We start from the raw sequence: 72,089 nt of genomic DNA, 5'->3' as shown, positions 1-72,089 counted from the left end.
TTACTATAGTATGACGTTTTTTATGACATTTTGAGGTCAAAAAAAATTTTGACTTTTTTTGCCCTAAAAAAACGCCATAATATACTATGACGTTTTTTATGACATTTTGAGGTCAAAAAAAATTTTGACTTTTTTTGTCCGAAAAAAACGGCATACTATACTATGATGTTTTTTATGACATTTTGAGGTCAAAAAAAATTTTGACTTTTTTTGTCCGATTTTGACGCCTTACTATACTATGACGTTTTTTATGACATTTTGAGGTCAAAAAATTTTTTGACTTTTTTTGGCCGAAAAAAAAGCCATACTATACTATGACATTTTTTATGACATTTTGAGGTCAAAAAAAATTTTGACTTTTTTTGTCCGATTTTGACGCCTTACTATACTATGACTTTTTTTATGACATTTTGAGGTCAAAAAAAATTTTGACTTTTTTTGTCCGATTTTGACGCCTTACTATACTATGACGTTTTTTATGACATTTTGAGGTCAAAAAAATTTTTTGACTTTTTTTTGGCCGAAAAAAAAGCAATACTATACTATGACATTTTTTATGACATTTTGAGGTCAAAAAAAATTTTGACTTTTTTTGTCCAATTTTGACACCTTACTATACCATGGCGTTTTTTATGACATTTTGAGGTCAAAAAATTTTTTGACTTTTTTTCCCCGAAAAAACGCCATACTATACTATGACGTTTTTTATGACATTTTGAGGTCAAAAAAATTTTTGACTTTTTTTGCCCGAAAAAAAACGGCATACTATACTATGACGTTTTTTATGACATTTTGAGGTCAAAAAAATTTTTGACTTTTTTTGTCCGATTTTGACGCCTTACTATACTATGACGTTTTTTATGACATTTTGAGGTCAAAAAAATTTTTTGACTTTTTTTGTCCGAAAAAAACGGCATACTATACTATGACGTTTTTTATGACATTTTGAGGTCAAAAAATATTTTGACTTTTTTTGTCCGATTTTGACGCCTTACTATACTATGACGTTTTTTATGACATTTTGAGGTCAAAAAAATTTTTGACTTTTTTTGCCCGAAAAAAACTCCATACTATACTATGACGTTTTTTATGACATTTTGAGGTCAAAAAAAATTTTGACTTTTTTTTGCCCGAAAAAAACGGCATACTATACTATGACGTTTTTTATGACATTTTGAGGTCAAAAAAATTTTGACTTTTTTTGTCCGATTTTGACGCCTTACTATACTAGGACGTTTTTTATGACATTTTGAGGTCAAAAAATTTTTTGACTTTTTTTGTCCGATTTTGACGCCTTACTATACTATGACGTTTTTTATGACATTTTGAGGTCAAAAAAATTTTTGACTTTTTTTGTCCGAAAAAAACGGCATACTATACTATGACGTTTTTTATGACATTTTGAGGTCAAAAAAATTTTTTACTTTTTTTGCCCGAAAAAAACGGCATACTATACTATGACGTTTTTTATGACATTTTGAGGTCAAAAAATATTTTGACTTTTTTTGTCCGATTTTGACGCCTTACTATACTATGACGTTTTTTATGACATTTTGAGGTCAAAAAAAATGTTGACTTTTTTTGTCCGATTTTGACGCGTTACTATACTATGACGTTCTTTATGACATTTTGAGGTCAAAAAAAATTTTGACTTTTTTTGTCCGATTTTGACGCCTTACTATACTATGACGTTTTTTATGACATTTTGAGGTCAAAAAATTTTTTGACTTTTTTTGCCCGAAAAAAACGGCATACTATACTATGACGTTTTTTATGACATTTTGAAGTCAAAAAATATTTTGACTTTTTTTGTCCGATTTTGACGCCTTACTATACTATGACGTTTTTTATGACATTTTGAGGTCAAAAATTTTTTTGACTTTTTTTGTCCGATTTTGACGCCTTACTATACTATGACGTTTTTTATGACATTTTGAGGTCAAAAAAATTTTTGACTTTTTTTGGCCGAAAAAAACGCCATACTATAGTATGACGTTTTTTATGACATTTTGAGGTCAAAAAAATTTTTGACTTTTTTTGTCCGATTTTGACGCCTTACTATACTATGACGTTTTTTATGACATTTTGAGGTCAAAAAAAATTTTGACTTTTTTTGTCCGAAAAAAACGGCATACTATACTATGACGTTTTTTATGACATTTTGAGGTCAAAAAAAAATTTTGACTTTTTTTTCCCCAAAAAATAACGCCTTACTATACTATGACGTTTTTTATGACATTTTGAGGTCAAAAAAAATTTTGACTTTTTTTGTCCGAAAAAAACGGCATACTATAGTATGACGTTTTTTATGACATTTTGAGGTCAAAAAAAATTTTGACTTTTTTGTCCGATTTTGACGCCTTACTATACTATGACGTTTTTTATGACATTTTGAGGTCAAAAAAAATGTTGACTTTTTTTGTCCGATTTTGACGCGTTACTATACTATGACGTTTTTTATGACATTTTGAGGTCAAAAAAAATTTTGACTTTTTTTTGCCGAAAAAAACGCCATACTATACTATGACGTTTTTTATGACATTTTGAGGTCAAAAAATATTTTGACTTTTTTTGCCCGAAAAAAATGCTATACTATGAATTTTTTATGACATTTTGAGGTCAAAAAATTTTTTGACTTTTTTTGTCCGATTTTGACGCCTTACTATACTATGACGTTTTTTATGACATTTTGAGGTCAAAAAAAATTTTGACTTTTTTTGTCCGATTTTGACGCCTTACTATACTATGACGTTTTTTATGACATTTTGAGGTCAAAAAATTTTTTGACTTTTTTTGTCCGATTTTGACGCCTTACTATACTATGACGTTTTTTTATGACATTTTGAGGTCAAAAAAAATTTTGGACTTTTTTTGGCCGAAAAAAAAAGCCATACTATACTATGACATTTTTTATGACATTTTGAGGTCAAAAAAAATTTTGACTTTTTTTGTCCGATTTTGACGCCTTACTATACTATGACGTTTTTTATGACATTTTGAGGTCAAAAAATTTTTTGACTTTTTTTGTCCGATTTTGACGCCTTACTATACTATGACGTTTTTTATGACATTTTGAGGTCAAAAAATTTTTTTGACTTTCTTTGTCCGAAAAAAACGGCATACTATACTATGACGTTTTTTATGACATTTTGAGGTCAAAAAAAATTTTGACTTTTTTTTCCCGAAAAAAACGCCTTACTATACTATGACGTTTTTTATGACATTTTGAGGTCAAAAAATTTTTTGACTTTTTTTGTCCGATTTTGACGCCTTACTATACTATGACGTTTTTTATGACATTTTGAGGTCAAAAAAAATGTTGACTTTTTTTGTCCGATTTTGACGCGTTACTATACTATGACGTTCTTTATGACATTTTGAGGTCAAAAAAAATTTTGACTTTTTTTGTCCGATTTTGACGCCTTACTATACTATGACGTTTTTTATGACATTTTGAGGTCAAAAAATTTTTTGACTTTTTTTGCCCGAAAAAAACGGCATACTATACTATGACGTTTTTTATGACATTTTGAAGTCAAAAAATATTTTGACTTTTTTTGTCCGATTTTGACGCCTTACTATACTATGACGTTTTTTATGACATTTTGAGGTCAAAAAATTTTTTGACTTTTTTTGTCCGATTTTGACGCCTTACTATACTATGACGTTTTTTATGACATTTTGAGGTCAAAAAAATTTTTGACTTTTTTTGGCCGAAAAAAACGCCATACTATAGTATGACGTTTTTTATGACATTTTGAGGTCAAAAAAATTTTTGACTTTTTTTGTCCGATTTTGACGCCTTACTATACTATGACGTTTTTTATGACATTTTGAGGTCAAAAAAAATTTTGACTTTTTTTGTCCGAAAAAAACGGCATACTATACTATGACGTTTTTTATGACATTTTGAGGTCAAAAAAAAATTTTGACTTTTTTTTCCCCAAAAAATAACGCCTTACTATACTATGACGTTTTTTATGACATTTTGAGGTCAAAAAAAATTTTGACTTTTTTTGTCCGAAAAAAACGGCATACTATAGTATGACGTTTTTTATGACATTTTGAGGTCAAAAAAAATTTTGACTTTTTTGTCCGATTTTGACGCCTTACTATACTATGACGTTTTTTATGACATTTTGAGGTCAAAAAAAATGTTGACTTTTTTTGTCCGATTTTGACGCGTTACTATACTATGACGTTTTTTATGACATTTTGAGGTCAAAAAAAATTTTGACTTTTTTTTGCCGAAAAAAACGCCATACTATACTATGACGTTTTTTATGACATTTTGAGGTCAAAAAATATTTTGACTTTTTTTGCCCGAAAAAAATGCTATACTATGAATTTTTTATGACATTTTGAGGTCAAAAAATTTTTTGACTTTTTTTGTCCGATTTTGACGCCTTACTATACTATGACGTTTTTTATGACATTTTGAGGTCAAAAAAAATTTTGACTTTTTTTGTCCGATTTTGACGCCTTACTATACTATGACGTTTTTTATGACATTTTGAGGTCAAAAAATTTTTTGACTTTTTTTGTCCGATTTTGACGCCTTACTATACTATGACGTTTTTTTATGACATTTTGAGGTCAAAAAAAATTTTGGACTTTTTTTGGCCGAAAAAAAAGCCATACTATACTATGACATTTTTTATGACATTTTGAGGTCAAAAAAAATTTTGACTTTTTTTGTCCGATTTTGACGCCTTACTATACTATGACGTTTTTTATGACATTTTGAGGTCAAAAAAATTTTTGACTTTTTTTGTCCGATTTTGACGCCTTACTATACTATGACGTTTTTTATGACATTTTGAGGTCAAAAAATTTTTTGACTTTTTTTGTCCGATTTTGACGCCTTACTATACTATGACGTTTTTTATGACATTTTGAGGTCAAAAAAAATTTTGACTTTTTTTTCCCGAAAAAACGCCATACTATACTATGACGATTTTTATGACATTTTGAGGTCAAAAAAATTTTTGACTTTTTTTGTCCGATTTTGACACCTTACTATACTATGACGTTTTTTATGACATTTTGAGGTCAAAAAAAATTTTGACTTTTTTTTGCCGAAAAAAACGCCATACTATACTATGACGTTTTTTATGACATTTTGAGGTCAAAAAATATTTTGACTTTTTTTGCCCGAAAAAAATGCTATACTATGAATTTTTTATGACATTTTGAGGTCAAAAAATTTTTTGACTTTTTTTGTCCGATTTTGACGCCTTACTATACTATGACGTTTTTTATGACATTTTGAGGTCAAAAAAAATTTTGACTTTTTTTGTCCGAAAAAAACGGCATACTATACTATGACGTTTTTTATGACATTTTGAGGTCAAAAAAAATTTTGACTTTTTTTGTCCGAAAAAAACGGCATACTATACTATGACGTTTTTTATGACATTTTGAGGTCAAAAAAAATTTTGACTTTTTTTGTCCGATTTTGACGCCTTACTATACTATGACGTTTTTTATGACATTTTGAGGTCAAAAAAAATTTTGACTTTTTTTGTCCGATTTTGAAGCCTTACTATACTATGACGTTTTTTATGACATTTTGAGGTCAAAAAAATTTTTGACTTTTTTTGCCCGAAAAAAACGGCATACTATACTATGACGTTTTTTATGACATTTTGAGGTCAAAAAAATTTTGACTTTTTTTTCCCGAAAAAAACGCCATACTATACTATGACGTTTTTTATGACATTTTGCGGTCAAAAAAAATTTTGACTTTTTTTGTCCAAAAAAAAACGGCATACTATACTATGACGTTTTTTATGACATTTTGAAGTCAAAAAAAATTTTGACTTTTTTTGTCCGATTTTGACGCCTTACTATACTATGACGTTTTTTATGACATTTTGAGGTCAAAAAAAATTTTGACTTTTTTTGTCCGAAAAAAACGGCATACTATACTATGACGTTTTTTATGACATTTTGAGGTCAAAAAAATTTTTGACTTTTTTTGCCCGAAAAAAATGGCATACTATACTATGACGTTTTTTATGACATTTTGAGGTCAAAAAAATTTTTGACTTTTTTTGTCCGATTTTGACGCCTTACTATACTATGATGTTTTTTATGACATTTTGAGGTCAAAAATAATTTTGACTTTTTTTGTCCGATTTTGACGCCTTACTATACTATGACGTTTTTTATGACATTTTGAGGTCAAAAAAAATGTTGACTTTTTTTGTCCGATTTTGACGCCTTACTATACTATGACGTTTTTTATGACATTTTGAGGTCAAAAAAAATGTTGACTTTTTTTGTCCGATTTTGACGCCTTACTATACTATGACGTTTTTTATGACATTTTGAGGTCAAAAAAATTTTTGACTTTTTTTGCCCGAAAAAAACGGCATACTATACTATGACGTTTTTTATGACATTTTGAGGTCAAAAAGATTTTTGACTTTTTTTGTCCGATTTTGACGCCTTACTATACTATGACATTTTTTATGACATTTTGAGGTCAAAAAAAATTTTGACTTTTTTTGTCCGAAAAAAACGGCATACTATACTATGACGTTTTTTATGACATTTTGAGGTCAAAAAAAATTTTGACTTTTTTTGTCCGAAAAAAACGGCATACTATACTATGACGTTTTTTATGACATTTTGAGGTAAAAAAAAATTTTGACTTTTTTTTGCCCGAAAAAAACGGCATACTATACTATGACGTTTTTTATGACATTTTGAGGTCAAAAAAAAATTTGACTTTTTTTGTCCAATTTTGACGCCTTACTATACTATGACGTTTTTTATGACATTTTGAGGTCAAAAATTTTTTTGACTTTTTTTGTCCGATTTTGACGCCTTACTATAGTATGACGTTTTTTATGACATTTTGAGGTCAAAAAAAATTTTGACTTTTTTTGCCCTAAAAAAACGCCATAATATACTATGACGTTTTTTATGACATTTTGAGGTCAAAAAAAATTTTGACTTTTTTTGTCCGAAAAAAACGGCATACTATACTATGATGTTTTTTATGACATTTTGAGGTCAAAAAAAAATTTGACTTTTTTTGTCCGATTTTGACGCCTTACTATACTATGACGTTTTTTATGACATTTTGAGGTCAAAAAATTTTTTGACTTTTTTTGGCCGAAAAAAAAGCCATACTATACTATGACATTTTTTATGACATTTTGAGGTCAAAAAAATTTTTGACTTTTTTTGTCCGAAAAAAAACGGCATACTATACTATGACGTTTTTTATGACATTTTGAGGTCAAAAAAATTTTTGACTTTTTTTTGCCGAAAAAAACGCCATACTATACTATGACGTTTTTTATGACATTTTGAGGTCAAAAAATATTTTGACTTTTTTTGCCCGAAAAAAATGCTATACTATGAATTTTTTATGACATTTTGAGGTCAAAAAAATTTTGACTTTTTTTGTCCGATTTTGACGCCTTACTATACTATGACGTTTTTTATGACATTTTGAGGTCAAAAAAAATTTTGACTTTTTTTGTCCGATTTTGACGCCTTACTATACTATGACGTTTTTTATGACATTTTGAGGTCAAAAAAATTTTTGACTTTTTTTGTCCGATTTTGACGCCTTACTATACTATGACGTTTTTTATGACATTTTGAGGTCAAAAAAATTTTTGACTTTTTTTGTCTGAAAAAAAAGGCATACTATACTATGACGTTTTTTATGACATTTTGAGGTCAAAAAATTTTTTGACTTTTTTTGTCCGATTTTGACGCCTTACTATACTATGACGTTTTTTATGACATTTTGAGGTCAAAAAATTTTTTTGACTTTTTTTGGCCGAAAAAAAAAGCCATACTATACTATGACGTTTTTTTATGACATTTTGAGGTCAAAAAAATTTTTGACTTTTTTTGTCCGATTTTGACGCCTTACTATACTATGACGTTTTTTATGACATTTTGAGGTCAAAAAATTTTTTGACTTTTTTTGTCCGATTTTGACGCCTTACTATACTATGACGTTTTTTATGACATTTTGAGGTCAAAAAAAATTTTGACTTTTTTTGTCCGAAAAAAACGGCATACTATACTATGACGTTTTTTATGACATTCTGAGGTCGAAAAAATTTTTGACTTTTTTTTCCCGAAAAAACGCCATACTATAGTATGACGATTTTTATGACATTTTGAGGTCAAAAAAAATTTTGACTTTTTTGTCCGATTTTGACGCCTTACTATACTATGACGTTTTTTATGACATTTTGAGGTCAAAAAAAATGTTGACTTTTTTTGTCCGATTTTGACGCGTTACTATACTATGACGTTTTTTATGACATTTTGAGGTCAAAAAAAATTTTGACTTTTTTTTGCCGAAAAAAACGCCATACTATACTATGACGTTTTTTATGACATTTTGAGGTCAAAAAATATTTTGACTTTTTTTGCCCGAAAAAAATGCTATACTATGAATTTTTTATGACATTTTGAGGTCAAAAATTTTTTTGACTTTTTTTGTCCGATTTTGACGCCTTACTATACTATGACGTTTTTTATGACATTTTGAGGTCAAAAAAATTTTTGACTTTTTTTGTCCGATTTTGACGCCTTACTATATTATGACGTTTTTTATGACATTTTGAGGTCAAAAAATTTTTTGACTTTTTTTGTCCGATTTTGACGCCTTACTATACTATGACGATTTTTATGACATTTTGAAGTCAAAAAATTTTTTGACTTTTTTTGTCCGATTTTGACACCTTACTATACTAGGACGTTTTTTATGACATTTTGAGGTCAAAAAAATTTTTGACTTTTTTTGTCAGATTTTGACGCCTTACTATACTATGACGTTTTTTATGACATTTTGAGGTCAAAAAAATTTTTGACTTTTTTTGTCCGAAAAAAACGGCATACTATACTATGACGTTTTTTATGACATTTTGAGGTCAAAAAAAATTTTGACTTTTTTTGTCCGATTTTGACGCCTTACTATACTATGATGTTTTTTATGACATTTTGAGGTCAAAAATAATTTTGACTTTTTTTGTCCGATTTTGACGCCTTACTATACTATGACGTTTTTTATGACATTTTGAGGTCAAAAAAATTTTTGACTTTTTTTGCCCGAAAAAAAACGGCATACTATACTATGACGTTTTTTATGACATTTTGAGGTCAAAAAGATTTTTGACTTTTTTTGTCCGATTTTGACGCCTTACTATACTATGACGTTTTTTATGACATTTTGAGGTCAAAAAAAATTTTGACTTTTTTTGTCCGAAAAAAACGGCATACTATACTATGACGTTTTTTATGACATTTTGAGGTCAAAAAAAATTTTGACTTTTTTTGTCCGAAAAAAACGGCATACTATACTATGACGTTTTTTATGACATTTTGAGGTCAAAAAAAATTTTGACTTTTTTGTCCGATTTTGACACCTTACTATACTATGACGTTTTTTATGACATTTTGAGGTCAAAAAAAAATTTGACTTTTTTTGTCCAATTTTGACGCCTTACTATACTATGACGTTTTTTATGACATTTTGAGGTCAAAAAATTTTTTGACTTTTTTTGTCCGATTTTGACGCCTTACTATAGTATGACGTTTTTTATGACATTTTGAGGTCAAAAAAAATTTTGACTTTTTTTGCCCTAAAAAAACGCCATAATATACTATGACGTTTTTTATGACATTTTGAGGTCAAAAAAAATTTTGACTTTTTTTGTCCGAAAAAAACGGCATACTATACTATGATGTTTTTTATGACATTTTGAGGTCAAAAAAAATTTTGACTTTTTTTGTCCGATTTTGACGCCTTACTATACTATGACGTTTTTTATGACATTTTGAGGTCAAAAAATTTTTTGACTTTTTTTGGCCGAAAAAAAAGCCATACTATACTATGACATTTTTTATGACATTTTGAGGTCAAAAAAAATTTTGACTTTTTTTGTCCGATTTTGACGCCTTACTATACTATGACTTTTTTTATGACATTTTGAGGTCAAAAAAAATTTTGACTTTTTTTGTCCGATTTTGACGCCTTACTATACTATGACGTTTTTTATGACATTTTGAGGTCAAAAAAATTTTTTGACTTTTTTTTGGCCGAAAAAAAAGCAATACTATACTATGACATTTTTTATGACATTTTGAGGTCAAAAAAAATTTTGACTTTTTTTGTCCAATTTTGACACCTTACTATACCATGGCGTTTTTTATGACATTTTGAGGTCAAAAAATTTTTTGACTTTTTTTCCCCGAAAAAACGCCATACTATACTATGACGTTTTTTATGACATTTTGAGGTCAAAAAAATTTTTGACTTTTTTTGCCCGAAAAAAAACGGCATACTATACTATGACGTTTTTTATGACATTTTGAGGTCAAAAAAATTTTTGACTTTTTTTGTCCGATTTTGACGCCTTACTATACTATGACGTTTTTTATGACATTTTGAGGTCAAAAAATTTTTTTGACTTTTTTTGTCCGAAAAAAACGGCATACTATACTATGACGTTTTTTATGACATTTTGAGGTCAAAAAATATTTTGACTTTTTTTGTCCGATTTTGACGCCTTACTATACTATGACGTTTTTTATGACATTTTGAGGTCAAAAAAAATTTTGACTTTTTTTGTCCGAAAAAAACGGCATACTATACTATGACGTTTTTTATGACATTTTGAGGTCAAAAAAAATTTTGACTTTTTTTGTCCGATTTTGACGCCTTACTATACTATGACGTTTTTTATGACATTTTGAGGTCAAAAAAAATTTTGACTTTTTTTGTCCGAAAAAAAACGGCATACTATACTATGACGTTTTTTATGACATTTTGAGGTCAAAAAAAATTTTGACTTTTTTTTGCCCGAAAAAAACGGCATACTATACTATGACGTTTTTTATGACATTTTGAGGTCAAAAAAATTTTGACTTTTTTTGTCCGATTTTGACGCCTTACTATACTATGACGTTTTTTATGACATTTTGAGGTCAAAAAAATTTTTGACTTTTTTTGCCCGAAAAAAACTCCATAATATACTATGACGTTTTTTACGACATTTTGAGGTCAAAAAAATTTTGACTTTTTTTTCCCGAAAAAAACGCCATACTATACTATGACGTTTTTTATGACATTTTGCGGTCAAAAAAATTTTTGACTTTTTTTGTCCAAAAAAAACGGCATACTATACTATGACGTTTTTTATGACATTTTGAAGTCAAAAAAATTTTGACTTTTTTTGTCCGATTTTGACGCCTTACTATACTATGACGTTTTTTATGACATTTTGAGGTCAAAAAAAATTTTGACTTTTTTTGTCCGAAAAAAACGGCATACTATACTATGACGTTTTTTATGACATTTTGAGGTCAAAAAAAATTTTGACTTTTTTTGCCCGAAAAAAATGGCATACTATACTATGACGTTTTTTATGACATTTTGAGGTCAAAAAAAATTTTGACTTTTTTCGTCCGATTTTGACGCCTTACTATACTATGATGTTTTTTATGACATTTTGAGGTCAAAAATAATTTTGACTTTTTTTGTCCGATTTTGACGCCTTACTATACTATGACGTTTTTTATGACATTTTGAGGTCAAAAAAAATGTTGACTTTTTTTGTCCGATTTTGACGCCTTACTATACTATGACGTTTTTTATGACATTTTGAGGTCAAAAAAAATGTTGACTTTTTTTGTCCGATTTTGACGCCTTACTATACTATGACGTTTTTTATGACATTTTGAGGTCAAAAAAATTTTTGACTTTTTTTGCCCGAAAAAAACGGCATACTATACTATGACGTTTTTTATGACATTTTGAGGTCAAAAAGATTTTTGACTTTTTTTGTCCGATTTTGACGCCTTACTATACTATGACGTTTTTTATGACATTTTGAGGTCAAAAAAAATTTTGACTTTTTTTGCCGGAAAAAAACGGCATACTATACTATGACGTTTTTTTATGAGATTTTGAGGTCAAAAAAAATTTTGACTTTTTTTGTCCGATTTTGACGCCTTACTATACTATGACGTTTTTTATGACATTTTGAGGTCAAAAAAATTTTTGACTTTTTTTGTCCGATTTTGACGCCTTACTATACTATGACGTTTTTTATGACATTTTGAGGTCAAAAAAAATTTTGACTTTTTTTGTCCGAAAAAAACGGCATACTATACTATGACGTTTTTTATGACATTTTGAGGTCAAAAAAAATTTTGACTTTTTTTGTCCGAAAAAAACGGCATACTATACTATGACGTTTTTTATGACATTTTGAGGTAAAAAAAAATTTTGACTTTTTTGTCCGATTTTGACACCTTACTATACTATGACGTTTTTTATGACATTTTGAGGTCAAAAAAAATTTTGACTTTTTTGTCCGATTTTGACACCTTACTATACTATGACGTTTTTTATGACATTTTGAGGTCAAAAAAAAATTTGACTTTTTTTGTCCAATTTTGACGCCTTACTATACTATGACGTTTTTTATGACATTTTGAGGTCAAAAAATTTTTTGACTTTTTTTGTCCGATTTTGACGCCTTACTATAGTATGACGTTTTTTATGACATTTTGAGGTCAAAAAAAATTTTGACTTTTTTTGCCCTAAAAAAACGCCATAATATACTATGACGTTTTTTATGACATTTTGAGGTCAAAAAAAATTTTGACTTTTTTTGTCCGAAAAAAACGGCATACTATACTATGATGTTTTTTATGACATTTTGAGGTCAAAAAAAATTTTGACTTTTTTGGTCCGATTTTGACGCCTTACTATACTATGACGTTTTTTATGACATTTTGAGGTCAAAAAATTTTTTGACTTTTTTTGGCCGAAAAAAAAGCCATACTATACTATGACATTTTTTATGACATTTTGAGGTCAAAAAAAATTTTGACTTTTTTTGTCCGATTTTGACGCCTTACTATACTATGACATTTTTTATGACATTTTGAGGTCAAAAAAAATTTTGACTTTTTTTGTCCGATTTTGACGCCTTACTATACTATGACGTTTTTTATGACATTTTGAGGTCAAAAAAATTTTTGACTTTTTTTGGCCGAAAAAAAAGCCATACTATACTATGACATTTTTTATGACATTTTGAGGTCAAAAAAAATTTTGACTTTTTTTGTCCGATTTTGACGCCTTACTATACTATGACGTTTTTTATGACATTTTGAGGTCAAAAAAAATTTTGACTTTTTTTGGCTGAAAAAAACGGCATACTATACTATGACGTTTTTTATGACATTTTGAGGTCAATAAGATTTTTGACTTTTTTTGGCCAATTTTGACACCTTACTATACTATGACGTTTTTTATGACATTTTGAGGTCAAAAAAAATTTTTGACTTTTTTTGTCCGATTTTGACGCCTTACTATACTATGACGTTTTTTATGACATTTTGAGGTCAAAAAAATTTTTGACTTTTTTTGTCCGATTTTGACGCCTTACTATACTATGACGTTTTTTATGACATTTTGAGGTCAAAAAATTTTTTGACTTTTTTTGCCTGAAAAAAACTCCATACTATACTATGACGTTTTTTATGACATTTTGAGGTCAAAAAATTTTTTGACTTTTTTTTCCCGAAAAAAACGCCATACTATATTATGACGTTTTTTATGACATTTTGCGGTCAAAAAAAATTTTGACTTTTTTTGTCCAAAAAAAACGGCATACTATACTATGACGTTTTTTATGACATTTTGAAGTCAAAAAAATTTTGACTTTTTTTGTCCGATTTTGACGCCTTACTATACTATGACGTTTTTTATGACATTTTGAGGTCAAAAAAAATTTTGACTTTTTTTGGCTGAAAAAAACGGCATACTATACTATGACGTTTTTTATGACATTTTGAGGTCAATAAGATTTTTGACTTTTTTTGGCCAATTTTGACACCTTACTATACTATGACGTTTTTTATGACATTTTGAGGTCAAAAAAATTTTTTGACTTTTTTTGTCCGATTTTGACGCCTTACTATACTATGACGTTTTTTATGACATTTTGAGGTCAAAAAAATTTTTGACTTTTTTTGTCCGATTTTGACGCCTTACTATACTATGACGTTTTTTATGACATTTTGAGGTCAAAAAATTTTTTGACTTTTTTTGGCCGAAAAAAAAGCCATACTATACTATGACATTTTTTATGACATTTTGAGGTCAAAAAAAATTTTGACGTTTTTTGTCCGATTTTGACGCCTTACTATACTATGACGTTTTTTATGACATTTTGAGGTCAAAAAAAATTTTGACTTTTTTTGTCCGATTTTGACGCCTTACTATACTATGACGTTTTTTATGACATTTTGAGGTCAAAAAAATTTTTGACTTTTTTTGTCTGAAAAAAAAGGCATACTATACTATGCCGTTTTTTATGACATTTTGAGGTCAAAAAAAATTTTGACATTTTTTGCCCGAAAAAAATGCTATACTATGAATTTTTTATGACATTTTGAGGTCAAAAAATTTTTTGACTTTTTTTGTCCGATTTTGACGCCTTACTATACTATGACGTTTTTTATGACATTTTGAGGTCAAAAAAAATTTTGACTTTTTTTGCCGGAAAAAAACGGCATACTATACTATGACGTTTTTTACGACATTTTGAGGTCAAAAAAATTTTTGACTTTTTGTCCGATTTTGACGCCTTACTATACTATGACGTTTTTTATGACATTTTGAGGTCAAAAAAAATTTTGACTTTTTTTGTCCGAAAAAAACGGCATACTATACTATGACGTTTTTTATGACATTTTGAGGTCAAAAAAAATTTTGACTTTTTTTGTCCGAAAAAAACGGCATACTATACTATGACGTTTTTTATGACATTTTGAGGTCAAAAAAAATTTTGACTTTTTTTTGCCCGAAAAAAACGGCATACTATACTATGACGTTTTTTATGACATTTTGAGGTCAAAAAAATTTTGACTTTTTTTGTCCGATTTTGACGCCTTACTATACTATGACGTTTTTTATGACATTTTGAGGTCAAAAAAATTTTTGACTTTTTTTGCCCGAAAAAAACTCCATACTATACTATGACGTTTTTTATGACATTTTGAGGTCAAAAAAATTTTGACTTTTTTTTCCCGAAAAAAACGCCATACTATACTATGACGTTTTTTATGACATTTTGCGGTCAAAAAAAATTTTGACTTTTTTTGTCCAAAAAAAACGGCATACTATACTATGACGTTTTTTATGACATTTTGAAGTCAAAAAAATTTTGACTTTTTTTGTCCGATTTTGACGCCTTACTATACTATGACGTTTTTTATGACATTTTGAGGTCAAAAAAAATTTTGACTTTTTTTGTCCGAAAAAAACGGAATACTATACTATGACGTTTTTTATGACATTTTGAGGTCAAAAAAAATTTTGACTTTTTTTGCCCGAAAAAAATGGCATACTATACTATGACGTTTTTTATGACATTTTGAGGTCAAAAATAATTTTGACTTTTTTTGTCCGATTTTGACGCCTTACTATACTATGACGTTTTTTATGACATTTTGAGGTCAAAAATAATTTTGACTTTTTTTGTCCGATTTTGACGCCTTACTATACTATGACGTTTTTTATGACATTTTGAGGTCAAAAAAAATGTTGACTTTTTTTGTCCGATTTTGACGCCTTACTATACTATGACGTTTTTTATGACATTTTGAGGTCAAAAAAATTTTTGACTTTTTTTGCCCGAAAAAAACGGCATACTATACTATGACGTTTTTTATGACATTTTGAGGTCAAAAAGATTTTTGACTTTTTTTGTCCGATTTTGACGCCTTACTATACTATGACGTTTTTTATGACATTTTGAGGTCAAAAAAAATTTTGACTTTTTTTGCCGGAAAAAAACGGCATACTATACTATGACGTTTTTTTATGAGATTTTGAGGTCAAAAAAAATTTTGACTTTTTTTGTCCGATTTTGACGCCTTACTATACTATGACGTTTTTTATGACATTTTGAGGTCAAAAAAATTTTTGACTTTTTTTGTCCGATTTTGACGCCTTACTATACTATGACGTTTTTTATGACATTTTGAGGTCAAAAAAAATTTTGACTTTTTTTGTCCGAAAAAAACGGCATACTATACTATGACGTTTTTTATGACATTTTGAGGTCAAAAAAATTTTTGACTTTTTTTGTCCGAAAAAAACGGCATACTATACTATGACGTTTTTTATGACATTTTGAGGTAAAAAAAAATTTTGACTTTTTTGTCCGATTTTGACACCTTACTATACTATGACGTTTTTTATGACATTTTGAGGTCAAAAAAAATTTTGACTTTTTTGTCCGATTTTGACACCTTACTATACTATGACGTTTTTTATGACATTTTGAGGTCAAAAAAAAATTTGACTTTTTTTGTCCAATTTTGACGCCTTACTATACTATGACGTTTTTTATGACATTTTGAGGTCAAAAAATTTTTTGACTTTTTTTGTCCGATTTTGACGCCTTACTATAGTATGACGTTTTTTATGACATTTTGAGGTCAAAAAAAATTTTGACTTTTTTTGCCCTAAAAAAACGCCATAATATACTATGACGTTTTTTATGACATTTTGAGGTCAAAAAAAATTTTGACTTTTTTTGTCCGAAAAAAACGGCATACTATACTATGATGTTTTTTATGACATTTTGAGGTCAAAAAAAATTTTGACTTTTTTTGTCCGATTTTGACGCCTTACTATACTATGACGTTTTTTATGACATTTTGAGGTCAAAAAATTTTTTGACTTTTTTTGGCCGAAAAAAAGCCATACTATACTATGACATTTTTTATGACATTTTGAGGTCAAAAAAAATTTTGACTTTTTTTGTCCGATTTTGACGCCTTACTATACTATGACATTTTTTATGACATTTTGAGGTCAAAAAAAATTTTGACTTTTTTTGTCCGATTTTGACGCCTTACTATACTATGACGTTTTTTATGACATTTTGAGGTCAAAAAAATTTTTGACTTTTTTTGGCCGAAAAAAAAGCCATACTATACTATGACATTTTTTATGACATTTTGAGGTCAAAAAAAATTTTGACTTTTTTTGTCCGATTTTGACGCCTTACTATACTATGACGTTTTTTATGACATTTTGAGGTCAAAAAAAATTTTGACTTTTTTTGGCTGAAAAAAACGGCATACTATACTATGACGTTTTTTATGACATTTTGAGGTCAATAAGATTTTTGACTTTTTTTGGCCAATTTTGACACCTTACTATACTATGACGTTTTTTATGACATTTTGAGGTCAAAAAAATTTTTGACTTTTTTTGTCCGATTTTGACGCCTTACTATACTATGACGTTTTTTATGACATTTTGAGGTCAAAAAAATTTTTGACTTTTTTTGTCCGATTTTGACGCCTTACTATACTATGACGTTTTTTATGACATTTTGAGGTCAAAAAATTTTTTGACTTTTTTTGCCTGAAAAAAACTCCATACTATACTATGACGTTTTTTATGACATTTTGAGGTCAAAAAATTTTTTGACTTTTTTTTCCCGAAAAAAACGCCATACTATATTATGACGTTTTTTATGACATTTTGCGGTCAAAAAAAATTTTGACTTTTTTTGTCCAAAAAAAACGGCATACTATACTATGACGTTTTTTATGACATTTTGAAGTCAAAAAAATTTTGACTTTTTTTGTCCGATTTTGACGCCTTACTATACTATGACGTTTTTTATGACATTTTGAGGTCAAAAAAAATTTTGACTTTTTTTGGCTGAAAAAAACGGCATACTATACTATGACGTTTTTTATGACATTTTGAGGTCAATAAGATTTTTGACTTTTTTTGGCCAATTTTGACACCTTACTATACTATGACGTTTTTTATGACATTTTGAGGTCAAAAAAATTTTTTGACTTTTTTTGTCCGATTTTGACGCCTTACTATACTATGACGTTTTTTATGACATTTTGAGGTCAAAAAAATTTTTGACTTTTTTTGTCCGATTTTGACGCCTTACTATACTATGACGTTTTTTATGACATTTTGAGGTCAAAAAATTTTTTGACTTTTTTTGGCCGAAAAAAAAGCCATACTATACTATGACATTTTTTATGACATTTTGAGGTCAAAAAAAATTTTGACGTTTTTTGTCCGATTTTGACGCCTTACTATACTATGACGTTTTTTATGACATTTTGAGGTCAAAAAAAATTTTGACTTTTTTTGTCCGATTTTGACGCCTTACTATACTATGACGTTTTTTATGACATTTTGAGGTCAAAAAAAATTTTGACTTTTTTGTCCGATTTTGACACCTTACTATACTATGACGTTTTTTATGACATTTTGAGGTCAAAAAAAATTTTGACTTTTTTTGTCCGAAAAAAACGGCATACTATACTATGACGTTTTTTATGACATTTTGAGGTCAAAAAAATTTTTGACTTTTTTTTCCCGAAAAAAACGGCATACTATACTATGACGTTTTTTATGACATTTTGAGGTCAAAAAAATTTTTGACTTTTTTTGTCCGATTTTGACGCCTTACTATACTATGACGTTTTTTATGACATTTTGAGGTCAAAAAAAAGTTTTGACTTTTTTTGGCCGAAAAAAAAGCCATACTATACTATGACATTTTTTATGACATTTTGAGGTCAAAAAAAATTTTGACTTTTTTTGCCCGAAAAATACGCCATACTATACTATGACGTTTTTTATGACATTTTGAGGTCAAAAAAAATTGTGACTTTTTTTGTCCGATTTTGACGCCTTGCTATACTATGACATTTTTTATGACATTTTGAGGTCAAAAAAAAGTTTTGACTTTTTTTGGCCGAAAAAAAAGCCATACTATACTATGACATTTTTTATGACATTTTGAGGTCAAAAAAAATTTTGACTTTTTTTGCCCGAAAAATACGCCATACTATACTATGACGTTTTTTATGACATTTTGAGGTCAAAAAAATTTTTGACTTTTTTTGGCCGAAAAAAAAGCCATACTATACTATGACATTTTTTATGACATTTTGAGGTCAAAAAAAATTTTGACGTTTTTTGTCCGATTTTGACGCCTTACTATACTATGACGTTTTTTATGACATTTTGAGGTCAAAAAAAATTTTGACTTTTTTTGTCCGATTTTGACGCCTTACTATACTATGACGTTTTTTATGACATTTTGAGGTCAAAAAAAATGTTGACTTTTTTGTCCGATTTTGACACCTTACTATACTATGACGTTTTTTATGACATTTTGAGGTCAAAAAAAATTTTGACTTTTTTTGCCCGAAAAAAACGGCATACTATACTATGACGTTTTTTATGACATTTTGAGGTCAAAAAAAATTTTGACTTTTTTTGTCCGATTTTGACGCCTTACTATACTATGGCGTTTTTTATGACATTTTGAGGTCAAAAAAATTTTTGACTTTTTTTGTCCGAAAAAAACGGCATACTATACTATGACATTTTTTATGACATTTTGAGGTCAAAAAATTTTTGACTTTTTTTGCCCGAAAAAAACGCCATACTATACTATGACGTTTTTTATGACATTTTGAGGTCAAAAAAATTTTGACTTTTTTTGTCCGAAAAAAACGGCATACTATACTATGACGTTTTTTATGACATTTTGAGGTCAAAAAAAATTTTGACTTTTTTTGTCCGATTTTGACGCCTTACTATACTATGACGTTTTTTATGACATTTTGAGGTCAAAAAAAGTTTTGACTTTTTTTGTCCGAAAAAAACGGCATACTATACTATGACGTTTTTTATGACATTTTGAGGTCAAAAAAAATTTTGACTTTTTTTGTCCGATTTTGACGCCTTACTATACTATGACGTTTTTTATGACATTTTGAGGTCAAAAAAAAGTTTGACTTTTTTTGTCCGAAAAAAACGGCATACTATACTATGACGTTTTTTATGACATTTTGAGGTCAAAAAAAATTTTGACTTTTTTTGCCCGAAAAAAACGGCATACTATACTATGACGTTTTTTATGACATTTTGAGGTCAAAAAAAATTTTGACTTTTTTTGTCCGATTTTGAAGCCTTACTATACTATGACGTTTTTTATGACATTTTGAGGTCAAAAAAATTTTTGACTTTTTTTGGCTGAAAAAAAAGCCATACTATACTATGACATTTTTTATGACATTTTGAGGTCAAAAAAAATTTTGACTTTTTTTGTCCGTTTTTTGACATTTTGAGGTCAAAAAAAATTTTGACTTTTTTTGTCCGAAAAAAAACGGAATACTATACTATGACGTTTTTTATGACATTTTGAGGTCAAAAAATTTTTGACTTTTTTTGCCCGAAAAAAACGGCATACTATACTATGACGTTTTTTATGACATTTTGAGGTCAAAAATTTTTTTGACTTTTTTTGTCCGAAAAAAACGGCATACTATACTATGACGTTTTTTATGACATTTTGAGGTCAAAAAAAATTGTGACTTTTTTTGTCCGATTTTGACGCCTTGCTATACTATGACATTTTTTATGACATTTTGAGGTCAAAAAAAAGTTTTGACTTTTTTTGGCCGAAAAAAAAGCCATACTATACTATGACATTTTTTATGACATTTTGAGGTCAAAAAAAATTTTGACTTTTTTTGCCCGAAAAATACGCCATACTATACTATGACGTTTTTTATGACATTTTGAGGTCAAAAAAATTTTTGACTTTTTTTGGCCGAAAAAAAGCCATACTATACTATGACATTTTTTATGACATTTTGAGGTCAAAAAAAATTTTGACGTTTTTTGTCCGATTTTGACGCCTTACTATACTATGACGTTTTTTATGACATTTTGAGGTCAAAAAAAATTTTGACTTTTTTTGTCCGATTTTGACGCCTTACTATACTATGACGTTTTTTATGACATTTTGAGGTCAAAAAAAATGTTGACTTTTTTGTCCGATTTTGACACCTTACTATACTATGACGTTTTTTATGACATTTTGAGGTCAAAAAAAATTTTGACTTTTTTTGCCCGAAAAAAACGGCATACTATACTATGACGTTTTTTATGACATTTTGAGGTCAAAAAAAATTTTGACTTTTTTTGTCCGATTTTGAAGCCTTACTATACTATGACGTTTTTTATGACATTTTGAGGTCAAAAAAAAGTTTGACTTTTTTTGCCCGAAAAATACGCCATACTATACTATGACGTTTTTTATGACATTTTGAGGTCAAAAATTTTTTTGACTTTTTTTGTCCGAAAAAAACGGCATACTATACTATGACGTTTTTTATGACATTTTGAGGTCAAAAAAAATTGTGACTTTTTTTGTCCGATTTTGACGCCTTGCTATACTATGACATTTTTTATGACATTTTGAGGTCAAAAAAAAGTTTTGACTTTTTTTGGCCGAAAAAAAAGCCATACTATACTATGACATTTTTTATGACATTTTGAGGTCAAAAAAAATTTTGACTTTTTTTGCCCGAAAAATACGCCATACTATACTATGACGTTTTTTATGACATTTTGAGGTCAAAAAATTTTTGACTTTTTTTGCCCGAAAAAAACGCCATACTATACTATGACGTTTTTTATGACATTTTGAGGTCAAAAAAATTTTGACTTTTTTTGTCCGAAAAAAACGGCATACTATACTATGACGTTTTTTATGACATTTTGAGGTCAAAAAAAATTTTGACTTTTTTTGTCCGATTTTGACGCCTTACTATACTATGACGTTTTTTATGACATTTTGAGGTCAAAAAAATTTTTGACTTTTTTTGTCCGAAAAAAACGGCATACTATACTATGACGTTTTTTATGACATTTTGAGGTCAAAAAAAATTTTGACTTTTTTTGTCCGAAAAAAACGGCATACTATACTATGACGTTTTTTATGACATTTTGAGGTAAAAAAAAATTTTGACTTTTTTTTGCCCGAAAAAAACGGCATACTATACTATGACGTTTTTTATGACATTTTGAGGTCAAAAAAAATTTTGACTTTTTTGTCCGATTTTGACACCTTACTATACTATGACGTTTTTTATGACATTTTGAGGTCAAAAAAAATTTTGACTTTTTTTGTCCGATTTTGACGCCTTACTATACTATGGCGTTTTTTATGACATTTTGAGGTCAAAAAAATTTTTGACTTTTTTTGTCCGAAAAAAACGGCATACTATACTATGACGTTTTTTATGACATTTTGAGGTCAAAAAAAATTTTGACTTTTTTTGTCCGATTTTGACGCCTTACTATACTATGACGTTTTTTATGACATTTTGAGGTCAAAAAAAATTTTGACTTTTTTTGTCCGATTTTGACGCCTTACTATACTATGGCGTTTTTTATGACATTTTGAGGTCAAAAAAATTTTTGACTTTTTTTGTCCGAAAAAAACGGCATACTATACTATGACGTTTTTTATGACATTTTGAGGTCAAAAAAATTTTTGACTTTTTTTGTCCGATTTTGACGCCTTACTATACTATGACGTTTTTTATGACATTTTGAGGTCAAAAAAAATTTTGACTTTTTTTGTCCGAAAAAAACGGCATACTATACTATGACGTTTTTTATGACATTTTGAGGTCAAAAAAAATTTTGACTTTTTTTGCCCGAAAAAAAACGGCATACTATACTATGACGTTTTTTATGACATTTTGAGGTCAAAAAAAATTTTGACGTTTTTTGTCCGTTTTTTGACATTTTGAGGTCAAAAAAAATTTTGACTTTTTTTGTCCGAAAAAAACGGCATACTATACTATGACGTTTTTTATGACATTTTGAGGTCAAAAAATTTTTGACTTTTTTTGCCCGAAAAAAACGGCATACTATACTATGACGTTTTTTATGACATTTTGAGGTCAAAAAATTTTTGACTTTTTTTGCCCGAAAAAAACGCCATACTATACTATGACGTTTTTTATGACATTTTGAGGTCAAAAAAATTTTGACTTTTTTTGTCCGAAAAAAACGGCATACTATACTATGACGTTTTTTATGACATTTTGAGGTCAAAAAAAATTGTGACTTTTTTTGTCCGATTTTGACGCCTTGCTATACTATGACATTTTTTATGACATTTTGAGGTCAAAAAAAAGTTTTGACTTTTTTTGGCTGAAAAAAAAGCCATACTATACTATGACGTTTTTTATGACATTTTGAGGTCAAAAAATTTTTGACTTTTTTTGCCCGAAAAAAACGCCATACTATACTATGACGTTTTTTATGACATTTTGAGGTCAAAAAAATTTTGACTTTTTTTGTCCGAAAAAAACGGCATACTATACTATGACGTTTTTTATGACATTTTGAGGTCAAAAAAAATTTTGACTTTTTTTGTCCGATTTTGACGCCTTACTATACTATGACGTTTTTTATGACATTTTGAGGTCAAAAAAATTTTTGACTTTTTTTGTCCGAAAAAAACGGCATACTATACTATGACGTTTTTTATGACATTTTGAGGTCAAAAAAAATTTTGACTTTTTTTGTCCGATTTTGACGCCTTACTATACTATGGCGTTTTTTATGACATTTTGAGGTCAAAAAAATTTTTGACTTTTTTTGTCCGAAAAAAACGGCATACTATACTATGACGTTTTTTATGACATTTTGAGGTCAAAAAAAATTTTGACTTTTTTTGTCCGATTTTGACGCCTTACTATACTATGACGTTTTTTATGACATTTTGAGGTCAAAAAAAATTTTGACTTTTTTTGTCCGAAAAAAACGGCATACTATACTATGACGTTTTTTATGACATTTTGAGGTCAAAAAAAATTTTGACTTTTTTTGCCCGAAAAAAACGGCATACTATACTATGACGTTTTTTATGACATTTTGAGGTCAAAAAAAATTTTGACTTTTTTTGTCCGATTTTGAAGCCTTACTATACTATGACGTTTTTTATGACATTTTGAGGTCAAAAAAATTTTTGACTTTTTTTGGCCGAAAAAAAAGCCATACTATACTATGACATTTTTTATGACATTTTGAGGTCAAAAAAAATTTTGACGTTTTTTGTCCGTTTTTTGACATTTTGAGGTCAAAAAAAATTTTGACTTTTTTTGTCCGAAAAAAACGGCATACTATACTATGACGTTTTTTATGACATTTTGAGGTCAAAAAATTTTTGACTTTTTTTTGCCCGAAAAAAACGGCATACTATACTATGACGTTTTTTATGACATTTTGAGGTCAAAAATTTTTTTGACTTTTTTTGTCCGAAAAAAACGGCATACTATACTATGACGTTTTTTATGACATTTTGAGGTCAAAAAAAATTGTGACTTTTTTTGTCCGATTTTGACGCCTTGCTATACTATGACATTTTTTATGACATTTTGAGGTCAAAAAAAAGTTTTGACTTTTTTTGGCCGAAAAAAAAGCCATACTATACTATGACATTTTTTATGACATTTTGAGGTCAAAAAAAATTTTGACTTTTTTTGCCCGAAAAATACGCCATACTATACTATGACGTTTTTTATGACATTTTGAGGTCAAAAAATTTTTGACTTTTTTTGCCCGAAAAAAACGCCATACTATACTATGACGTTTTTTATGACATTTTGAGGTCAAAAAAATTTTGACTTTTTTTGTCCGAAAAAAACGGCATACTATACTATGACGTTTTTTATGACATTTTGAGGTCAAAAAAAATTTTGACTTTTTTTGTCCGATTTTGACGCCTTACTATACTATGACGTTTTTTATGACATTTTGAGGTCAAAAAATTTTTTGACTTTTTTTGTCCGAAAAAAACGGCATACTATACTATGACGTTTTTTATGACATTTTGAGGTCAAAAAAAATTTTGACTTTTTTTGTCCGATTTTGACGCCTTACTATACTATGGCGTTTTTTATGACATTTTGAGGTCAAAAAAATTTTTGACTTTTTTTGTCCGAAAAAAACGGCATACTATACTATGAAGTTTTTTATGACATTTTGAGGTCAAAAAAAATTTTGACTTTTTTTGTCCGATTTTGACGCCTTACTATACTATGACGTTTTTTATGACATTTTGAGGTCAAAAAAAATTTTGACTTTTTTTGTCCGAAAAAAAACGGCATACTATACTATGACGTTTTTTATGACATTTTGAGGTCAAAAAAAATTTTGACTTTTTTTGCCCGAAAAAAACGGCATACTATACTATGACGTTTTTTATGACATTTTGAGGTCAAAAAAAATTGTGACTTTTTTTGTCCGATTTTGAAGCCTTACTATACTATGACGTTTTTTATGACATTTTGAGGTCAAAAAAATTTTTGACTTTTTTTGGCCGAAAAAAAAGCCATACTATACTATGACATTTTTTATGACATTTTGAGGTCAAAAAAAATTTTGACGTTTTTTGTCCGTTTTTTGACATTTTGAGGTCAAAAAAAATTTTGACTTTTTTTGTCCGAAAAAAACGGCATACTATACTATGACGTTTTTTATGACATTTTGAGGTCAAAAAAAATTTTGACTTTTTTTGGCTGAAAAAAACGGCATACTATACTATGACGTTTTTTATGACATTTTGAGGTCAAAAAGATTTTTGACTTTTTTTGGCCGATTTTGACACCTTACTATACTATGACGTTTTTTATGACATTTTGAGGTCAAAAAAATTTTTGACTTTTTTTGTCCGATTTTGACGCCTTACTATACTATGACGTTTTTTATGACATTTTGAGGTCAAAAAAAATTTTGACTTTTTTGTCCGATTTTGACGCCTTACTATACTATGACGTTTTTCATGACATTTTGAGGTCAAAAAAAATTTTGACTTTTTTTGGCTGAAAAAAACGGCATACTATACTATGACGTTTTTTATGACATTTTGAGGTCAAAAAGATTTTTGACTTTTTTTGGCCAATTTTGACGCCTTACTATACTATGACGTTTTTTATGACATTTTGAGGTCAAAAAAATTTTGACTTTTTTTGTCCGATTTTGACGCCTTACTATACTATGACGTTTTTTATGACATTTTGAGGTCAAAAAATATTTTGACTTTTTTTGTCCGATTTTGACGCCTTACTATACTATGACGTTTTTAATGACATTTTGAGGTCAAAAAATTTTTTGACTTTTTTTGTCCGATTTTGACGCCTTACTATACTATGACGTTTTTTATGACATTTTGAGGTCAAAAAAAAATGTTGACTTTTTTTGTCCGATTTTGACACCTTACTATACTATGACGTTTTTTATGACATTGTGAGGTAAAAAAAATTTTGACTTTTTTTTGGCCAATTTTGACGCCTTACTATACTATGACGTTTTTTATGACATTTTGAGGCTAAAAAAATTTTTGACATCTTTTTTCCGATTTTGACGCCATACTATAGTATGACTTTTTTATGACATTTTGAGGTCTTACAAAAAAATGACTTTTTTGGCATTTTTTGACGCCTTACTATAGTATGACGTTTTTTATGACATTTTGAGGTCTTACAAAAAAATGCCAAAAAAAGTCATTTTTTGACGCCTTACGGCCGTATGACATTTTTTATGACATTTTGAGGTCTTACAAAAAAATGACTAATTTTGGCATTTTTTGACGCCTTTGAGGTAAAAAAAAATTTTGACTTTTTTTTGCCCGAAAAAAACGGCATACTATACTATGACGTTTTTTATGACATTTTGAGGTCAAAAAAAATGTTGACTTTTTTGTCCGATTTTGACACCTTACTATACTATGACGTTTTTTATGACATTTTGAGGTCAAAAAAAATTTTGACTTTTTTTGTCCGATTTTGACGCCTTACTATACTATGGCGTTTTTTATGACATTTTGAGGTCAAAAAAATTTTTGACTTTTTTTGTCCGAAAAAAACGGCATACTATACTATGACGTTTTTTATGACATTTTGAGGTCAAAAAAAATTTTGACTTTTTTTGTCCGATTTTGACGCCTTACTATACTATGACGTTTTTTATGACATTTTGAGGTCAAAAAAAATTTTGACTTTTTTTGTCCGAAAAAAAACGGCATACTATACTATGACGTTTTTTATGACATTTTGAGGTCAAAAAAAATTTTGACTTTTTTTGCCCGAAAAAAACGGCATACTATACTATGACGTTTTTTATGACATTTTGAGGTCAAAAAAAATTTTGACTTTTTTTGTCCGATTTTGAAGCCTTACTATACTATGACGTTTTTTATGACATTTTGAGGTCAAAAAATATTTTGACTTTTTTTGTCCGATTTTGACGCCTTACTATACTATGACGTTTTTAATGACATTTTGAGGTCAAAAAATTTTTTGACTTTTTTTGTCCGATTTTGACGCCTTACTATACTATGACGTTTTTTATGACATTTTGAGGTCAAAAAAAAATGTTGACTTTTTTTGTCCGATTTTGACACCTTACTATACTATGACGTTTTTTATGACATTGTGAGGTAAAAAAAATTTTGACTTTTTTTTGGCCAATTTTGACGCCTTACTATACTATGACGTTTTTTATGACATTTTGAGGCTAAAAAAATTTTTGACATCTTTTTTCCGATTTTGACGCCATACTATAGTATGACTTTTTTATGACATTTTGAGGTCTTACAAAAAAATGACTTTTTTGGCATTTTTTGACGCCTTACTATAGTATGACGTTTTTTATGACATTTTGAGGTCTTACAAAAAAATGCCAAAAAAAGTCATTTTTTGACGCCTTACGGCCGTATGACATTTTTTATGACATTTTGAGGTCTTACAAAAAAATGACTAATTTTGGCATTTTTTGACGCCTTACTATAGTATGACGTTTTTTATGACATTTTGAGGTCTTACAAAAAATGACTTTTTTGGCATTTTTTTGACGCCTTACGGCCGTATGACATTTTTTATGACATTTTGAGTTCTTACAAAAAAATGACTTTTTTTGGCATTTTTTGACGCCTTACTATAGTATGACGTTTTTTATGACATTTTGAGGTCTTACAAAAAAATGACTTTTTTTGGCATTTTTTGACGCCTTAGGGCCGTATGACGTGCTGAAACCTACAACTCCCCAGTTGGAAGCTACCAAACAATGAACATAGCATTGGACAATTACTGTCTGACGTAATTTAGTAATGCCCAAGTTTGCACTTTTTTATTTTTAACGTTAACTAAGCATTGCTTACTGTCCGACGATGTTGTTTGGTTGCTTTACACCACGCATGCATGCGTGAATTCTATGACGCGGATTCGTACGCGAGTACGTATGAATCGATCTTTAGAAAATGAGAATCGATTCAGGAGAATCGATTTTATCAACACAGCTCTAAAGAACACTGCACACGATTCTCTTTTTCTCCCTCACAATTTATTCTCCTCAAGATCAAGGCTTTACAGAATCTCCTTTAAGACAGAGATTTCATAAATATAATCATGTATTTAAAGCACCACATGACAGAAACCCAGTTTCAATCCAGTTTTATTTCAGCAAAGCTAAAAAGAATATGTCTAACACAGGAGATGGGGCAAGGCTTAGGGTGTAGTAGAACAGTCTATCTGAGCAGAAGCCTAACATGGTTTTTACGCTTCAAAAACAGACAGGGTATTTACACCGTAGATGTCTGACCACACTATGAACCCACGCTGCAGCATCAACTGATAAAAGGACAGGAAGGACAGGAGGCTTTGATGTGACTCTTAATGGGCAGTGGTAAGAACATTTAATAAAAAGCTTTATTCAGTGTTGTACAGTATATGACACCAATACAAACTGAATCTCTGGAACAAGGCAGGATGGCGACTGCACTTTGCTGTGCATGCTTATTGTGCATTCTGTGGCTTAAAATATAACACCCCTTTAACCCCCTCGTGTTCACCTAAGCCAGCTCTCAGACAAAAACCAGGTGGGCCTCTTGCAAAGACAGGCTGAACAGTTAACTTATCCCAGGCCCAGAGCCGGGGGAGCAAAAGGGTCTAAACCATGACAACAGGTTGTAAGGCCTCTAGGCTTATACCTTCCACAGACCCCCGAGATAACATCACAACTCCAACACCCCTTAAGTTTTATTACTGGCCCAGGAATATAAGACCCAGTCGTGAAAACATCAACATGCAAGGCAAGGTAACAACCACTGGGTACATGGCTCTTGTCTTTCCTTTCACAAGGGTGATTTTCTACTGTATCCATGGGCATGTATTATTTTACAAAAAGGCAGACACAAAGATGTTCCATCAGATAAACTAATTCTGGTATTGGTAATTATTTACACACAACATAATGTATTCTTTTTTCCCTTTTCCATACATTACAATACATATTTTTCTTCACTATCTGTGCTGTTACCAAGTTGTGCAACTGAAAATCCAACAATATGATTAACATTTTCATATTTGGTCGTAACTTCTTCCTTCTTTTTCTTTTATATCCTTTGATGAAAGAAAAGGTAGAACTCAAGGCCAAAACCTTTCTTGAGGGCTTTGATTGGCCAGAAGGTGGTGCTAGATGTAAAAATATTTCTCAGTAACACCAACACAATATTTACCCTACAAGCACAAGTCCCAGAATAGAATGAAGATATGTATATTCACCATAAACACACATCTAAGGGGAAGAGCTGCTTCTACTTTGTGCTGTTCTTCACAGTGCATTCTTGGTTCTGTTGATTCAAACAGTGTGGAGAAATGTTGCAATGCCCCCATGTGGTTGCAGAGTGGGCAGTGAAACTGAGAGGGCGGGCACTGTGGCTGGCAGGAAGCTCATTGCCATACATAAACAATAATAGTTATAATAAAATTAACAGTAACAAAATGTTATCTTCGCACATATCAGGACAGACTCTCCAGGAGACAGAAGGCTACACAAGTCATGTACCAGTTATGAGACTGATTTTAAGGGTAGTGTCTGACTTATATCTGTCAAGTCCATCTCTGATCTTAAATCTACTCTGACACTTGTTCAACTATTCACTCATCTCACACATACGGTACATTACACAATAAACACACGCTCACAGCTCAGCATGCATACAAACATATACATATATACTAACCCACTCAGGGAATTGCCAACATTAATTAAAGAAACACCAGTATAAAATTCCCTCTCTGGTGATGGCTCTGCTCTGTTAATGTTGCGACTAACAGTGATCTTTTGATGCACTCTATCTTCACATCATTTGTTGACAGGAATTTCCAGAATTCTTTATGGGTGATTTCTTGATTTTATGACAGGAAAGGCTTCCTGTTACACTACTGTAATGGTCAGAAGTCTGTATTCAGGTGGGATTATCCTTTGTTTTTGTTAGTTTACACTGGCTATACCCTGTACAAACAAACACTCACACATCCATGCACACACATACATTTATGAGTCCTCATTCATCTCTTGGCTATCTGTCCTGGCGATCTTCCTTGGGGGTGCTGGGCTGCCACCCTCAACTTGTTCCTGCTCCCTTTTCTTTGCTGCATTCTGTTTGACACAAAGCATTGTACAGCACTCAGTAAAACCACAAAGTTTCTTTTTAATTACAATCAAGCTACCAAAGATCAAAGATTATTCATTGTTTTATGATGCTCATAAGTAACTGAGTCCTTTATAAATAGTCAGAAAATTACCGTCAATAAATGAAGCCAGACTTAGGAAAGTAACTCCAAAGAACTGAACATGCTCACCTTTTTGTCCCACTGCTGATGGAGGTAACGCAGAAGGATGTTGGTTTTCTCTGTTACAATAACTGCAGAGCAAACACAGTCAGTATATTACTAACAAGTAGAGTTTAAAACGGATCAATTCAGGGCACAATCTCCACAGAACAATGCCAATGTAGACTTGGTTTACATGCATTTCCTGAAAACACCTCAGTGATCAACCACAACAAAGGCTTCTGTTAATAACAGTTTACTGTCCATTTATTGTTTAATATTAAAGACTACTCGCAGAGACTATTCACTGTAAGTTTGGTACTTACTCTGTTCAGATGGGTATTCACGTGTTGGAAGGTACACCGAGGGCCTCCGATTCTGTAAAACAGGACAGAAAGGGGTAACTGTAGCTGTACATTGTCCTCATGCATGATTTATGTGTATTTATTTATTTTGATCTTGATATATGAGTAAATATATATATAGTTGTTAAACATCTAATCCATAGAAAATATTCATTGGGATTAGCGACAGTCTCAGGAAATTATGGGCTACTTACAGATGCTTTACAAACAGAATCTGCATGAAACCTGCTGAAGTTGCTCTTATTGTAGACAGGAAGTCCTTTCAAGAAATCTGCCTGTGGGAAGAAAGGGACATTTGACAAAAGTCTTTTCTTTCATATCTTTCAAATACCCTATATCTTAGGTCATCTGTCAATCTACCCTACACAAAGATTCTACTGTTAACAAACAGACTTGATATTCACCTGTGGCATTTCATAACAACAGAACAACAGTGTAAAGAGTAAGTATCAAAAGCTTTCTAATACAGAGGAGCGGAGGTGTCCTTGCAAATGACTGTAGTTGCAAGATAAGAGGTCGGTGCTGGGCGTTCCCTCATCAAAGAAACCCCTGCACGCCAATGGGCCTGCTGCTCTCTCTGTAACGTCCCCGGCCACCTCCAGTGATTGGAGGTGGTGATATCAGATCGACTGTACGGCAAGTGGTTTCAAATTAGCAAGTCAGAGCTGAGCACAAAACGATGCCGGCTTGGCCTTGGTAAATGAATGCCAACAGGAGGAGCAGGTGTGGCTAGCAGCTAACTGTTTCTTAGAAAGCTCGCTGTTATTATATGTCCTCTGAGAACTGTAGCGCAGCGTATTAAGATAACATCACAAACGTGGTGTTTGGGGAATAAGTACCTTCTCCATGATGATGGTAGAAACGTCGAAACGCCGACTGGCTTGATGTCTGTTGTACTGGTCGTGATGGCAGACAGTGTGAGAATGTTACGGTTAGCCGCGCTAGCTTACTGGCTAGTTCACCAAGGCAGCTGTCCTCTCCGGTCCTCTTGGCAAACGAAACAACGACCTTCACGCACACGTTGCTGTTTCCATTCTACGTCCCAGTGTCCATGAAAAGGAGATACCACAATCAGAAAAAACAACCCAAGTTGTTGTGGCATGGGTTAGCAAAGCTAGTTACAGGACTTGTTCAGCTAGCATGATGGTAGCGATGCTTTCTTGGCCACGCCCCGAGCGCGTCCATTGGCCTACCCTTTCAACCACGTGGTAGGAGCTCGAACATACAGCCAATCATTTAACAGAAGAGAGGCTAGGCAGTGGACAAGGTAATCTGCTCTGCACATGATGAGCATCATTAAAAAAAAAAAAAAAAAGCATCAGCAGCTACTGATTTGTCAGTTTCAATTTAAGTGTTTTAAGTGTAAGCCCATGGTAAAGTTAACCAGGCTAATAAAATCAAGAGCATAAAAAGAATACAAACATAAAACCATCAAGGCATTATGTTCTGTCAAAACTGGACTTGGATACAATTAGTTTTTTTGTTTTGTTTTGTTTTGTTTTGTTTTGTTTTGTTTTATCAGCGTTAGGTAATGAAACATCCTTAACTTAAACTTAGCTAGTAGAATAGAATAGAATGCCTTTTATTGTCACTATACGTTTTTACATGTACAATGAGATAAAAAGCAACTCCTTCTCCAGTGCTAACATGTATGTAGAATATATATAACATAGAATAGAACAGAATAAGTATAGTGCAAAGAAAATATAGAAAATATAAAAAATAAAAAATATAAAAGAGGAGCGGAAAGGTGCACAGTTCTGAGGTGCTGTGTACATATGCAAGAAGAATAAATAGGGTTATTATAGAGTTTGATATATAGTGTGGGTTTTTGCACATTATCAGATGTTGCACAGTATACAGATATTGCACAGTGTTATCAGTAAACATTAAATATTAAGTATTGCATATTAGGTCATCTGGTGATCTTACTACATTATGAGAAGTTTCATCTGTGAATGGACATACTAGGTCAGCTTGTGAAAGAGTATGGCAGTCACTGTAATTCCATATGACTGAAGGCAATCAAACTGTTTGCTTCATATTGCTTAAACCTAGAGATCCACTGGTGTTATATAAAACACTATAGTAATTGCATTACTTAGAATAATAATTTGTGTTTGATCTGGAATTTCAACAAAAAAGTTCAATTACCCAGTTAAATATAGTTTAAACCTGGCAAATATTGTTGATTTCAAAAGTTTAACCACAAAATGCCTTCTACATCACTGAAAGACCAACCTTAATATGTTATAGCTGGAGGGAAACCTAAATGATACAGTAATTAGCTCTGAGGGTTCGCTGGGTCTTGATTTGTGTGGTCTGCTCTCACCTCACTCTGGCACCTGCATCCTTGGACTCCCAACAAGTAGTTACCTAGCAACAACAGCCATGGCAACAGCCACAGGACCAGCTCCTTGTGATGCTGGCAAATGGAATGCTGATAAGATGGAGAGAGTTTATTCATGCTTAGTGGAGAGGATTTGGGTAAAACACATTATGTACTATATTTTAAATATTAAAATCCAAAATAATCACAAGTTATGGGGAGGAGATGCCTTTCTTTCTTTCTTAATAAATCATTAATAAGGGGTTTCAAAACAAATCATCAAATCAAAGAGTTACAAAAGAGTTAAATATATATATTATTAAAAATTTTTTTTGACAACCTGTAACAGCAACCACTCATAAACAGTTTATAAACGGTGCCTTATCATCAAAGAGTATCATTTAGGTAAGTAAGCAAACCAATCTGATTTACTGCAGCTATTTTAATCTCTGCAGAAAAGCAAAGTGGCACTTTGTTGTTAACTTATTTTGTATGGAATTTAATTTTTTTTATCAAACATTTAAATGGGCAGCCTTTTACACTAAGAACACTTTGTTGTTGTTGTTGTTGTTGTTGTTGTTGTTTTTCCACTAATGTATCCACTGGTTGTCTCGCGTCACATAGCAGCAGGGGGCAGCTCCTCACACCCGCAAACGGAGGTAACAGCGGTTCAGTCGCACCGACAGCTGATGGATTTAAAACACCCTGACATCCTGCTGAGCTCCGGTGCGTCTCCACTCGTTGTCACTGATGTTCCTACAGGGAACTGGAGCGCTAGAACATACAGATATATGGATCTACTTCTGAACCACAGAAAGAAATGCTGCCTGTAGGCTGATAGTGGCCGCCATGTGGAGGCTGCCTACAGGACAACAGAACACAGATAAATTAGATTATTGGATTGACTGCAACAGATTATAGCTCCCCTACTTCCTCCATGCTTCATAAGAAAACCACATCAATCTGATCATATTTCACGCAGAGTTTTCGGGAATATCGAGGTAGGTATTTTTCTTTATCCTATTGCCTCGTATTTTTTTGTTTCGTTTTGTTTAGTTTTTTTTTTCTTGTACTGTAATTGTTTTGATCACCATAACCTATGGATTTTGGCAGCCAACATGAAGTAGGTCGCTACATAGATTACGCTGCTTTCAGCCAAGACAGACGGGTTATTTAGTATAATATTATATAACTGAATTTTATTTGGCAACAGTTTAAACTAAAAGAGAAAACATTCTCGCACTTACCTTATTTGCTGCATCAGACACCAGTGAGTGGCCTATTCAACTGCCTTTTATTGTCATTAGTGAATAGACAGGGCCACGAGCTTCACCCAAAGGACCACGTAAAAGATGATTTATTTCACTGAAATCAGCAACAAGCCTAGATCAACTGTTTTTTTTTTTTTTTTTTTTTGTTTGTTTGTTTGTTTTGCACAAGTTACCACGTTAGGTTTGTGTAAGTTTTTGCAGTTTTGTTGAACGGACACTATAAATGTCCATTTTGAATAATCCATTCAGCTTTGATCAGCACGTCTCAAATGACTCAAAATTTATTTTTGAATGAGTTCCATTGTGCAGAACATATATTCACATAATAAGCAACCTATGACAGGATGCAGCCCTCCCATAAAACTCTGCCTAAATGCTTAATAAATGACTTAAATCATTCAAAGCTGTAGTGTTTTTCATTAGTTCTGCTACATCACATGTATTCATACAAAGCAACATCCGGACTTAAGATGTGTATTACACAATGTTGTAATTCAGTTCTTCCATGTGGCATCTTTTTTCATGCAGAAAAGAATGATGTATTTCACAGGCAAATAGATGTTCATTGATGAAATTATAGTTTACTACCAAGCAAGTGCAGTACCTAAGTCAAACACACACTCTTTTCTGGGCATCAGTCCCCCACTGTGATTGTGTCTGACCTGTGAATCATTATATAACGGCTTCCTGCAGCCACTGACAACATGTAGCGACTGCAGCAGGAAGTAAATTCACAGATGGCGTGATAGCAGTGAATCATATGTCTAAATGGAAAACATCATGGAGGAGGAGGAAACCCCCACAGTTATGAAACACATCTTTGGGATGTTGCTGAAGGATAAAACTGTGTTGAACATTTTGTTCAGTTTGAACAGTTAGTCGGGGCCTGTGATTGGTTGTTGTCAGTTCAAATCTGAGTGGGAAAGCACTTGCTTCTCCCTCATCACCCTCCAATGAAGTGCTCTTAAACAAAGCATTTAATGCTGCTCCAGTGGCCTACAGAAAAAAACACTGTAGTACTAGTTCCACGTAGTACTAGTTACTTCCAAGTGTGATTTTCTACAACTTTATAAGCTGTAACTGAAAAAGAGTCTCTGTACTGGAGTTTTTAGGGGTGGACAAAGGTTTTTGGATTGGTTTAGACCACGGTAGGGAAACTAAAAGTTACTAAACAGAACACACACACAAAAAGAACTGCATAAATCACAGGTCACACCTCGTGCCTGGACAATGGAGGCCTTTTGATGCAAGAGCAATATTAGTGATCAATGTGTCACCCCGAATGATATCCAAATGGCCTGCTCAGCCTCCTTAGTACACATACAGCACTGCACAACACTGCTGTTTGGAAAGAGGATGTGCAAGTATAAGCAAAAAGGGCATGAGAATAGCCAGCAAAGCAGGAATGCTGTAATACATTGTGTTCATAATCCCCAGATGAAAGCAGTAGCTGATGGGTTGGAAGTACAGAAAAAGATGCAACAAATCTCCCAGAGGGTAAAACTCTTGCCGTACAGTGTCACTGTTTTCACCAAGAGATAGACAGATTGTGTTGTGTAGGCAGAGAGTATAATCCCCTCTAGCAGGCAGGGGAGCAGCAGGAAGGCAAGATAATGCAACAAGCTGAGAGACTTGCAGACCCTGTTTGGCTGCTCGGCTGTTGCCATGGCTGGTAATCAACTGACAATATATACCGTATACTGTCACTGTAGTGCTTATGAGACATGCATTATACATAGTCTCATCCAGTCTTTGGATATGAAATGACTGTAAATTGTTTGTGCTTTTTCAAAAGATACTGTTATTTTTTTGATCTCATGAAAAAGCTATTTCATTATCGTAGGTAGGTGTTTTAGGATAATCATGAAATCCGTACTTCTTGATGTGCACGTTTATCATTTCTCCACATTTATCATAACATGAGCACTTCCATGACTAAGATCATGTGAATGTATGTGCTAGTGTGCTCTCTATATGAGCTTAATTTAGACTAAAAGTAATAATCTAACTCTATTCTTTAATATGATTTTAAAAAATATGAATATCCATAATCTTTACTAGTCCTTACTCATAAAAAGCACCACTAATTACTGTTGGTTGTTCTGTGGACAGTATAGCAGTGTGTGCTGGTGCAGAGTGATCACATGGTGGACAGCTTTAACTCACAGAGCTATAACCGTCCCTGTCTATTAATACCCCGCAAAGGCCACATGGAGGGAGGATGCTGCTCACTTACGAAAGTCGCAAGGGTTTAAAACGTAATTAGATACCAGATTGTAAAGGCACAAGAACTTGTTTACTTCTTTGAAAGACACAGGGTTCATAGATGCTCATTCGATGTAGAGATGTAAAGTTCTTCTGGAAAATTACAAGTACATTATGATAATGGTATATCGTGATACTCTTTTTAAAATTAGTTTCTGTAGTATACACAACTATGCAACTTCTATTTCACTGTTGTTATCAGAGAATTGAAACAAAGACATGCATAATTTGAACTTCAAATATTCTTAGCAAGCTCTATCACCTGTCAACTGACATATTCACAAGTTGAAAGAATTAATTGATATAGCTCATCTAGATTTCTAGGCTCAATATAACAGTTTTTATCATCTTTATAGTCTATATAGCTTTGAGTTAAATAGAGTACTTGCTTATAACTGTGGTTCCTTTTTTTTCTGTGACCTTGTTTCATTTATATTTGCAAGTTTGTGCTGATCTAAATGTGTTTCTATATGAATGTATTCCCTCCAGACTGGCAGCCATGCTGACCAGCTTTATGGAAGGTCTTCTCTGCTGCCTGACCTCAAAGTCTGCCAACGTTGTGGTCCCTGTAGAAACCTCAGAACCTGCCGATGGCTACGAGTTTGTGGAGGTGAAACCAGGCCGTGTCCTGCGGGTTCGACACATCATCCCTGACCGGCCAGTGGTGGAGGAACCCACTGCGCAGTGTGGGAGTGTCAGCTGCAAACGAAAGATCACAGTATATCGTAATGGACAGCTATTCATCGAGAACTTAGGCGACAGGGCGAGTGCAGAGCTGAAAAACTGCCAGAATGGGGAGACAGAACCTAACAGCACCGTAGAGGTTGAACTTACAGACTGTGGTAACTCTTCACCACCCGTCCGCATCCCTGAGGCAAGATCAGACTCTATCACAGCTGGAAACAATGGGGCATCTGAAACAGGAGCAGGAGGAGAGGCACCTGGTGCTGGACAGACTGACCAGGCCCAGCAACCCAGGAAACGCAGGCGGAAGCCCAAGCGCATTGTGGTGATTGACAGTGAGAGGAAGATATCAGCCTGTAAAGGGACGCATCCAGATGTGGTTCTGTTCTTCATCCATGGAGTGGGAGGCTCACTGGATATCTGGGGAAACCAGTTGGAATACTTTTCTCGGCTGGGCTACGAAGTGATTTCCCCGGACCTGGCAGGTCACGGAGCCAGCTCCGCACCACAGATAGCTGCAGCGTACACTTTCTATGCCCTGGCTGAGGATATGAGACTAATCTTCAAGAGATATGCACGCAAGAGGAATATTCTCATAGGACATTCTTATGGGTAAATTTTAAAATCCAAACATTCACATAAAAAACACAGTGGAACCGAAAGCAATATGTCCTTAACAAAAGCAGTGAAATGTCACTATGACTTATAAAAATCTTCAGTTGCAGGGTTTTTTGTTTGTTTGTTGTTGTTTTTTTTTAGATAGACACACTGTATAAAGACAAAAACATACTTTTTGGTTCCCCTTGTCTCTGATTGGTTCCCCATGGTATTAAAGTAAAATAAAAGTATGAGAAGTCCAGAAAGGTAATGTGAGCATGGCAGGACCTGTTATTTACATATTATGTAATTACATCAACACTGACAAATGTTATAGTAACATATTTACAAAATATACAAAATCAACTGACAGCAGTATTAACAGCAGTATTATGTGCAGCTCCATTTAGTTACCTGCCACAATACTTGTAACTGATTTTGCAACAATATATTGTTGGTGTGTGAATTACCTGTATGACTTACCTGTTAAGGTGTCCCGCTTTGGTTTATCGTTTGAGTGTAATAGTTAATAGTGCGACAAATGCTAATGTGCTAGCCTGTCAAAGGGATTTTCCATATTATGTTAGCATCGAGATAATCGCTACTTATTACCACTTGTAGGTTGCGATGGAGCTTCCGCCCCTCTGCAAACGTTGCACGTTGCTGTCTTGCTTTGGGGTGTTTCTAGTGCAAAATATTACCACACAGTGGACATGTTGGTGAAACTGAACTGAAATGTTGGTTAGCCACGGTGCTGCTCAATGCTCACCTGCTAGCTGGCTGCAAACTGTGGAGGCGTGTCTCAATGTGACATGGAGTAATGAGACACGCCGCCGTTCAGGAAATCCATTCCACATTTTGCAGCCAGTTAGCAGAGCAGCCGGCAGGGAATCACTTGTGGAGTCTCATTTCAGCAGGCAACGTTAAAGCACAGACATGGTTCATGGATCGGAAATCTTTGCAGGTTGGATCGGAAATTTCCGATCCGTGAAATATGTTGGTATCGGAACCCGATACGGATACTGGATCAGATCGGCACCATCCCTAATTGATATAGTACTTTGAAGTTCTTCTGAAGACTTCATATTTGCTCTACAGTGTATTTACCAAATACTTTGCCCATAAATGCCAGAATTTCCACTCTCAAACATACTTTCCAGGTTAATACATTCTAATTAAAGGACCACAAAAAAAGCCTGCCTATCCTGTAACCAACCTTCTCCTCTTCTTTCCTAGTGTGTCATTCTGTACATTCCTGGCCCATGAATATCCAGAGCAGATCCACAAAATGGTGATGATCAACGGAGGTGGTCCCACAGCTTTGGAGCCCAGCCTCTGCTCCATCTTCAACCTACCCACCTGTGTGCTTCACTGCCTCTCCCCGCTTTTAGCCTGGAGCTTTCTCAAGTAAGACAGACTGCAACAGGACAATAACAGAGACAAAAGCGCTGTGTTTGGTTGACATGTTCATAATTAGTAGACTAAAAAATATTGAACTGCTACAGACAGTGCATTCTTCATAAAAACACGTAATCCGTTTCCTGTCTGTCTCGCAGAATCTGGTCGGTCAGATAGAGCTTTTAATTTAAAACTCATTAGCTCATCTAAGTGATTGTTTTGTAATAAAATACAAGAATTTTGTACAGAACGGAATTTAAAGCTACTACAGGTAAATTACATGGATTAAGTTTTAGTTTATTACTTTATTGATCCCTCAAGCTGGGAAAATTTATTCTCTGCATTTTACTCACACCAGCTGAACGAAACACACACACAAGCATGCACATGTCGACTTGTAACATTTATTTACAAGTCATGATAAGTCAAATAAATAACTGCATTTGGCAGACAAACAATGAGCATGATAAACATACTAGACTACAATGGCATCCCTTTGTCTTTCTCAGGCTAACAGCATGACTGTGTCAAAAGATACAATTTTCCTGCTGAGATACCTAATTATTTGTGTTGCTTGTCTCCTATATGTATTCTACCCTCATGTGGTACTGTGTGTGTGTTTATTTAACCCACAGTTTGATGTCATCAAAATAATACTTTTTTTTTTTTAGTAATTCAGGTAAATCTCCTCTGCTCTGTCCCCCACAGGGCTGGCTTTGCTCGGCAGGGTGCCAAGGAGAAGCAGCTGCTGAAGGAGAACAATGCCTTCAATGTGTCGTCCTTTGTGCTACGTGCCATGATGAGCGGGCAGTACTGGCCTGAGGGGGATGAAGTCTACCATGCTGAGCTCACAGTGCCAATCCTGCTGGTGCACGGCATGCATGACAAGTTTGTTCCGGTTGAAGAAGATCAGCGCATGGCAGAGGTAAAGAGGCATCCTCAGTCCACTGAGTTCAGGATCCAACCTGAAAAATTAACCCCAATAAAGACACTACTGTTACAGAATGAGGCAAACTTTTGGTTAAAGTGACCTGAGAGAACCAGATGGTCAAAATTATAAAAAACAAAACATCAAAGTTATTTCTGTGGGCATCATAAGATTCCTTCCCATTGCATCTATTGTATTTAGAGGATAAGGTTGTGTCTTTCTCTCAACTTCAGTTTGCTTGTCTGTCTCCTGAGAAATTCCCATTTTAAGACATTAAAATCCTTCCTCTAGAGGTTGAAATTATGGTATGATTTGAGTTTTGATTTTTTTGAGAGCAAGCTAGTGCTTTGACACAAAATATAAAGTGGCAAGCATATAAAGTCTTTTTTTGCTTTTAATTTTTGTCAGATCCTCCTGTTGAGCTTCCTTAAGGTCCTGGAGGATGGCAGTCACATGGTCATGATGGAGTGTCCAGAGGCTGTCAACACACTCCTGCATGAGTTTTTCCTCTGGGAGCCCGCCACCCCTCCACCGCCAAAGAAAGACTCAAAAACACGTCCAGAGACTGCCAAAGCTCAATCTGACAACACCAAGGCATCCTCTGAGCCCGCCAAGGTCCGACCCGCAACTGCCAGGCAAACCTCATCAAATGGTGATACAGGGGACAAGCCAGACAGCAAGGCCAAAAAGTGACTGAAGATTAAAACTGACTCAGATTAAAGCTGAAACTTCCAGCGGTTGTTACACTAAATCATGGCTGGCCATACACTTTGTATGTCCTGGGGAACTGAGCTGGTTGGAACTGTTGAACCTGATGATGAGCCAAAAGCCAAAATTTATCTGAAATGATCCAGCTAAAGGTTAATTGGAAGTGGGACAATACAGGGAGTTTAAATCTGATTCCAGTTATGTTTGCAACAAAGCTGAAGGACAGAGGAATTGGGGCTCCGATAATGTAATGAGACAAAGATGGAACATTTGTGGAGCTTGCAGCTTCCTGATCTACATACAGCAGGGAAGATATGGTTGTGCCTTGATAGTGGTGGTGTGTGGTGATGGTGGTAGGACAGGTGGAGCAAGCTGTGGAAACAGTAATATACAGCCATGAGGGCGAGGGGGTGAAAAGTGGTCAAAATTTGACTTCTGTGGACAAGTCAAAAAGCGTCCCCTGCCACACAGACAGGAACATATGAGCATTGAAAGGATAATGCTTGAATGCCTGGTCTGACTTTTCCTAAAATGTAGAAGAGCAAAACAAACTGCTTTGTATGACACATGCTTCTGGTTAACTGTCTGTTATGCTGCTCTATGTTAAGCAACAGCAGAACCTAAACCTTATCCAGACAATCTTAATGCTTAATAAGCCTCATGTATTAGCCTTCTTGAGGTTTAATATCAAATCGTGACACACTTAGCTGTGAAATGTCCTTATGTATGTGTGTGTCAGGAGATTTTTTTTTTTTTGTAGCTAGATTTTTGCATTGAACATAATGATAAATGGTACACCTCAACAATTACAGAATAAAAATGTCATAATTCACAACATAGCACTGAAAACTAATGCAAAAATGTAAATTTAATATTTTGGCCTTTTTAGCTAGAATATAATTTTTGCACCATGTATTAGATGTTTACAAGATAAGGAGTAGCCTTACCTCCTACTTATCGTAGTTATGAGATTTAAGTAACTGCTTCTGCTACCAAAAACACAGAAAAGCATGTTTTGTGGGAGATGGGAGATAGCGTTGTGACTTGTCAAGCTGAAAAAGTGAAGAATGATCAAGTACTGATAAGGACAGAAGTGAAAGTGAATTTGCTGCTTCCTATAATTCAGGGCAACGTGTTCAGGCAAGTGTGCCCTGATAAATTTAGCAACAGTTGAGACTGAGCAATGAATCATTTGTCACCTTATATGGACAGAACGGGCCAAAGATTTTTCATAAATCAAAAGTACATAATGATGTTAAAGTCGTCATAAGAAGGCTTGTAATGGGATGCATCAGGGAAATGCAAAAGCGGGATTTAATAGTCGACATAAACTGCACCCAAGATGACACTACATTTGTAAAAAATTCACTATTTTTCTACTGTGTGCTGTAACTTTTTGGATAGTTAAAATCCCGCCTACAACAAAAAGTCATTCACAATGATTAACTTTGATGCAGTGTTAGACAGCACTTGTTTTAATGGTTCCTTTACTTCCTCCAGGGCACATAATTATTTTATGAACCCTTATTTGATTTTGGGTAACAGCCAGAAAATTTGCTCTCACAAAGATTGTGTTTATTGTGTAAATGATAATCAGTCATCTCTCATCAGAAACTGCAATCATTTTTTTTTTTTACCCTGAGAAGTAGTAAATATAGGGGGCCAAGAGTTAGGCTGAGGATAAGTGTCCTCATGCAGTGCATTGACTACATCCATGTAACATAACACTCCACAGGGCAGTCAGCCAGCTTTAGGAAGTGATTAAACCCTCTGTGACTGTTTTTTTTTTTTTTTGACTACTAGATTAGTATGTGTATGTCTTTACATCTGCTGACACCTTCTTTGTATTTCAATAGTTCGGGTATTTATAGCTTTCACAAAACTTCTCTGAGCCTCTAACATAGAAAACTCAGAGGTTCAATTTGTAGAAAGTGTCTATGAAGCACAGCTTTCACTGTTTTCTCTCAGTTCATTGTATTTTTATACATAGAATATACTTTTTATACATTGCACCTCTATTTGTGATGGATATTTAGATATTTACAAGCAACTGTAGCAGGGAGTTCACAATTGAAGACGCAGCTCTGTTCAGAGAAATGCAACAGGCTGTCTGCTTATGACAGTCCTGAACTGAAGAAAACTGTCCATTTTATCTCTTGTGTCTTAAATTTTGTGACTGTTTGCCTTTGACAATTATTATATAAACCAACTTCTGACTGACAAATGTTAATAAAAGTAAATTATTATATAAAAGTATATGTTGTGAATTTTCAATAGTTGTATTTTAGCGACAGTTTTTAATTTTAACTTTTATTCAACCAGTGTGGGTTTGCTGAATGTGAACCCTCTGTCAGAAACAGCCTTACCATTCACACAAGATCTGGCTGATGATTAAGACCCAGTTTTGTCTTAAAAATAATATAAAGAACACATACGGCAGCTTTACAGTTCTTCAGATCAAAAATCTCATACTTTTCTATGACAATAAATATATAAGTAAATAAGCAACAATTAAAGTTAAAGAAAAAAAACTTTTCAGTGGTATTCATAAGGAATTTCATAACAGACAAACTCTCTTTTTGAAGCTTTTAAAGATGTTATGGACTAAAATAAATTAAATCCAGCCAAATAAAGGCTGGATTTAATTTATTTAAAATGACAGTGGTTAATAAGTAAGTACTCTGTATAAATAACACTCTTATTGTAATTCTCTTTTAATGAAATGACAGTGTAACAAGAGAGGTTCTGAACTTAATGGCTAACAATGTAATGACTTAACAACTATACCAAATATATAAGAAAAACAATACATAAACTCAAGCTCAACATGCAACTTTAGTGGCATATAAAACAACAGCTCATCCACTGTACTGTATATTTAAAATTTGTATCTTAGGTGTCTCTCAATATACAGCATTCCAAGGTTCCTAGTTTGAAGACAGCATTTCCAGTAAACTTTGCTGACAGGGATTATTATTTGCATCCTTACACATTACTGACTAAAATATTTATAACTTAGTTTAAATCATAATTTTGGAAATTGACATTAATATATTTGATCAAATTCTTTTAACATGTCTGAACCAGAGAAACATTGTGTAAAAGCTTTACAATGTTTATTTATACATTCATTTAGAAATTAAAAGAAAATATTTAACTTTCCCAAAAGTAAAAGACACCTGCCTCCCATCTCAGACCTCCACAGTGACAGTGGGACCGTTGCTGGTGTCCTCCTGCGGTGGTGTCTCTGTGGGAGTGCTGGACTCCTTTTCAGGCTCTTTTTTGTCTTCCTTCCCTCCATCAGCCTCTACAGGTGCGCTCTCTGCTGTCCCCTGCTGGTCGCTCGTAGTGCTGGCTGGCTGCTCAGCCTTTCCCTCAGCTGGCTGCTCGGCTGCTTTGGTTTCATTGACAATCTGGACTGAATCAGCTGCAGAGGCCTGGACTGCTTTCACTTCCCCATTCTGGACAGGGAAGGCACCCTCCAGAGCGCTGTACAAGAACTGGTACTGCTCCTGTGAGAGACACAGACAGATTTGAACACAAACATTTAGATATGATGCATTATTGTAGGTTTCAATGACAGTGGACCTTTCTTTGTAGACTTTAAGTGTACGCTCTTATGTAATGTCCTAAACTAACATAAGTAATAGCACCGGAAAACAGTTTCAAACTAAACACTGAACCAGTCATGTATCAATCAAACTACAGTTGTGCTATTTTGATTAAGTAAAAATAACTCAGCAAAATGTAGATAACTTAAAAAATTAAACTATTGATTTTTTTTTTTTTTTTTTTTTCAAATTTGAAGTATGTCTTTCCTGTTGGCAAAAGCCACACTTCATCTTTCAGAAAGCATTTAAAGCTTTTGTTTAAGTGCAATATTTGATATTCTTTAACATAAAACAAGTAGGTAAAGCGTGGAAATTTGCAACAAAAATCTTGTTTTACTTGATCCATTGGGAAATAAGGCACGCGGTCTGCGTTGTGTTTACAAGCAATGGAGGGAATTCTCCCTGACCGCTATAGCACGCTTTTTCGCTACGTTATGTGAATATGTTTCAGCTTTCCTCTTCTTTTTATGTCCTGAAGGAGAAAACATCATGGACTCCTCAGTTTCGTCAGAAAGATGCCTTTGAGCCAAAGTTACAAAGCTCCCTTTCAAATCTCCCACTGAACAAAATGTTGCGTCACCTGACCTGAACACTTCACTGAACGAATTTATTGGGCTTTGGCATTTGATGTTTTCTGTTGTCAAACTGAACACTAAATTGCCCAGCTGATTCAGGACATTATTTAGCTGCTTTTAAAAATGGAAGTATATGTTAATGACTTGTTTTTTTTTTAAAGATTTACATCTTGAGTAGGAACTTAAGGGCTTGGGTCTGAGAGCCAAACACAGGGTAGGGAAGTCAGAACGTACTGGCAGAGGAGCTAGGCCACCACATTGTTGGTTTTGGTCCTTTCATGGGATTTGTTGACAATAACAGAAACATAGAATATCACCAGCCTTTTCCTTTAATTCTTTCAAAACAGTATAATAAGCAAAGAAGCTGAACTGAAGTGGAGAGCTTATTTTTTATTGCTTTCAAAGTGACACCAAACACCATTATCTATTATTGACAGCCATGTGCTATAATACATTTTCACTCTGAGCGGTGTTAGAAGTTTAAGTAGTGAAACTATGTGTACTGACAGATATTGAGTTCCTGCTTCTTACCAGACTAGAGACCATGCCCTGTCTCTCTTTGCGTAAGGACTTGACCACCTGGAAAACATCCACCAGCTTCTCAGTCTTAGCGCTGTCCAGCAGGTTCCACAGAGCAGAGAAAATCCCTGTGCGGGACGAGCCGTCACTGAAAAGAGGGAGCATGCAAACACAAAAGGGTTAAATTCTGTGCTTGATTCTAACTACACCTTTTGCAGGCCTGCAGCATAACAATCATCTGTGATTTGCTGCTGCCATAAATTAGCAGATCTCTAATTTGGTTGTCATTTGTTTCCACATCATCATCATCATCATCATCATTATTATTATTATTATTATTATTATTATTATTATTATTATTATTATTATTGAAAGACAAGTCATTTGTATGAAAAAAACAAAAGACTAGATATGTTCTGGTAATGTAGATAGTGTCTCTTTAAGGTTCCCTGAAGGTATTTTCTGTGAGGTTGTCTCACTTGCAGTGAACCACGATCGTCTGGGATTTGCTGCTGCCACAGCTGTTCTTGATTTCCTTGACCATGTCAACGAGATCCTGAGGGTTCTCTGGCAGCTCTCTGTTCACCCACTTCAGGAACTGGAACTGTTTCACCGACCGACTATCTTTCCTCTGTTGACAGAAGGTGTGTTAGGTTAAAACAGCTTGTGATTTTGAAATGACCGGTCACATCATGGACAGATACTGATAAATATAGAAACAAAGAAAAATTTGTTACAACTACAGAGTAGGTGGCTCTTGTGTTACCTTGACGTGACGGATCAGCATGTTGCGGCTGATGAAAGTTGGGGTGGTGTCTGTGCTTGCAACCTCCACCTCAAAGTCCCCAAATACCTTCTTGTCTTTGTCCCAGTACACAGAGTCAGACTCCTGTGAACACAAGGAAACCATGTACTCTATCAAGCAAGAGAATGTATAGTGTATTCTGTATGTAAGATGAAGGTTCATACAACATTATATATCATTATATATTTGTATGGTACTTGTCTGTATAAGCATGCAAGGTACTTTAGGTACCTTATCTCCCTCACTGCTGTCTGAGAGCATGACAATGGCGGATACTTTCTTCTGGAACACCATCAACCAGAAGTCAGCCATGGTGTCTGGCAGTGGAGTCTGTGCTGCGATGAAGGCACGGGGGCTCCAGTAGCCCTGTGTGGGCAAGAAAACACATCCATCTATTGCTGTACATAGTCCCAACAACTAAGATGTGATAAATTTAATTACACTTGGTTTACAATTGACTGTATCAGAGATGGAAAGAGATTAGTAAACAAGCTGAAAGTATCAGTAAAATAACATACATCAATATGGGAGGCGTTGATATATTTAGTGGATTCTTCATCCTCTTCATCTGATGACTCCTCCTCCTCATCTTCATCAGGTTCGCTTTCATGACTGCGCCCTTCGTCTAGCTTCAGCAACACTCGGTTGTAGTCATCTGAGGGTGGCAGGTTTGATATGTTACGACTGCATACTGCGCATACACCGGTATAATGGAGTCGTTATTATATAGTGTGAGATGTAATTCGTCCCTGTGTTGAGCTGATACTTACATGGGATGACGGATGAAGAGCGATTCTTCTTCTTGTTTTCCTCTGTGATCCCCGTGTTGAATGTCCTCCAGTTTTTATAGGCGGGGAGTCGCTAAATTGCAAGGCAAAGATTTTTCATTTCATTTCTCAATCATTATCAAGTAATTTATAGATATATTAAGGAACATTTTGATGGTGATAAAAGTTGTTTACTGCTATTTAAGTGATTTACATTATTGTCTCAGAAACCAATAAGCTTCCTCAAACAGTATTGCGTTATGTCAGTATGTCGTTATAGGTGCACATCAGAAGTTCACTTATATCAAAATCAGTGATTTACTTTGGTTACATCAAGCAAAATAAACTTTATTTAAATTGGCTCATCAGTCCCCTACAATTAATTTATTCTTAGATAAAGAAACAAGTTTTATATAATAAGATGAATAAAACATTGCAATACCTCGAACTCCTCCTCCACTAGGCTGGGCTCGCTGCCTGAGTTCTTCTGTCTGAGAGTACTCAGTGTGCTGTGGAACTCAGACAGATTGATCTCAGTCTCTCCAAACTGGTTGTGCTCCAGCAGGGCCTGGTGAATCAGGATGTACTGGGCCTATGTGAGGACAGATGTACTTAATTCTTAACCAATTAATTAATTAACTTAATTCACAACAGATTTACTATTTGGAGATAGAACAATATCTTATATTTCTTCAAGATTACAAATTCCTTTCCCAAATCCCAACAACTTTTTATATCCTCCTTTGTGACTGGCCTTGATTTAATGCTGTATTAACCCCAGTTATCAGTGTTCAGTGCACATTCTCATACACATACACATGTTTTTGCTCTGACAGGTGCCAGAGAGCACTGTGTCCCACTCAACCATTCGCAAGATTAATTCCATACATCATCAGACTCATGAACACCTAAATCATGGTCATAGACAGGGGTTAAATTTGCGTTCTCAATACAGTTTCTGTAAAATAGCCCTGCAATAGTCACATATGACATAAAGTACATTTGTAAATTCTCTTTTTTCTTCTGTTAGTATATCTCTTTTTGTTATTATATATATTGTGTCTCTGCCTATCAAGTTCTACCGCCAGTATTTTTTTTCCTGCTTGACCATTTATACATTTTCATCTAATTTTTTATCTTTGTTTATCTGTACACACACACACACACACAGTCGAAAATATGATCTAAATTGATATTTTACCTCTACTTGAACCATGAGACATCTCTGTCTGCGGAGTCTAACTACATAACCGTAGATGTCCACTCTGCCTTCTGCCTCCAGACCCTCCATCATAGCATCAATGCCAATATAGGTGCCTGTCCTACCCACTCCAGCACTGCGAGTGAGAGAATGACATTGTGTTAATATACTTCCATCAGTATACATGTGTACATCAGTGGAAAGTAAACCTAAGGTCAAGCATTAGTTTGGAAGCCGGCAGAGGGAAAATGGCCTTGTGAATGTCCAATGACACATTTTCAGTATCATTTTTTTTCTCATTTAAGCAGATCTGGTAGCCATGAGGAGCAAATTCAGAGAAGCAAGTTCAGTGAGGCAAATGAAAGGATTCAAGAATTGTATTTTTTAGGCTGGCGTGCCTAGAAGAAGAATGGAAATGGAATGAAAACAATGGGAAGTGTTAGGACACTAGTGAATTCTGTGTGAACTGAAAGAAAAAGAAATCACATCCATTGTAGCAAATCAGAATGTTGTTCTGCTACTAGAAATTTAAATGTATTACAACAGATAGTTATTACTGAGTCACTGTGTCGATGCATTTACAAACTGTATTTACAGTTACGTAGTTTAATGCAGTGATTCCCAGTCTAGAGAATGGGAGAAGAAAGAAGTCAAAAGAAAAAACTAAAATTGGATATTTTTATCTCTTTAGTCCTCGAGCAGTTATTCAAATGAAACCATCTCATGGAAATTAACTTTAAAATTTTAAAGAAATTTATAGAAATTTGTGACAACAGGACCCAACTAGCCTGTTTCCACTACTGAACTGAAAAAGAAAAGAAACTATTAGCTATCTGTTAGGTAAACGCAGTGGAGCAAAACGTACAATATTTCCCTCTAAAATGTAGTTGAGTATTAAGTAAAGCAAGAGTAAAGTAGAAGTACCACACAAAAGGGAACAGTAGCTGACCATAGAATGGAACCTTGTATGTACCTGCAGTGAACGACGATGGGGCCACTGAAGAAATTCTTGAAAGCATTGACACGCCGCCTTAGTTTCAGGAGGAGGTGTGGCTCCCCTGGGACGCCGTGGTCTGGCCAGCTCATGAACTGAATGTGGGTCACCTCCCTCTCTGAGTTCTTTTCCCTCTTCTGAAGACACACACACACACACACACAGATGTTTATCCGAACATGCACAAGGGCATATGTAAATACATACACAGATCTATTAATATTTACTTAAGTGTATTTGTTGAGAAAAAGGCCTACACTTTTACACAGACACATGCACACACATACACAAATTAACACCAAAATTATGTCTGTAGCCACAAGTAAAAACATACGTTTACAATATTTTACTATTAAATTTTTGAATTAGACTCACATTAGTTAGGCTGAGATGGCGGATGATGTAATCCGGACAGTAGTCCTCTGAGTTGAGCTTCACTATGAACTCCTCAAAGATCTCCGTCTCTCGCTTCGGAGATGGCCAGTACTGCGCACACTTGACCTGTGGCACGTGTGAGAGGAGAGACAGTGAAAGAAAACCCAGCTTTGCAAATCTGTAACAAATGAATTTTACTGATCAAGTACTTTAACCCAAAAGTCAAATATGCATCCAATGTATGTTACAACCACACTGAGACAAGTACAGATCATCCTCCAAGAAATGAGGCCACAGTGTGAGCATGTGTGTGAATGTTTGTCTTGTCTATATCTGATACAAGTTATGTGGCTATGATATGAGGTGTTGAAGTGAAAAGCCAGTCAGTTATGGCTCTTTATGTTGTCACCTAGAAGACCATTTTTAACTGGTAACAAATACCTCTGTCACAATATAACCAGTGCCACCAAAAAGTTTAAACTACTGTTCTTACCCTGTTGCCCTCTTCACAGCGTGTTACCATGACAATAATAGAGGACTGCTGCTCCCAGACCATCCTCCAGAAGTCGCCCACTGTCTCATCTTTTGGCCCTACCACGCACACAGGGTAAATATACATATATGTGTGTGTGTGTGTGTATCTATATCTATATCTATCTATCTATCTCTGTTTCTCTCTCTCTCTCTCTCTCTCTCTCTCTCTCTCTCTCTCTCTATATATATATATATATATATATATATATATATATATATATATATATATATATATATGTACACACAAACACACACACAATACACACACACAATATATATATACACATAAAGAGATAGATAGAAGCAAGTGTACTGACTGAGTGTATGAAAGAATATGATAACATGACTTTACCTTGAGCTGCAATGTACTTTTTGGCTTCCTTGTATCCCTGCAGTAAGAAAACAAGTAAGTTTGTGTATTGTGAGAAAGAGGTCATGTTATGTCTATTTAGCTCTAAAAATCAAAGAAGCCTATGACTGCTTTTACTGTTCATATATATATATGGCATTAATAGGAAAAGTAGTTGTAGAGAGATCTGGGTGATTTCCCTACATCGATGAAGCTGGCGTTGATATAGTCACATCCTGCCTCGTCATTTCCTGTGGCCAGCTGGACACGGTTATAATCATCTGGTTCAAGATAGAAAAAAAAACATTTCAATTACCTTTAAACACCCTTAATTAATGATTATGTGTGTGGAGATGTCACACAAGACGTGGGTGATATTCATAAAAACCTCCATCACAATATGCATAATTTTATTTCACAGTAACAATGTATAGTGTGATGAATTTTCTAGAAATTCAATTAAGAAGTGTTACTGGATATAAAACATGAAATTTAATACCCAAATTTCTCAATCTCACACTGATCTAAAAATTCCTATGAATTCTATATTGACATAAAACAATCAAGTGTGCTGATTCGTAGCATTTCTCACATTGGTTTAAAACATCCAGAGGTATTGCTACCACACTATATATGGTCTGGAAACTCTAGGACGGTAGTCATATTTACAGTGTATCATCACACAGTGCATACTGTCATATTGATGTACCTTAGGTAACAGTAACTAATGATGTAATATATTGTTTTTGTAGGTGGATCTTATCATAAAGACAAAGAGTGGATAGAACTACACAGGTCTGCTTTATGCATTTATTTCTTTTATCTACAAAGCTTAATGTGTTGCTGGACGACCCCACTCACATGGCAAGATGTCCACGTAGCGGTTCTTGGGGACGTTGCAGGGCTTTTTGGCCTCTTTAACTGTGTACCTTGAGAAAATTCTGGGGATGCTCTGAAAACAGAAACAAATGATGTAATTTACCAGTGAGAAAAACCAAAACAACAACAACAACAACACATAGCCATTCCAGAGTACCAGTCACACAGTTCTACTCAAACTGGCCAAAGCCCGACCCATGCACATCCAACCTCCTGTGTTCAAACAGCCTTGGACTTTTGTTACACATCATCTCCCTCTCTGCAATCTCATTGTAAACTATCCAATAAAGAAAATCATGCCAAACATAATTCTCCACAAAAAAGAGCCCAGATAGTGAGTTTACCTGAAACTCAGCCAGGAAAAGTCTTCCCTCATCAGCGAGCTTCCTCTTGTAGGTTTCCAGCAAGACCTCTGCCACGATAGGCTCGACAGGCAGCAGGTTCTCCTCATCATCTACAGCAGCAAATAGGAGAGACTTTTAACACAAACAGGAAATACTGCAACTTCTAGCTTGATTATATCAGTATTATTAGCCATTACTCCAGTTATTGTAAATCTTATTGTAAAATGTGTTTCCTGAAACATTCTTCTTAGAAAACCCACAGATTGAAAACAGTCCCTGACTGCTAAAATCATTTGGTTCAAGACAAAAACCAGGAAAAAAAGACATGAAATCTATAGTCTATGACTAAAATCTACCCACTTCCTGTTGGAAGAAGACTCAGGTTTTCACTCATGTCACTGCAAAGAAAAAAGAGAGGGTTTCAGAGAATTGAAATGATATAGAATACAGACCACACAACGAGTCTGATAACATTAATGATGTTTCTGTCTAAAATGCATTTCAAATGCAATAATAATACCATTCTTGTTCTGCAAATGACAAGATATTGCCTTATCAGCAGAACAAAACATGCATGTTTATCTGTGTAAAACACACATAAATAAAAAACAGAAGTAATGTAACAGTCAAACAGATGCGGAAGATATATGCAGAATGATTCTTACTGGGACTTTCTCCGCTTTAAAATGTAGATTTTGAAGATGACCACAAGCAGAGCCACAGACGTGACGACGATGAGAAAGATGAGAAAACCAATGAGAGCTTTGTCATTATCTGTAAAATGATGATTATGAGAAAAGATATTTAAAGGGGTTGTATTTATGTTAAAGACACAATGTAAGGAAAAAGATTTTTTTAAATTCCATTTTAAAGTTGACGTTTCTTTTTTTTAAATTCATTACTGCAGTGGTTCCCAAACCTTTTCTGCAGGGCCCCCCTTTTGTATGTCAGGACAACATGTGTCAAATGATTTCACCAAATAATGTGAGATAATTTGTGACATTAATAAAAACAGTACATACACAGAGTGGCAACATCTCTTGTCTCCGGCTGGCTCTCATTTTTTCCGTTGAAAGCAGTCACCTGGAAAAACAGAAAATCCCTTTATTAGCTATCATAGAATTTGAAGAAATATGAGGAATAAACTGATAATATTCTTGTGAAACTAAAAAGTAGGATTATTCAAACCTTCACTGTGTAGGATGTAAGGTAGCTCAGATCTTTGAATTCAAACTCGCACTTTGTATTTTCTCTCAGAATTAGAGTGTCCCTGCCATAAAGAAGTCGTGCTCTGTATATCTTATGAGGTCCATGAAAGAATTTTGAATGACAGGTCACTCTAATCACATTATTCTCTGGAAGAGTCTCCTTCAGATTAGAAACACGCTCTGGAACTGTAAGAAAGTGAAGCAAAACATATTTAACTTCAGATACAACATTCATACTGAATTACCATTAAAGTGATGTTTAATGAAACAATTATTGATGAACTTTTACTGTTAATATTAGTGATTATCCTGTGCATAAAACATGCAAAGACATAATCAATTTCAGAACAAAATTATTAAGAACTCACAATGAAAAAGAAATAAAAGAATTTAGAAAATTAGTTACTATCAAAAGTTATTTTTCTGTATCCCTATATGTCCTTAACTCTGGTAAACCTTTTCTACAGGGCGCTTTTGTAGATAAGAGAATTTTCAAGGTTTCCTTTGTGAATTGTGCTGCAGATCTTCTTAGATTGAGGCTGCAGCTGTGAGACTGCAACTCTTAGTTCATTTTCAATGTCCAGCTTTGATCTGTATTTTGTCTTGATTGAGGCCACTGCAAAAGGAAGGAGAGTGGCCACAGCCCTCCCACCGAGCAGTGGGTAATCGTTCTCCACTCCGATCCAAAATGTAGCCAGTGTCTTAGACTGAAACTGCAGCCTCAGTGTTGAATCAGAGGTGACATCAATGAACTGCTCCTCCTCAGCAGGGCTGAAGTCTGCAGGTGGTGTTGCACTGAAGGGGTCTCGGATCCAGTCGTATAGTTTGGGATCCTGCACTGGGAGATACCTCTGGAAATGTTTTTGTAGGGCAGAGATGTGAGCGTTCATGCATGGGATCACTGTGTTCTCAAGCTTGTTGACCTCAATGAATGATTTCAGGTTCTCAAATGAGTCTATATTTCCCTCCTGAACTCGCTGCTCCCACATTTCCAGTTTTCTTGTGAATGAACTGATTTTATCTGCTAGATGTGGAAGGTATGTGTTGGTGCCTTGCATCTGCAGGTTTAGTTCATTGAGTTTCTGAAACATGTCACTGAGGTACGCAACTTTCACGAGGAATTTGTAATTATTAAACTTGAGGGCAAGTTACCTTCCTCCTCCAAAAAAGATGCGTATCTCATCTCGCAGTTCAAAGATCCTGGATAAAACCTTCCCACGTGACAGCCATCGGGCCTCACTGTGACATAAAACAGCTGTGTGGTGGGAGCCCATCTCCTCACACAGAGCAGAAAAAATCCGGGCTTTGACGGGTCGTGTTTTGATGTAGTTTACTGTGGCAATGATGTCCGTCATGACGTCGTTCAACTCTGGACTCAGCTGTTTAGACGCCAGAGCTTCTCTGTGTATCATACAGTGTGTCCACTGTACACTGGGGGAAACGCGCTTGATGAGAGCCTGGAGCCCACCTCGTTTCCCGGCCATTGCCTGAGTACCATCTGTGCAGATCCCCACACAGTGCTTCCATTTCAGATCGGCCTCTTTCATGTAAGTGTCCATGACTTTGAAAAGTTCGTCTGCAGTGGCTCTAGTAGCGAGTTGTTTGCAGAAAAGCAGATCCTCCTTCAAATCATCGGCATCAATGAATCTGACGTACGTGATCAGTAAACAGTCTTTGGTAGGGTCTGTCCCTTCATCCATCTGCAGAGCAAAGCAGCGGCTTTCTCGTACCTTGTCATGAAGCTGCTCCTCTATGTCCTTTGACAGATCATAAATGCGCCTTGCGATAGTATTGTTTGACAGAGGAACAGCCTTTAGCTTTCTGGCTAGTGCTTCATCAATCATAGTTGAAACCATATCGATAGCAGAGGGAAGTATCAGTTCCTCGGCTATAGTGTGCGGCTTTTTACACTGTGAAACTCGGTAGGCAACTTTATATGAGACCATTTAAAATCAACTGGCTTATCTTTGTGCTCTGGATGTTTGCTGTTAGTTGGGAGCCCCTTCACAAACTTGTCCATATTATGCTGGCAGTGTTCAAGCAGGCCTCATTCATTTGCCTTGAAGCGCACCCCAACCCCGCAATAGCACTGCGCCCCCCCCAGGGGGCGCGCCCCCCACTTAGGGAACCACTGAGAAAACTGTCAAATTTGGCAATTTGATTGTTAAATTATGTTTCTTTAACTTTCTTAAATTCATCCTTTACTGTGAATGTTAATTAAATTAAACAATTTAGATGATTATTGAAATTATCAATGAACTAATTGATTGAAGTTTTTACACTAAAAGGCAGTAATTACTCTGGCTCCACACTCCAGGCTCTATACTCTACAGTTATAAATAAACACACGAGGACTGAAAATAGAAAAAAAAAAAAAAAAAAAAAAAAAAATGGAGTTATAATTAACTATGATGAGCTTAAATCAAAGCTAAATCATTAATTACAATAAACCCTGTTTTGAAGTGTCAAATTCAAACATTCATGTAGCGAAGTTACGGCTTAATTTTCTCTCAAAATACTGAAAAGGTTTTAAGAAAGTGTTTCAGGAAGATATTCATTTTTACTGACAGTTATTTATCTTAACTCACACTCAACAGTTTGTGCAATATACAACCTTAATGAATAAATAGTGTAATTTGATGAATTAGCAGAATTAGAATTAAATAGGAAAGTCTTGTTGTGTTATATAGAAAATGACCATAATGTTCTCAAAAAGATCATTTTTTGGACACTTACTTCCACTCTCAGTGCCCCGTGTAACTGAAGCTTTTTTGCCAACTTTCTTGTTGTTGTACTTGGGCTGGACTTCACAGGTGTAATTGGTGTATGGTTTCAGTCCAGTAATATGACATGTTCCTCCTGTTGCATGCTTTTCTGCTGCAGCTGTAACAAAGTGATGCAAATGTTTAGGTTGTTTTGTTTCATTGAATAACAGGACAACAGAGAGAAAATGAGGGAATATACAACAGCAGATTGTTTTTCCTTCTTAGTCAAGTTTCCCCTTAAGTGACAAGAAAATGGATGTCAATCAATCAGCTAATATCATCCATGCATCACTGGTAGATCACCAGCTTTGACCCTGCAAGCTAAAACTATTGTAGACACTATGTGCAGCTATGAAAGCAGACTGGGAAAGTTAAAAACTGAAGCTAATGTGATTTTTTTTAAATGAAATTGTTCAAATGATTTGATTTCAAATGATCCAATTTGTTATTTCTGTGTCACATTTCAAACTGTGATTTGATTTATCACGCTCAAGTGTTGGCATCATGGAGCACTGTAGGTCCATGAATGATTCAAGTGGCCACAGTATATATCACTGTTCAGATAAACTGATGAATAAAAGGATCTCCAACAATTTCCAAAAGTGAATTTTTGTAAAAAAAAAAAAAAAAAAAAAAAAAAAAGAGATGAGGGAGTTCATCTAAATGACTTTTACTTACTCATGTGTTTTTGATCGGAGGGTCTACAACTGCAGTCATAGGAGAGGTTCTGACTGACATTTTGACAGTTGTGACTGGTTGTGTCCCATTCCAACTGAATGGATGTGTTAGTTGGACTTTTCTTTGTGAAGCTTATGGTAAAATCTGTTGAAACACATCAGACATTTGTAGCACAGACTTGAGAACTGGTACTATACAGTAATTCACTCCACAGGATCTGAGGATAAAAGCTTTCAATGCACTGAGCTGAAGTGAACATAAACAAACCACAGTCAATCCTGAAGTCAACAGCAGCTGTGTTTCCTATGGGGACATTGTTGTCCTTGATCTGACCAGTACAGCTGTAGTTTGTGAAAGGCTCCAGCTCAGACAGGTTCTTAGACCCATTGACTCCATGTTCTGAGGAGACACAAGGACGACAGCATTTCTTCAGCAACTGGTACTTATACCTCAGTGTCCAGGAGAAGTTTTCTTTTAGGTGTTAGATTAGAATCACATTTGGACCTTCCCCTCACAGCAAAAGACAATTCAGATTGTTTCAGGTTTAAGTAAAACTGGAAAATGCTGGTTCAAATCTTTACCATTCCAATTCAATGCATTCACATTGTTGGTGACACACAAAGTCTCTGTACTTCAGGTCTTTCCACTTACCCCTACAGGTGTAATCAATGGCAAGGTTTTTACAGTTTGGAGGCAACGTTGGTTCTATTTTTGCAGGAAATTGTTTGGAAACAGTCTGATTTATTTCAGATGTATTCAGGAAACCTGTGGAAAAAATAACAAATTAAAAATATGAAGAATTTATGTCTGAAGTACATTCATTTCAAAATGAATTTAGTCCCTTTTATACATACCAACAGGGATGTGTTTGGTGAGGCTAAAGGAAGAGTTCCTACAGTTATCTGATGGGATGGTCGTAGTAAAATCTGAGCAAATGTCATTGATACCAGGTTTGAAACAGAAAACTTTATTGCCACATTGCTCAGCTGGAATCTTCATTGGTGTTGATTGTAAAGAGCTGATGTCCCAATTAGATCGGTAACAAACATGTCCAGAGATGCAGTTGGCTTCATCTTCGATGTCATTTTTACCTGAAATACACAAGTGATGCACAAATGTCTCCCTGTTTCACACAGTCTCATTTCTTAAATGAAAAGAAAGCAGATGCATTACAAGAATAAGTATTATTTTACTCACTCATTTTAATTGTCCTTGTTTTACTTTCAGTGTGGTTACAGGGGTTTTCTTTGCCAGCAGCATCAAGAAATGTCACATTATGCTCATATTCAGTACAGGGCTTCAGGTCTTTGATGTCATGAGATGAGGTTTGATTGGAGTAAACAGTGACACTTTCTGCAGTCTTTGATTGACCTTCTTCCTTAATGTTTATGGTGTAGTTACCAGTGGTTGAGCTTGTAATGTTAAACTGGAAGCCAAACTGGATGGGTGTTACAGTATAAGAACCTGCACACAAAGTGAAGAGAATCAAAAATCTCTTAGTGAAGATGAACCACCTGGTGACATTTTTGAAGCTTTACAGTTTGTAAAATATACTTTCCCTGCATTGATTGTAAAGTAAGAGAGAAACACAGACACTGGATACCAATATAATCACAATAACATGTTTGAAATAATGTAAATTGGATTATCTTTTAAACTGATACTCACACTGAGGTGGGGCTGGAGAAGGAGATCAGAAAAGAGTAAAGCAGAACATTAATATATGATTATGCAACATGAATCATTTCAAATACTCTTCCAAAGCATTTTGCGAGTACAGCAAGTACCTGCAATCTATGAGTGACTTGTAACCCAAACCTCAGCAGTGCTAGCATCACTGTTCACTGTTTATACTCATATGAATAAGACAATCTTATCAGAGTCCTATATAATAAATGAGAAATTTCCAACCTTGGGTGGTAGTTGTCACAGTGGTGATGAGCTGGGTGACTGGAGGTGAGGTCAGGTTTTGAGAGTCTGTTTGGTTGCTGGGTATGGGTGAGGTAGTGGGAATAGTGGCTGCAGAATAGAGAGCATGCTGGAGGTCACCTTCAGGTACAAATACTTCTCTGTCAACAGTCTTTCCTGATATGATGCTTAACTACCATATCAGGATCACGCTAAATGTAGCACTAACATTTCTAATAAAACTGTAAACTGAGGCTGAATACATTACCAGACATGGTAGTTGAATTGTATGTCTGATCTGAAGAGACTGAGGTGGGGGTTGGTGAGCTGAGTGGAGGTTTGTGGACAGTTGTTGAGGTGCCTGACATCATGGCAGTAGTTGTTGCTGTGGCGTGTGGAAGCGAGGAGTTGACAGAAAGGCTGGTTACTGAAGGTAAAGTTGAATTGGTTGTGGTGTGTGGAGGTGAGACGGTGACAGATAGGTTGGTTACTGAAGGTGAAGGCGAACTGGTTGGGGTGTGTGGAGGTGAGACGGTGGGAGATAGGTTGGTTACTGAAGGTGAAGGCGAACTGGTTGTGGTGCGTGGAGGTGAGACGGTTGAAATATCTGCATTCCAAGATAAACAAAGTCAGGACAAACACTAAATTACATTTCTAGCTCCTACAACATTAAAAGGCGCTCACACACAGGCCACATAAATCTTGCTTCCCCTTGTTACAAAGATAGTGTTGCTACTTATCTGTCCCTCCCCTTATTTACATTTACTACACATTTGTTTTAAAAAGCAAAAAAGGAAAAGGTGTGGTAATAACTACAGTAGCACTGGACAGGAAATTTATACAGAAAAAAGGTAAGACAGTGTTCTGCTGGATGTGTTCAGTTAAAGTGTAAAATGAATCGGTTGAGCATTAGCTGTGAGTTCTAAATAAATACTTCCTGTTTTTTAACTAATGCTGTCTCTCTTTGACAAAACACTGCAACAAGTGAGAAACATGTCTGAACTAAACTTTGATCAGACAACATCATGCTCAAACTGATTTTTTCCCTATCCCTGACGATCGCAGTGAACCCACTAATAGAAAACGTTAACTGGCTGGATAATCAGTGATGCTAACCCTTGCAAAATTTGACTCATCCAAACCCTAACAACAGTCCACAGGACTGCTGCTCTCGTCCTGTTCTGACTCTTATGCAATAATTTCTCCAGAGTCCTGTGTTTGGACCAGACGTTTCTCTAAATGAGTTCAAATGCATGTAAATACCATTACAACAGGTAATCCCTTGACAATCAACCTGGACAGTGGTTAAGAAAAGGAGCAAATAACATCATCAGTTTATAAATGTGACAATTTAGACATTTAGCAAAAATGTGAATACATTTCATTGTGTAAAAAAAGCAACATCCTTATATAATTTAATAATTTAATAAATATACATAAACTTTATGTAGCCTGATAGGACCATTTTCCCATGATTTTTTTCTTTGTTTTGAAGGTCTAAAATTAGACTTAGATTAAACAAAGAAAAAGTTTCTGAACATGGGTTTGTACATAATTAACTGTGTGTAGGTAAGGGCATAATTTTCACTTGTTTATCATGTAGCTGTTAGGTGTTAGGTTTCCACATGTGGTTTACTTTATTATTTCTTGGTGTTTGCAATTAAAACCTTGGTTGAAACAGGTTAATGGAATTGAGGCCAATGTTAATCAAACTGTTTAATAAGTGTGAGAATATATATTTCTGTCACAGTGTAAAGAATGCAAGATGAAGGTACGGCACAAGGTATAGCACAGCTGGTGGCATAATTTGACTTTAACATTTTATTCATACTGTGTTGTACAAATGTTACATTTTATGTAAAATATGTATTGTCACTCACCTGCTGTGCTTTGACCTGGAATTATAAAAGAGAGAAAAAAATGTGTGAGTCACTGCATGTTATATATATATGCAGGATAAAAATAAAAAAATAGACATTAACAAAACAAAAGTATTTTTCATGTTAAGTTTTATTAAAGCTTCTACTTCCAAGCTACCATTTTCAACATCAAGTTGTCTGTATGAGGCAGTGCTGTACAACCCGGTTGCCATGACAATGTGGCAAAAAGCCACACTCACTATTTCCGAACGCAAAAACTATTTCCTGCCTTGCACTAAAACCCAGAACCGCTCCATACTTACTAAACTGGTTTTAGTTTGGGCAGATCACTGGCTCATATTGAAGCACAAATGGACTTTACCGCCGTAGACTTTCTCTTTTATAGCCTCATTTTTAAGTCATTAGAGATGCAAACAAGTAAAAACTAAGATTCACCAAATACTGTTAAAAAACTATAGTCAAGCTTTGTGCTGTGTGCACTCAATATAAACCAGAAATCATTTACATCTTCATAAATGCACTTTTTTTTTTGTTTATTCTGACGTGACATTCAGTTTACCAAGTTTCAGCCGTGCTGAAATGAAATGAAAAGGGTTTGTAAATTGAATTTGGCCATGTGTCACTACATCACTGATTTGAAGAATTAATTTTCTATAAATAGGTCTCTGCTGTTTGTCCATTTGCTCTCTATCATGGTAGCGAAGAACGATGAGTGAAGAAGTGATGGAGGACAATCAAACAATGAGTCTCAGGATGTGGTTTGGCGCCTTCTTGTTTCACTGAGTCGAGCAGAGATGCATGCTTTCTGCAGTGACATTTCACCACTCTGTGCAACCTCTTTATGTTTTGTGGTGACTAATTTGAATTGTTTCAGTGAAAGGTTCCAAAGATGCAGTTGTGCCCTATGTATATTTCAGATATGAGAAAACTTTATCCAAAGCCTAACATAGGAACATTGTATCATAATTACATTTGTTTCAGACACATTTTCTTTCTTTCTTTTTTTTTTTTTTTTTGATGGCCAAACGTTTTAAGTGATGCCTCCTTGGTCTGTTAGGTGCTTTCTTTTCAGTGTCTTCACAGCAGGTCGTGAAACAAAGGTGTGATATTCACACTGTTATCTCAGATTGATCAAGGCCACAAGTGTTTCAGAGGAAGAAAGAGGTAAAGGAAGGAAGACCATAGAGAAGAAATTCAAGCACTCAAACACCACAGCAGTTAGTGTAGGGACAGTTGATGCTCAGACAGGTCCCTGAATTCATCTATTTGTCTCGTACTTCACGTCTCATGTTTTCTCTCTATCATTTTTTTCATGTCACTTCTTTCTTTTCATATTTTGCATTTACCACAGTCCCCTGCTTTGAGACAAGTGCTGCCCCCCTCCTCCCACAAACTGCTTTAATTGTGCAGCATGCTTAACATTTCTGACCTCACTTCTTCATTTTAGACACTGCACTTCCCCTTTTGTTCACGCATTCTCAAGTCATTTACTTGCGCTTTGTCTCAGTCTGCTTGGCCTGTGCTGATCTGCTCTGCGCTGCCAGGAAATGAAGGCAACTCAGAATGGAACACGGAAGTGGTCAACTTTTTGATCACACAACTCAGTCCTGTTGCAGCTAAAGCACGCTTGAAAATCTTCATATTTATGGTGTACAGCAGCCGTCACCCAATTTGAATAAATGACACATGATCTTTGGCTTTGAGAGTTGATCTGACCCTGAGTATGATTTAACTGTTTAACAAAAATAAGGAAAATAATTGCAGAACACATTAAGCAGTGTTTTGAATTAAATTTAACACACTCAAAGACTAATGCATATTTTAAATGTTTACTGTAGGATTTTAAAATCTTAATCTGCAAAGTAACCACAGAAAATGTAAAATATTTTCCCCTAAAATGTTGTGGAGGTCATATATAATGTACTGTACACTTAGAATACTAAGTAACGTACATTAGAACAGTATTTGGGTAAATGTGCTTAGTTATTACCCACCACTGGTTATATACCATTAATGACAACAAAGTGAATTTAAAATGATTTAAAATGCATTGCTGTTATAAAATATTGGTGCAAAAGAACAGATACATATATAAAAAATGCGGTTATGTTATTGCGGTTTCACCATGAGGACTCACTAGCTGAGAAATTCTATATGTTAGAAACAAATGACAAACACTGACCCTGACTGAAGATAAAGACAATAGAGTAAAATAAATAGAGCGAAGGGTTTACTTCAACACGTGTGCAGACATGTCAAAAAATTGAAAATGCTAGTTGCGTTGAACAGAAGCAAAGGGATGCCAGAGGCAGTAAGCTGGGTGCACGCACACACACACACGCACGCACGCACACACACACACACACACACACACACACACACACACACACACACACACACACAGAGATGTATACATCATATAGAACACCCACATCTACTAAAGTTGAAGGAAAGAGTTTGCAGGGACACACCCCGAAAAATTCTCTCATCTCTGACAGACATATCCCCCCACCCACACACACACACACACACACACACACACACACATACACATATACACAAACACACATACACACTCGAACACATCGCACACACGCAATGTCAAAGCAGAACAGAAACATGACTGCAAAAATTCCCATAGCTTTTTACCAAATGAAAGTGTGCTGATTTTAGGAGACTCTACTTATTAACAGCAGTCTTTGATTGAACATGGCTGTTTATTCTTTTGCCAAAGGGGCTCACAAACCTGCCACTTTTGGCCTCTCAAATCGCAAGAATGCGCTTGTGCTGTTTTGCGTTCTTGGGTTTGGAAAGTTTAAGAAACGCGAAGTTGCACAAACAGAGACACAACTCAAAGACATGGTATACTGTGGTTTTGACATCTCTGCCCTCAGTTTTTACTTTAAACCATTACAGTTAAAATGCAGTGATGTTTCCCAGTTTTCAAAAAAAGCCAATTGTCAAGCTTTTCCACTGACAGATTCATGTCTCTATCTTAGGCATGGAAGGTATTTCACCGTCTCACAGAAACACGATCAAACTCTCAACAACCTCAACAACCATATTCTACATCTTCACAAAGAGTTAAGTTAGGAGTTTAGAATAAGATGCCTCATAACCTTTACTTACACATTGTTCATGTTTTGTATCATTTACTGATTTTTCATTTTTACTTTTTGAAGTCTTTCAGATGACAGATGCAAGCACACAACTTCATGAAATGCCACTTCCTCCTCGACCCAAAATCTCTTCATAACCATTAAAATTGCAGATGTTTACTTACATTTGCCCAAACCAATGATCCCAGCCCAGAGCAGCAGGATCTTGAGACCACAAAGACCTGCCATGTCCTGAAATTAGGGTGTGCACGGCCACACACCCTACAGTATGGTCCGAGGGGGGACCAACAGCCAGATATTCACACGCCAAATCGAAGCAATAGTTCCGATTCTTAACTCAATTCTAAGAGAGAAATAAGTCTAACTGTTGCCTTATTTTATGCTTCATATGTCTGTGTTATCAATTGACGCAGCTTCCTGAACTTGTTCCCCCTAAACCTCGTCTCTGGTTTCAAGACAAGCAAGCGGGAGTGATGACACACCAAAAGAGCCTGCCTTTACCTTAACGTTTAGTGACAGGAAGCTTCATTTCTGCTACGCCACCAAGAACAGGAAGTCTCTCATCTAATCTTCACTTGCTTTTGCTCAAGTGTGAAAACCCTCTGACTTACAGAAAAGAGTAAAGTTTAGCTTTAGGGTGAGTCTTTTTAATTTAAGGATTGTGTTCAATATACTTGGCTTTCGGATACATGCTTAATACATTACTTTTTTTCAAATTCACACAGTAACTCCAGGTAAAGTGACACAGAAATGAAAGAAAATGGGGATGGTGAATGCAGCTTAATAGCCTGATTACTTTCTGTGAGGCTCTTCAAAATCAGACTCTTAATGAGCAATTTTATGTCTGAGACATGAGACATACAGTAGTGAAACTTCTTAGAGCTCCTCTTCTTTCACACTGACTCCTCCCTGCTCCTACAGGCCCACGACCTCGCAGCAATGTCATCAAAACACATAAGAAGCTGGCACTGCGATGTACAATTTCTGAAACTTTGTTCTTTGTCTTTTTTTTCTCTCATTCTACAAATGAGACAAAACATGTGGCCACTGGCTCCAGAAGAGAATTTCTTCATTTCTGCTGTTCATTCTGTGTGAAATACATTTATAAGGGATGTTAGATCGCTTCAAAGTCATTGATTGTGCATGGTGTTTGATCATCGGGCTCTGCCTTGGAGTCCAAAATGCTTTACTTCTGTTTACAAACACAAGAAAATAGGGAATAGAAGAGGAAAGAGAGAAGAGAAATCCTCCGGGGAGTGAGACTCACACACTGGGTGGTGAGCTGATGTGAATCTGGATGAAACGCAGTCAGCTATTTCATGCAGTTATGTGAAAATAATACATGCGATAAAGCAGACCCATTTTTAAGTTTAGACAGGTACTGAGCTGATAGAAGCTGTAACTTAATCCTACCATAGTTATACAGTAGACTCTGTATGGTGTGGCTTGATTATATGAGCCCACAAAACATAGCATAACATGAACATAGATTATGTCAAACCTTAATTTTGTTTGTGTTCACACACCGGTTGCTTTCTTTCTAAGTCATATTTCTGTGGAAATAAGCTTGAATATGAAACTCAGTAGCAACGTGTTGTGTTTCAGACAAAGATCTAACATTTTTAGTATGACAATCTAAATAAGGATTTCCTCCTAGAACAGTGAAACACATGGTATTTAGCTATTTCCACTTCTGAGAGTATACTGTAGATTCTTGTAATCAGGAAGTAGCTCTTAAGCAAGAAGCATCATGCTCATGAAATTCAAATGAAACTATATTTACTTCATGTGTGAGTCCTTAAACGTAGTCAAGTCACACAGTAATTGTCTTTTAATGCCATCAGGTACACAGCTCTGACAAAACTGCAACAGGTATACTTTTTAAGTATTAATTGTTTTAATATCATCTATGGTCTTATAGAGGACTTAAGATTTATAGTTCATTTGAGTTCATAAGCCCAACTTAAATGTTGTGTCAAAAAGAAAAATTGCTTACAGGAGTGTCATTACTGCAGAAAGAGGAAGGCAGAAGTCAACCAAATGCAATGACCTGCTGTTGCCCAATCAGTGACAGGGCTCATAGTGACAAACTTGGCAGCATGTTTTTGCCTGTGATGTTTGGATATTTGCAAAACTGCTGTGTCAGATTAACATAAAATCCATTAATCCAAGGGAAATTATGGTCCCCAGAGGATGACTCCTAATGATTTTGGTCATCTCTGATCTCTTTCACCACCACCATCAGACCAAATGTTAGTTTTACAGGCTTTTGTAAAAATTTGCATAGCAAGTTCATGCTCCCCAGAGAATGAGGCCCCTCCCATTCCAATACCTTTATTTTTTATAGGTTTAATGACTTTTCTGCCTCTGGTCCACTACAGTATATAAAAGAAAAAAACAACAGGATATTAGGAGATATGCAACAGAGATTCCCAGTCGGGCTAATAGTCTGTGCATTAAACCCGTCTGCCTCCAGGGCACCCCATACAGCAGTGAGGCTCTAGGGATGGCAGTGTTGGCTAATCTGTCCACCACTGTGCCTGCTGAAAATCGGCATGTATGCATAGTTTTTCATCAGCCATTAATTCACATGTGCAGTGCCATGTTTGGAAATTTCCTACAACAAAGTCATAGGACTGTATACTGTAGTGTGTGTGTGGTTAGGGGGCTGACATAGACAGCTAGAAAGAGAAAAAAAGATGTAGCTACTGTAGGGCTAGTGTCTGTGTCAGGATTGTAAAAGGGCAGCATATAGTTAGTTATTCCACAACAAATAAGCACAACACACGTTAACCTACTTTTGCTCCCCGTTTCCACTGAAAAATAATTGCAAAGTTGACAAAAATTTATAAAAAAAAAGATGAAGTGCTGTGGTTCTGGATTCAGTCCCAGGAGAGAACTGAAGTGAACAGAAATGTGACACTGACAAACAGAGAAATTGGTCATCATCACATGACACAATGACTTAATAATAAACACTGTCTCTTACTGTTTGCTAAATCAATTCCCCACCATGAGTTTTCAGGTTTCTGAATATAGATTTAATAGATTAATATTATTATTATATTATTATTATTGATAAAATTGATTTAATATTTTATGGTATGGTACACATGATGGTACTAAACTTTAAGGCATAGTTGGTATCAGTCGTTATTATCATATAATAAAAGTTTTTTCTTTGGTCTGAATAACAAAACTGACAGTGTTGCACTTGTGCATTTGGGTTTCTCACTAGTCGAGCCACTAGTGATAAAATGACACAATCTATAGTTCGAAAGTCTAAATTCCAGTGCCAATTCTATCTGCTGTTCATGTATGAATGTAAAGTTCTTTGTGTGCATGGCCGTTAAAGTGTTTAACCTCTTGTGGCTTGGTTTGCCTTCTCTTTCACAATGTTAGTCACTTTTGACATTTTTATTATTCAACAATGATCAGAATCTTCCATGACAAGGGAAAGGTTGTGGTTTTGTAGCAATCTTTTCCTAAATTCTGTCAAGTGGCTCTAGTTGTCCTTCAGTTTAATTGCTAACTGTCCAGTGTGACAACTCCTCTCAACCCAGTTTGAACACATATCTCCCAGCTCTGGTGACAAGTTGTCTCTGTTACTATAAAAATGTGTTTAAGTTCCCCTCCAGACATGTTTTAATACATGTAAAAATTCTCTTCTCAGGATAGCAATTTGTCTCTGACATGGTTTTTCCACAGACAAATCTAAGTTTGTTAAATATTCTTAAATGTTTAACTGCTGGACACAAGATGTCTTCTGCTTCCCTGAAAGGTCCATTCTTTATGTATTCATGCTATGCTTCACCTCACTAGAGTTAGTTGCATGTTAGACCATGATAGGCTTCCAAACTATTTGTGTTGTCACAAGTTGATTCCTGTTTGTACTCATCTTAAACTGAGGTTTAATGCGAACACAGACAAACTTTTATCTCGTTGTGAGATTAATATGAGTCATCTAGTGTCAAACTCTGCACGTACATCATTCTGTTCAATGAAGGTCAAACATCCACATGAATTAACATAAATGAAAAAAAAGAGTTCTTGACAGGATGGGGACTTTAAAGATATTGCCTTTTAAAAAGCATTTAATCAATACACCCCCCCCCCCCCCCCAAAAAAAAAAAAAAATGAAAAGAAAGAAAGAACAATGACAAAACAGAAAGCATGGGCATGTGGGCAGAGGAGACACAGCATGCCTATGAACAGAGGAAGGATACAAAACTGAGATGCTAATTATTCATGATAATTCTGTCACTCTCATTTATCAGTAAGGTATGTGAAACTACACTGCAAACAGTCATAAGTTACACCACAGACTGGCCTCATATGTGTGGGTCCACTGGCTCAACACGCAGCGGAACCCATGTCACATGTGCATCTGTTGTCAGAGAGGGGGATTACACAGACTCAGTGCCAAATTATACACAGTCAAGTAAATAAGTTCCTGGTGAAGACAGGCAGGTCAAACTAGAGATAACTAGAGGTGAATCATACATTAGCAGGTGATGAGGAATTATCTTAGTTATCCAGATACACGTATATACCATATTGAGGTTTTGTGACTTTGCTTTTGTTTAGGAACCAAAATTAACTACCAAATTAATTTCCAAATCAAACTAACTGTTCAATAGTGGCCATTCACTGTTTGTTTGATAATCATTTCAAATGTCAAGCGTGACTTCTGCTAAATTGCACAATAACACTGTGTATTAGTACAGTTTGTGTAAACATACAAAATGTACTTTTAAAAAAGCTCCCTGTTTCACATCCATCAGTGAGAAACCTGTGAGGTTAGAAGGTGAAGGGAAACTAGACAATGGCCTTCCTGCCACATGACAGAACATCCTTTGTTAGGAAAGATTTTAGGGGAAATTACTGATACCTTAGATTAGATAGACTTACAGTGTTATTAAAAGTGTTTAAAGAGATGAAAAGGATCAGTCTAAAGGTGTAGCTGAAACATCCTCTATTATAAATCAGCTAAAGTTAGCAGAGATAGGAAGCTGAATGAGGACATGCAGTTTTCATTGATTTCCAGCAACTGTGCAGTGAGAATTGAAACACTGTAACTGCTGGAGTTAACAGTAAAAGTAAGTATAGCCCCTATTTTAAGCTCTGGTTCTTTATGTAGGGTTGAGGAAGGGGGTGTGGTTTAGTTGAGAAACTGTGTCATAGCTTCCCCAATTCTTTTTTTCTTCTTCAGTTTCTACAATCTTGGGTTGTTGCTCAAAATTTTTATCTGGCTTCCTCTCCTGTCCCCAAATGCTTCTCTCATATACTCTTTTTTCCCTGTCCTCTCCTCCTCATCATTGTAATTGTCCAACTCTCCTCACAATGGCAGTAGGGGCAGTGGAGGACGGTGGCCACAGACTGTCTATTGAAGTCTGTGCTTATAGTTCCTCTGTGCAGTCACAGCTGTGACCACAGGGAGGTGAGATAAAAATGGATAGCAAGCGATGCATGAGTATGCCTGTGTGTGCACAGCACCCAGATGCATGAAAAATTTTCTTCCACTCTTTGCACGCTGCACCTACACAATGTGGGTTAGGGGTTTCAGACATTCTGCAGTTCAACGTTTTCGACATCTGCCTGGTTGTTGAACACTTTTAACACCCTTAATACTATAAGTAACTATTTAAAGATGCGGTTGTAGAAAATGATAAAAATTGCATCCATGATGCAAGTGTATGCAATCCTGTTCTGTTTTACTTATAATACACTCTTTTGTGTTTAAAGCTACTTTCTAAAAAGAAAACAAGTTTTGTGTAAACTTGAAAAACAGAGACTAAATCTTTGTTAAAAGTTCAATCTCAAGTCTTTGGCACATACAGACATAAAACCTCTGCCATAACTGAATCAGCATTATTCTGTTTGAAAGATTTTATTTTAATTTTAAAAAAAAAGTAGGAAAAGTAGGAAAAGTACATGAATTTAAAGTTGGGTCGAAGATGACAAAAATCATAAAATCATCAAAGAAGTCAAATGTTTCAAAGTGATGATGTGTGGTTGCTGCACAGTGAGCATTGAAATACAAAGCTGATAGGATCTGAATGTTATATTATTCTACAGGTTGCACATGGTTACTACAACCAGTAGTAATGAATATCCAGCTCTACTTACTGATCCCAAAAACACACAGTAACAAACACCATTTGAAATGATGAGCCAATCCAGTCTTTAAAGTACTGGCTGCGCTTAAACAGTAAAAATGCAGAAACGTTAGGTCAAGAAAGGTCAATTCTTACTGTAAGTCAGTTTTACATAACAGTCAAAATCAGCCACTATAACATACACACAGAAATCCAAATACATTCACAGCAAAATCATTCACACTTTGATCTCAGATTGTCTACAAGTATCTTTTGCCAAAGAGTTAAACTTAATGGAGACATACAACTGCTGTTTATCAGAAGGGTAGTGTCAGAGATTATTGTCAGAACAACCTCTTTTACACTTCCCCTTTTTCCTTCCTGTCTGCACTCTTAAGCACATTGTGTCATTGCACAGTGTAACAGAGTCAGGCTTTATGCGTCTTCTCAGCTGAATATACTGTTTAAATGAAGCTATACCTTTCAGTTTTGTGTAAGAACACAATTTAATATCACTTCTGACCCTCAAATCTCTACAGGCCTCTTGTTGTGTTACTCAGCCCTCTGCCTCCAGAGTTTCACAACATGTCTGAGTTGTTCCTGGTGGTGAAGCAACTAAAAACCACTGGAGGGCAGTGTGGCCTCATGTTGCACCACAGCCGTTCCCCTTTTCATACACACACGTTCTCTACTTGCTTGCTTTTGGGAATAGCCAACTGGCTGAATGCATTTTATACACACGCAAACACGTGTACACACACATACACACCCGCTCAGTGTTGCGATTTGGACTCCTTTTGGTTCCTCTCTGCCAGTGACTGGCAGGTTCTTAACGAGAGCAGCCTGGAGCGTTTGCCCTCTAGGCCTGTACATCAACTATCAACATACAACGCACGCACACACGCTCACGCATGCACGCTCACTCCCCTATTTATACACACACACACATGCACATCCACTCTCTCTCTGCAGACCTTCTCTGTCCTATTTCCCAGGCTCAATCAGTTTGTCCATTGCTGAGGGAGTGTTTGACAGTCACTGGGAGACGGTTCGGTTTTAGCAGTATTATTATGTTTCTATGAAGCAGCCTTATTCAACACAGAAGGAATGTCAGCTGCACCATTGTTCAATAAGGCTCAACACAAACACACTACAACACCACACAGTATTAGTAAGGGCTAGCTGGAGTTCACGTACATAAATGTGAGCGTTGGTGTGTAGTTTTTGTGAAGGCCACAATGATAAGACGGCATAGCTGGGGAAGTGAAGATGGAAACCCAGAGCAGCATGTTTTCTCCCCCCACCACCCCTTCATGATTCATCCCTCCTCTCACCTCTGTTCACTCTCTTTTTTTCTGCAGAGGAGAGAAAACCCAATTAAAATACTATGTGGATGGATACGATGAAGAAAGACATACCTCCTCCATGACATTCTCTCTACCCCCCGTGTAGTGACAGATCTGGTGCATTCAAACCGAGGTGAAAAAATGTGCAGGCTCCCGCCCTCCTGCTGCCATTAAATGTTGATGTATAATATCAAAAAAATATATATACACACCACACGAAGACGAATATATAAATCAAAATCTATCACAGATTCACCCCACGTACATGCATATGCTACATGTTTGTATGTGGTTGTGAGAAAGAGAGACTCCCATATGCCAAACAAATACCTGATGCAGCAGGGGGTGTAGGATGCATCCATTTTTTACATTTCTCACACACACACATGCACACACATGCGCACGCACTCATACAGATACACAGAGATGGATTCATGTCTTCCATCTGTATCTCTCTCTCCTGCCCCTCTTCTCTTTCTCCGCTCTTGTTTTCCTCTTTTCCTGACCCAACATCCGGCCCTCCCAGGAGATCCTGCTTTCCGCTGCCAGGCTGGGCCTGTATAGCATATACACACACACACACACATGCACACACACTTTGTCTCTCTGTGGACACATGAACTGCCAGTCAATCCAGCAGCAGCTTTGTACAGACCTCACTGCCTCTCTGTTGTGGGGGTCAGGGGCTGTGTGTGTGTGTGTGTGTGTGTGTGTGTGTGTGTGTGTGTGTGTGCGTGTGTGTGTGTGTGTGTGTGTGTGTGTGGACAGAGAGAGAGAGAGAGGGTCAGGGGGCTGGGAGAGTGTGAGGACTCCTGTATTCAGGCCTACTAAATACTGTATGCTGCTGATATTTACCTGCTTCAATATTACAACAGAGCCCCTCAGGAGTGTGTGTGTGTGTGTGTGTATCCCTTGCAGAAGGTGAAAAAACTCCACAGCTCGACTCTAATCTCAGTCAACAGCAGCACAGGTATACAAACATCCCTATTAAACACCCCCTGCCCCCCCGTGCGAAGACACGCTGAAGGGACTCCGTTAACTGCAGT

General features: G+C 34.8%; 3 protein-coding genes across 8 annotated transcripts; 1 reads left to right on the top strand and 2 right to left on the bottom strand.

Annotated features, from left to right (window-relative positions):
• Positions 1–28,365: 28,365 nt before the first annotated feature.
• On the bottom strand, positions 28,366–32,067 carry dda1 (DET1 and DDB1 associated 1). The gene is made up of 5 exons (XM_041041194.1): positions 31,748–32,067; positions 31,103–31,183; positions 30,870–30,921; positions 30,574–30,635; positions 28,366–30,370 (listed from the first exon to the last, which is right to left on the bottom strand). Exons 1-5 carry the CDS (start codon positions 31,754–31,756, stop codon positions 30,266–30,268), a joined length of 309 nt encoding a protein of 102 aa, XP_040897128.1. The 5' UTR covers positions 31,757–32,067; the 3' UTR covers positions 28,366–30,265.
• A 5,205-nt stretch (positions 32,068–37,272) lies between these two features.
• On the top strand, positions 37,273–41,262 carry abhd8b (abhydrolase domain containing 8b). Its single transcript, XM_041040656.1, has 4 exons — positions 37,273–38,069; positions 39,291–39,461; positions 40,161–40,377; positions 40,789–41,262. Exons 1-4 carry the CDS (start codon positions 37,273–37,275, stop codon positions 41,071–41,073), a joined length of 1,470 nt encoding a protein of 489 aa, XP_040896590.1. The 3' UTR covers positions 41,074–41,262.
• A 1,411-nt stretch (positions 41,263–42,673) lies between these two features.
• Positions 42,674–67,010, bottom strand: ptprc (protein tyrosine phosphatase receptor type C). Of its 6 annotated transcripts, none has more exons than XM_041039700.1 (31): positions 67,006–67,010; positions 60,481–60,488; positions 58,869–58,985; positions 58,604–58,711; positions 58,361–58,372; positions 57,890–58,156; positions 57,547–57,783; positions 57,344–57,457; positions 56,960–57,091; positions 56,693–56,836; positions 55,986–56,132; positions 53,230–53,435; positions 53,064–53,124; positions 52,707–52,815; positions 52,402–52,439; positions 52,042–52,151; positions 51,680–51,770; positions 51,023–51,099; positions 50,822–50,858; positions 50,429–50,526; positions 49,936–50,061; positions 49,540–49,697; positions 48,567–48,702; positions 47,808–47,957; positions 47,369–47,459; positions 47,117–47,253; positions 46,830–46,964; positions 46,560–46,682; positions 46,273–46,424; positions 45,806–45,941; positions 42,674–44,600 (listed from the first exon to the last, which is right to left on the bottom strand). In XM_041039700.1, the coding sequence occupies exons 3-31, from the start codon at positions 58,969–58,971 to the stop codon at positions 44,280–44,282; spliced, it is 3,756 nt and encodes a 1,251-aa protein (XP_040895634.1). In that variant the 5' UTR covers positions 58,972–58,985; positions 60,481–60,488; positions 67,006–67,010; the 3' UTR covers positions 42,674–44,279. The 6 variants fall into 6 exon arrangements, with proteins under 6 accessions (XP_040895634.1, XP_040895631.1, XP_040895632.1 ...); XM_041039697.1 differs by lacking the exon at positions 67,006–67,010 and adding an exon at positions 63,764–64,085 and having other exon boundaries at positions 58,869–59,207; positions 60,481–60,495; XM_041039698.1 differs by lacking the exon at positions 67,006–67,010 and adding an exon at positions 63,764–64,084 and having other exon boundaries at positions 60,481–60,495.
• Between the last annotated feature and the right edge of the window lie 5,079 nt (positions 67,011–72,089).

This window comes from Toxotes jaculatrix, chromosome 6 (assembly GCF_017976425.1).
Source record: "Toxotes jaculatrix isolate fToxJac2 chromosome 6, fToxJac2.pri, whole genome shotgun sequence".
Lineage (NCBI taxonomy): Eukaryota > Metazoa > Chordata > Actinopteri > Toxotidae > Toxotes > Toxotes jaculatrix.
This window is presented reverse-complemented; position numbering and strand designations above follow the sequence as displayed.

Excerpts from the sequence above, each read along its gene's own strand:
- abhd8b (XM_041040656.1), top strand. The coding sequence starts at position 37,273 with ATGCTGACCAGCTTTATGGAAGGTCTTCTCTGCTGCCTGACCTCAAAG. Across the intron at positions 38,070-39,290 it reads CTCATAGGACATTCTTATGG|TGTGTCATTCTGTACATTCC; the intron begins GTAAATTTTAAA and ends CTTCTTTCCTAG. Across the intron at positions 39,462-40,160 it reads TTAGCCTGGAGCTTTCTCAA|GGCTGGCTTTGCTCGGCAGG; the intron begins GTAAGACAGACT and ends TGTCCCCCACAG.
- ptprc (XM_041039697.1), bottom strand. The coding sequence starts at position 63,827 with ATGGCAGGTCTTTGTGGTCTCAAGATCCTGCTGCTCTGGGCTGGGATC. Across the intron at positions 56,133-56,692 it reads CTCCGATCAAAAACACATGA|CTGCAGCAGAAAAGCATGCA; the intron begins GTAAGTAAAAGT and ends ACTTTGTTACAG. Across the intron at positions 53,436-55,985 it reads ACGGGGCACTGAGAGTGGAA|TTCCAGAGCGTGTTTCTAAT; the intron begins GTAAGTGTCCAA and ends ACTTTCTTACAG.
- dda1 (XM_041041194.1), bottom strand. Across the intron at positions 30,922-31,102 it reads ATTCTGTTTGTAAAGCATCT|AATCGGAGGCCCTCGGTGTA; the intron begins GTAAGTAGCCCA and ends CCTGTTTTACAG. Across the intron at positions 30,636-30,869 it reads TGAATACCCATCTGAACAGA|TTATTGTAACAGAGAAAACC; the intron begins GTAAGTACCAAA and ends TTTGCTCTGCAG.